General features: G+C 48.4%; 5 protein-coding genes across 10 annotated transcripts; 4 read left to right on the forward strand and 1 right to left on the reverse strand.

The window, feature by feature from the left end:
- Nucleotides 1-6254: 6254 nt before the first annotated feature.
- On the forward strand, nt 6255-7911 carry LOC100282976 (dnaJ-like protein). Its single transcript, NM_001158377.2, has 5 exons — nt 6255-6588; nt 6718-6820; nt 6912-6997; nt 7092-7139; nt 7249-7911. The coding sequence occupies exons 1-5, from the start codon at nt 6490-6492 to the stop codon at nt 7483-7485; spliced, it is 573 nt and encodes a 190-aa protein (NP_001151849.1). The 5' UTR covers nt 6255-6489; the 3' UTR covers nt 7486-7911.
- A 22264-nt stretch (nt 7912-30175) lies between these two features.
- On the forward strand, nt 30176-30867 carry LOC100278180 (uncharacterized). Its single transcript, NM_001151539.1, is given in 1 exon segment — nt 30176-30867. A coding segment is annotated over 1 exon segment (426 nt). The 5' UTR covers nt 30176-30230; the 3' UTR covers nt 30657-30867.
- Nucleotides 30868-33793: 2926 nt separating this feature from the next.
- On the forward strand, nt 33794-37696 carry LOC100280319 (uncharacterized). 4 transcript variants are annotated; one of them, XM_008674545.3, is made up of 7 exons: nt 33794-34423; nt 34755-34847; nt 35554-35673; nt 35779-35857; nt 36476-36562; nt 37212-37274; nt 37357-37696. In XM_008674545.3, exons 2-7 carry the CDS (start codon nt 34792-34794, stop codon nt 37432-37434), a joined length of 483 nt encoding a protein of 160 aa, XP_008672767.1. In that variant the 5' UTR covers nt 33794-34423; nt 34755-34791; the 3' UTR covers nt 37435-37696. The 4 variants fall into 4 exon arrangements, with proteins under 4 accessions (XP_008672767.1, XP_008672768.1, XP_008672766.1 ...); XM_008674546.4 differs by having other exon boundaries at nt 33794-34330; XM_008674544.4 differs by having other exon boundaries at nt 33794-34019.
- A 782-nt stretch (nt 37697-38478) lies between these two features.
- On the forward strand, nt 38479-47977 carry LOC100193963 (uncharacterized). Of its 3 annotated transcripts, none has more exons than XM_008673968.4 (7): nt 38479-38773; nt 39052-39315; nt 46216-46234; nt 46335-46554; nt 46663-46844; nt 46931-47350; nt 47454-47977. In XM_008673968.4, the coding sequence occupies exons 1-7, from the start codon at nt 38634-38636 to the stop codon at nt 47799-47801; spliced, it is 1593 nt and encodes a 530-aa protein (XP_008672190.1). In that variant the 5' UTR covers nt 38479-38633; the 3' UTR covers nt 47802-47977. The 3 variants fall into 3 exon arrangements, with proteins under 3 accessions (XP_008672190.1, XP_008672192.1, NP_001132503.1); NM_001139031.1 differs by lacking the exons at nt 38479-38773; nt 39052-39315 and adding exons at nt 45106-45406; nt 45559-45819 and having other exon boundaries at nt 47454-47927; XM_008673970.4 differs by lacking the exon at nt 39052-39315.
- Nucleotides 47978-52491: 4514 nt separating this feature from the next.
- On the reverse strand, nt 52492-66192 carry LOC100501624 (Transcriptional corepressor LEUNIG). Its single transcript, NM_001348423.1, has 18 exons — nt 65817-66192; nt 64359-64456; nt 64128-64237; nt 61981-62346; nt 61788-61873; nt 59587-59674; nt 59400-59475; nt 59196-59245; nt 58520-58816; nt 55821-56021; nt 55014-55244; nt 54795-54912; nt 54308-54417; nt 54082-54231; nt 53836-54000; nt 53633-53752; nt 52951-53157; nt 52492-52843 (listed from the first exon to the last, which is right to left on the reverse strand). Exons 1-18 carry the CDS (start codon nt 65846-65848, stop codon nt 52697-52699), a joined length of 2652 nt encoding a protein of 883 aa, NP_001335352.1. The 5' UTR covers nt 65849-66192; the 3' UTR covers nt 52492-52696.
- Between the last annotated feature and the right edge of the window lie 3128 nt (nt 66193-69320).

The raw sequence follows: 69320 nt of genomic DNA on the forward strand, positions 1-69320 counted from the left end.
AAAGAAGCCTTTGCCGAGTGCTAGCCGTGTGGCACTCGGCATAGCTTTTCTAAAAACCCTAAGTCCAGTCTTTGTCGAGTGCCTGTCAGTGGACACTCGGCAAAGACCGCTTTGCCGAGTGCCAGATCCGGGGCACTCAGCAAAGTAAATTTTTTAATTATTAAAAAATCTTTGCCGAGTGCTAGATCACGGGCACTCGGCAAAGAAGTGACATAACAGACTCTTCTCCTTCTCCACTCACTCTCTCTCACTCACTCTCTCACTCACTCTCTCACTCACTGCTCGCCGCCCCGCTCGCGGCGCCGCCGCCCGCGCGCCCCCGGCCCCGCTCCCCGCCACCCTGCAACCCCGGAGCGCCGCCGCCGCCTGCGCTCGACCCAGCAATTCACCGGCCATCCTCCCTGTCGCGCCATCTTCGTCAACCACCGTCGCTCCAGCCATCTCCGGACACCCCGCCATCTCCGCCATCCTCCCCGGCTAAGGTATACATTTGTAATATATGCATATGGTTGGTATATAAGAAATTACATGCGATTGATTATATGTGGTTAAACGTAGTTTGCATGTGATTGGTCTATAGGAAATTATATTTCTAATATATGTGTATGATTGGTCTATAGGAATTAAATGTAGTTTGCATGTGGCTATGGTTATATGTGATTGCCGGCTATCGTGTTGTTGAATTATGCGTGGATGTCAGCCATCGTGTTGATAGTTTTATTTGTAGGTTTTAGAAACCTCCCCGTGCAAGGGAGGTGCTGCCAAAATTTTCTATTACTAGGCTTCTGTTAGAGGATGGATGACCTTTAATGGATGTACACAGGCCATAGAGGAAGGAACGATGTCACCCTTGAATGGATTAGAAAGACCGATGATTTCGTGGAACGGGCATATGGCAAAGCTGCTAAAGGAGCGAGTCTAGTCCCATGCCCGTGCAGCAAATGTGCCAACCAGAAAAGAAAACCAAAGAAGGCCATGGTAGAACATATTTAGAAGAATGGATTTACGCCAGGCTATACTTGGTGGATCTTTCATGGTGAAGCGCATCGTACGAGAGAGGAGGTGCTGAGACAACGTGTCGAGGATTATGATGCCGATGCGGGGGTAGCGGATATGTTGAACGACTATCACGAGGCACAATACACGGGAGGATGTATGGATGACGAGCCAGAGCCGACTGCAAAGGCGTTCTACGACATGTTTGATGCGGCACAGAAGCCCCTTCACGGCCAGACAAAGGTTTCTCAACTGGATGTCATTGGGCGTGTAATGGCGTTCAAGTTGCAGTACAGCATGAGTAGAGACACATTCGATGGCTTGTTGACGGTTATTGGGAGCCTGCTTCCGGATGATCATGTTCTGCCAAAGAACATGTATGAGGCACAGAAACTCTTGCGTGCACTCAAGATGACGTATGAGCAGATTCATGCTTGTCCGAAGGGTTGCGTGCTATTTAGGAAAGAATACGCGGAGGCAAAGTATTGTCCCGAGTGTGAATCGTCTAAGTTCATGGAGGTAGACTCTGGTGATGGACAGAAGAGGCAACTCGACATCCCCTTGACAATTCTACGGCGCCTTCCGTTCATATCGAGGATCCAGCGTCTATACATGGCAGAGGAATCCACGAAACAAATGACATGTCACAAAAATGGAAAATGATACAATCCTGACAAGATGGTGCACGCATCCGATGGTGAAGCATGGAAACACTTTGATGCCATTCACCGTGAGAAAGCCGAAGAGGCTCGTAATGTACATGTTGCGCTGGCCACAGATGGGTTCAATCCCTATGGAATGAGCGCTGCCCCGTGCACATGTTGGCCCGTGTTTGTTATCCCAATCAATCTCCCCCTGGTGTGTGCTTTCAAAGGCAGAATATATTCGTGTCGTTGATAATTCCCGGACACCCGGGGAATAAAATGGGTGTGTACATGGAGCCTTTGATCAATGAATTGGTACGTGCCTGGGAGGAAGGGGTATGGACGTATGACCGAGCTACGAAGACAAACTTCAGAATGCATGTTTGGCACCAGTACTCCATGCATGACTTACCGGCGTATGGGCTATTCTGCGCCTAGTGTGTTCACGGTAAGTTCCCATGCCCAGTTTGCAAGGAAGCTCTTAGGTTCATTTGATTGAAAAAGGGTGGCAAATATTCGTCCTTCGATAAACATCGACAATTTCTCCCTCCTGACCATCCATTCCGCCTAGACATCAAGAACTTTACGAAAGGTGTCGTAGTGACGGACCGCCCACCTGCACCGATGACTGGTGCTGAAATTTGTCAACAGATAGATGGGCTCGTGGCCAATACAGAAGGTGGTTTTGTGGGATATGGTGAGCAGCATATGTGGACACATAAGTCTGTCTTGACTCGGCTCCCCTATTATGACGACCTACTCCTTCCACACAACATTGATGTGATGCACACTGAAAAGAATGTTGTCGAGGCACTGTGAGCAACAATTATGGACATTTCTGATAAGTCAAATGATAACGTAAAGACAAGAGTGGATCTGACAGAGTTATGTGATAGACCAAACCAAGAGATAAAGCCGCCAAGTGGTGGAAAGACATGGAGAAGGCCTAAGGCCGATTTCGTCCTAAGCAGGGCCAGAGGAAGGAAGTACTTCAGTGGATCAAGATGTTGATGTTCCCTGATGGGTATGCAGCTAACCTGAGTAGGGGGTGAACTTATCTACTATGCGAGTCTTAGGGATGAAGAGTCATGACTTCCACATATGGATTGAACGGATTCTTCCTGCGATGGTTCGAGGCTATGTCCCTGAGCATGTCTGGCTAGCGCTTTCAGAGTTGAGCTATTTCTTCCGTCAGTTTTGTGCAAAAGAGTTATCTCGGACCGTGGTTGCAGACTTAGAAAGATTGGCACATGTGTTACTGTGTAAGCTTGAGAAGATATTTTCACCCGGCTTCTTCAATCCAATGCAACATTTGATTATTCATCTCCCCTATGAGGCACGAATGGGGGCCCGTGCAGGGACGTTGGTGCTATCCAATCGAGAGATATCTCGAGTCCAGCCATACGACCTCGGCACGACAGCTCATAGCTTCGCATACAGCAACTCGAGGTTAGTGCTTCTGTAACTCGTCATTCCTTGAGTTATATACCTTCTCTTTGAGTTACTATAACGTTGGCTTGTAATATTACAAACACAACTAGAAGAAGAGAGGAGGGAAAACATAGCAGATCAGCAGAGGATGGCGGAGATGTTTCAATACATGCAGAGCCTTGGCGCCGCACAGGGTTTCGCTCCGCCACCTCCATTGTTCCCTACAATGGACCCTGCTCTATTCCATACTCCTATGAGTATCAAATTGTAGTTAGATGTTGGTAATGCATCTGGTATAACACATGCAATCTCTTCTCTGTGCAGGGCCAATCTGGGGCAGCATCCAACAACCCTCATGAAGCGCCCAGCCCAACACAGCACCAGTCCAACCGCCCACCTCGATGAGAATTATGTTTTTAGTGTTCAGACTACAAAACTTATGTTGAATACTTATGTCAGAGCTTGAGACTTATGTGTTGATACTTCTGAACTTGTGTTGATATTGTTTGTGTTGAGAACTTGTATATTAATGTTTGTGTTGGATATTTATGTCTGTGATGTATATATGTGATATCTATGATGTATCTTTTGTTTGTTTGGATGAATAGGAAAAACAAATAAAAAAGGTGTGTGCTGATCACTTTGCCGAGTGTAACACTCGGCAAAGAGGGGCTTTGCCGAGTGTCAGGACCATAGCACTCGGCAAAGAACCAAGACCTAGGCACCGGTATAGGTTCTTTGTTGAGTGTAGTGGCCCTGGCACTCGGCAAAGAGGCACGCTTTGTCGAGTGCCATATAAAGCACTCGTCAAAGAACCTGACATGGGGACCCGCTGACGGATTCTTTGCCGAGTGCTGGCCGGCAGACACTCGGCAGGGAGTAACTTCTATGCCGAGTGTATTAGGAGACACTCGGCAAAGATAACTTCTTTGCCGAGTGTCCCCTAGAACACTCGGCAAAGCGCCGTCTCCGTCACCCCGGCGCCGTGACGGCGGCTTTTCTTTGTCGAGTACTGTCTGGCACTCGGCAAAGTCTGTGTCGAGTGCCCGAGAAAAAGTACTCGGTAAAGAAGCCTTTGCCGATGTACTGTTCGCCGAGCCCTCTTTGTCGAGTGCGACACTCGGCAAAGCCTGTGTCGAGTGTTTTTCAGGCTTTGCCGAGTGCTTAGCCGATTCCGGTAGTGTACATGTGTTTGTATGTTTTTGGTTATATGGAAGTAAATAAATATTTAGGGCTAACAACTATGGTTTAAATCTTTATACTCCCTCTGTTTCTTTTTAGTTGTCGCTGGATAGTTCAATTTTACACTATTCAACGACAACTAAAACGAAACGGAGGAAGTATATATGTATATTTTAGCATATTTTTATCATTTAACATCGTATGTTTTTATGGGTCTATCAGGCCCGTCGAGCCATGGGCCGGTCTAGCATGCTTATTAATTTAGCGGGATGTATTTGAGCCTTGCTCAGAACCCATGGGCTAGCACGACATGGCCTGCTAACTAATCCGAGCCGGTTCGGTACGCTCATTTGAACATCTATAACTATAAAACCACCTTCAGCAGATTATTTATAATTTATCTAAAACGTTTATTTTGTATTGTACGTAGACGGTTCGTAGAGTAGAATTTAAATATGAGTACCCACATGTGTGCGAGTAGTATGGCCTGTGGAGCACTGATCCAACGGTGCAGCTGCCGCGGGAGATTCCAGTCCAGCCCCCATACTTTTGGGACTGCCTGCCCCACGTATCAACCGTGAAGATCATCATTCATCCGTGTCTAAGAAGCGCCCAGATGATTCGGCAAAAAACTGAAGTGGTTATTAGTTGGTCCGGCCTCCTCTCCATCTCTCCCGCCGTCGCGTCGCCGTTCGTTCCCTATTATTATTCTGAACCCGCCTAGCCGCGTGTCAGTCCGAAGGGGATGCCCGCACAGATGGAGGTGCCGTGCAGCAGACACGTACGCGGCGGCGGACTACGGTCACTCGCCGGCCGCCGTTCCGCACACGCGCTCAACCGCTCTTCGTCATCCCCGTTCTGTCCGCGCCAACCTCCCGGAGACGAGACCGGCCTGAAACGTGGACAGCGAGGATGGCACGAGAAGGAGACGTACGGCTGTTTGTCTCCACCGGCCGTCGTCGTGTTTGCCCATTCATTCAGCAGAAAGCTCCCGAATTTGATTTCCGCGACGTAACGGTGGAAGTATCCACATCCAAGGCTCTCTCCAACGGTGTCCTTTCACTCACTCTTGACGCAATCCGGTGAACAATGCTCCCTCCACGTTCCAATCGTGCACCCTCGGTGCCACCCTTGCGTTGCGAGCGAGACAAAAGATTCCCAATCTACGTATGGAAAGTTGGGCATGTTTACCTAACCTATCACACTTTGTCTAGCTTTTCTATTTAAAATTAATTTTTCAATTTAAACAACTAATCTTAGACAAAATAAAATATAGTTAGCCACAAACCAAACAGACCTTAAATCTCCCTCTATTTCTTAACCAGAGTTTAAACTGTGAAATTAATTTCTTTTTAGTATATTTACTAGATAACAATGTGTATTATGATACTATAAATATCGTAGTATTTTTAAAAAAAACTCTAAATACTAATATATATATATATATATATAATCAAATAGCCTACTTAAAAGGTAGAGGGTGACCTAAATAGGAAGACTGGAAAGTGGAGAAATAGGGGGGAAGTAATGGTTAAAATAGAGGTATTTAAATATGAACAGAGAGAATTTGAGAGGAAGAATGGTGGGAGATAATAAAAAAGCAAAATCACACGTAGGTGTTAGATCCATCGATCGCTGGGTCGACAGATTCACGTGGCGGATTGACTAGGTGTGCGTAGATTCCAAGGCCGAGCCCACGCGCCCACGACAGGGCCACCGGAGCCACACAAACCATAGACCGCTCAAAATATCTCGGCCAGCCCACGGAACAACGCGGCAGGATGGTGGGCTTTTTCCGGCCGCTCGAGAACGTTCCGGACGCAAGATATTTTTTGGGCTCCGTTGCCTGCCCCCTCCCCTCTCTGCGCTTCGCAAGGCTTCGTCTATCCTCTCCTCCTTTCTCCCCGTCTCTGTCCGCCGAGATATTTTCTCTCCTGTGCGGCCACTGCCACCCGCCCCGTTCGTTATTATATATACAACAACAGGCTGCCAGTCTCCCTCGTTGACATCGGTTCACCGTCCGCCCGGGTACATTCCGTACGTACAAGAGGCGGTCGCGACGCTCTAGCTTGCATTGCACCAGCGCGCAGAGCGGAAGGAGGTGGAAAGCGCCCAGAGAGATCTCGAGAGAGAGAGAGAGGCTGGTCGGCACATACTAGTTCATTCCGTTTGGATAGAGACGCACGCAACGCAGGCCACCACAACGTGAGGAGCGGGAGGAGGAGGGAGAGGGAGGATGCAGGCGCATCACCGTCAGTCGTACTACGCGGTGCTCGGCGTGCAGCCGGGCGCCACCGCCGCCGAGATCCGCGCCGCCTACCACCGCCTCGCCATGGTGAGTACTTGAGTACCGTACCGACCGACTCCCTGCAGTCGGTAACAAACAATCGCTTTGGTGTATATATGCCATTGGCCCGCGTGTGGAAACAGATCGTGACATATACTTCCTCTGACGGCGACGCAGAGGTGGCACCCGGACAAGATCGCCAGCGGCGGCGGCGGCGCCGATCCGGCGCGCGCGGAGGAGGCCAAGAGCAGGTTCCAGCAGATACACGAGGCGTACCAAGGTAAGCATCCAAATCAGCCTCCCGCATTCCCTGCTGGATGGCTGTGGATGCCGAGCTGATGGCCCATCGCGTTTGCTTGTGTCGCCTGCAGTGCTGTCGGATGACAAGAGGAGGGCGCTGTACGACGCCGGCATGTACGACCCGCTGGACGACGACGACGACCAGGAGGACGTCGAGGTAAAGCAGCTCGGCGATTTACTTGCCGGCCTGCCTGTCCTATTTCGAATGATATATATATGCTGATGTTATGTGTGCTATGTGATGGTTTCAGGGATTCCACGACTTCGTGCAGGAGATGGTCTCGCTCATGGCCAGAGAGGTAACTATCAGCAGCTATATAGCTAGCTACCTGATGTTCATGCCAATCAAGGTGCAAAATGCCGTGCGCTGCTCCAGCAATCGATGATTGATTAATATCTCGCGCGCAGGAGCCCGTGTACAGCTTGGCCGAGCTGCAATCCATGCTGGACGGGATGATCAAGGATTTCACCGCGCCACAGCCTTGGCCTAGCGGCTTCTACACTGGTGGCGGTGGCGGTGGGGCGTCGTCGCCGTCGCCGCTCGGCAAACCAAGCAGCCAAGAGCAGAGTACGGCTTCGTCACGCTTGCATCCCTACGGGTTCGGGGACGCGCCGTGCTTCAGCCGCACGGCGTTCTCACAATGATGGCGATGATGAATAAATAAATTTATACATGGATCGAGCTTTTATCCTTCTGGCAGCAATGGGGGTTTTCTCGCTCGTGGAGGTGGAGGGAGAGTAAGAACCCGTGAAAGCCATCGTCCGCCAGGGTCAGACTCTGATTGGCAGTTGCAATTGCTTTGGACTGCGGCTGCAGGGATGAAAGAAGGTGAGGTGGGAAGATAGACCACAAGGGGCACGTAGTCGCCTAGAATCTCCACCCACAAGGGGTGTTTGTTTGTTTGTACTGTTTGGTTTGGTTTGGTTTTCGTCTCTTGCCTGGCATGGTAGAGATGAGTTATGCCAGAGCATTTGTATACAAGGGTATGCCATTGCCATCAAGAATAAGTTACGTCAATACAATTTGTACATAAATAAGAGCCAACTTTCTTCTCTAAGATACTCCCTAAATCGATAATTTAGTTAATAGCTAAACTAAAAACTACACTCCAACGTCCTTCTAAATAAATTTTCTAAATTTGACTACTACTTATCTAATCTTATTTTCTTTATACATTTAGCAACCATCTACGAACTCCCTAAACAAAAAGTTGGTGGTAATTTTTTTATTAAATTTTGGTGCCTATTTTCACTCTGCAATAAAGATATATTAACAATTACGACAATGAGAATTTCTCTTGTAAAAAATGAATTATCTCAACGACATTCAGCTTAAGAAAAGGTGCCTATTTTCACTCTGCAATAAAGATATATTAACAATTACGACAATGAGGATTTCTCTTGTAAAAAATGAATTATCTCAACGACATTCAGCTTAAGAAAAGGTGCTACAGGTTAGTTGGAAAATAAGCATATGTAGGACGCTCGAGTACTGTAGCAACGCTCGTTGAAATTGTTGAATTGTTGTTGTACATATGGCTGTTTTCCAGCTTACCTGTAGCACCTTTTCTAGAACTGAATGTCGTGGAAATAATTCATATTTTTTACAAAAGGAATTATCATTGTTTTGATTGTTCTGCTATAGGCTCAAGCAAATAAGGGAAGGGCGCTGACAAGATTTCTAACAAGGCTGATTAGCCCATCCATCAGTCATTGCCTACTGCAGATGGATTCAGCAAGCAAGGAAGGGAATGACTCTGAGAAGATCGCTAGCAAATTTGATTGGCCCATCGATCCGCCATTGCCTACCGCAGCTGGATCACTCACTCTGCTGCCTGCTTGATTCATACATTTGCTTATTTTCTGTGGCTCTTTATATGCTCGAGCATTTTCAAAACATAGTCTGATAAGGCTTTTCTGATAACATATAAAGTTGCAACTTTATTTTCTCTCTCTTCTACATCCGGCCACTGAAGTATGTAAATGTCTCATCAGATTATAGGGAACGTCCAAAATAGGAATTGTGCTTGAAATCAATAGCTTTGATACACCAGCCTATTGTATAATTTGCGAAGCCATAGAAAGCTCTGAATTTTCAGCATCTATTGCTGTGAAATAAATGTGAATTTCTGACCACTTTGATTTGAAAAGCAGCGTTCTCGAATAGGAGAGATACGTATCATTAATTATATTAAAATAAGAGGAAAAAGGCCTGAGATCAGAAACAAAACAGGAACCACTCAAACACACTCCAGACTCACACCCCCACGCACACTAGACGCACCTAGCACTCCAACACCTCACAAAGAGGTACACCATCCTCTAACCAGAATAAAAACTAGAACACAAGTTCTTGCCACCTGCTAAAAACCAAAGCTGCAGTTCCTCTCTAAACCCAGACTATAAGGAAGTCAGGCAGAGCCGAGCTCCATCAAAAATACATATATTTCTATGCTTCCAAAAACTCCAAGTTCCAAGAGTGACAACACTATTAAATCCATTTTTTGTGCTTTTAGGAATCTTAGTGTCGGCGTTTCGAGACAGGGGGTCCCTAAGCCGACGAGTGAGTGTGCTGCGTGCCCAGCCCAGATGGGTCGAGCGCGTGGGCGAGCGCGAAGGGGGGAGAGGCGAGGTGGCCGGAGTCGAGCGTGAGAGAGGTGGAAGTCCCGCGGCCTTCGTGTTCGTCCCGCGCCCAGGTCAGGTGCGCTTGCAGTAGGGGGGTTACAAGCGTCCACGCGGGTGAGGGAAGCGAGCGGCCCCAAGAGAGCGCCTGTCCCGTCCTCGGTCCCGCGCGGCCAACCTCCTCTAAGAAGGCCCTGGTCCTCCCTTTTATAGTCGTAAGGAGAGGATCCAGGTGTACAATGGGGGGTGTAGCAGAGTGCTACGTGTCTAGCGGAGAGAGAGCTAGCGCCCTAGGTACATGCCAATGTGGCAGCCGGAGAGGTCTTGGCACCTTGCTGGCGTGATGTCGTGGCTGTCGGAGGTGCGACGGAGCTTGGCAGAGGGACAGCTGTTGGAGCGGTCGAGTCCCTGCTGACGTCGCCCTGCTTCCGTAAGAGAGCTGGGGGCCGCCGTCGTCACAGGGCTTGTGGAGCGCCATCATTGCCCATCCGGTGGAGCTGGCCGGATGGGACGCCGGTCTTGTTCTCCGTGACCCGAGTCGATTCGGGGTAGGATGATGATGGCGCTTCCTGTTGACGTGGCGGGTCTGTGCTCTAGGCAGGGTGACGTGGGGGCTCCTCCGAAGCAGAGGTTGAGTCTGTCCTCTGTTGCCGAGGCCGAGCCCGAGCCATGGGGTCGGGCGAGGCGGAAGTCGTTCGGCCGAGGCCAGGGCGGAGTCCGAGCCCTGGGGTCGGGCGAGGCGGAGTTTCGTCGTCTTCCGGGTCTTAGCCCGAGTCCGAGCCCTGGGGTCGGGCGAGGCGGAGTTTCGTCGTCTTCCGGGTCTTAGCCCGAGTCCGAGCCCTGGGGTCGGGCGAGGCGGAGTTTCGTCGTCTTCCGGGTCTTAGCCCGAGTCCGAGCCCTGGGGTCGGGCGGAGCGGAGTTCGCCGTCTTCCGGGTCTTAGCCCGAGTCCGAGCCCTGGGGTCGGGCGGAGCGGAGTTCGCCGTGGCGCTTTTGGCAAGGCCTGACTGCCTGTCAGACTCACTCTGTCGAGTGGCACCGCAGTCGGAGTGGCGCAGGCGGCGCTGTCCTTCTGTCAGACTGGTCAGTGGAGCGGTGGAGTGACGGCGGTCACTTCGGCTCTGCCGGGGGCGCGTGTCAGGATAAAGGTGTCAGGCCACCTTTGCGTTAAATGCTCCTGCAATTTGGTCAGTCGGTGTGGCGATTTAGTCAAGGTTGCTTCTGAGCGAAGCCAAGGCCTTGGGCGAGCCGGTGATGTGTCCGCCGTAAAAAGGGGGGCCTCGGGCGAGACGGAAGTCTCTCGAGGTCGGCTGCCCTTGGCCGAGGCTAGGCTCGGGTGAAGCGTGATCGAGTCACTCGTGTGGACTGATCCCTGACTTAATCGTACCCATCAGGCCTTTGCAGCTTTATGCTGATGGGGGTTACCAGCTGAGAATTAGGCGTCTTGAGGGTACCCCTAATTATGGTCCCCGACAGTAGCCCCCGAGCCTCGAAGGGAGTGTTAGCACTCGCTTGGAGGCTTTCGTCGCACTTTTTTGCAAGGGGACCAGCCTTTCTCGGTTGCATTTTGTTCCGGTGGGTGCGCGCGAGCGCACCCGCCGGGTGTAGCCCCCGAGGCCTCGGAGGAGTGGTTACACTCCTTCGAGGTCTTAATACCTCGCGTAACGCTTCGGCTGGTCTGGTCGTTCCCTCATGCGAACTGGCCGTAGCCCGGGTGCACGGTCGGGGCCCAAGCTCTCGGGCTGGTATGTTGACGCTGTCAACGGTTTGGCCGGAGCCGGTTTTTGCGAGAGCAGCCCCCGAACCTCTGCACAGGGCGAGAGGACGATCAGGGTCAGACTCGACTTTTTACATACGCCCCTACGTCGCCTTTCCGCAAGGAGGAGGGGGGGAGTGCGCCATGTTACCCTCGATGGGCACCGAACATGGTGTCTCCGGTGAGCTGCAAGCGGGTAATCCGAGTGGACGTCCGTGCCCCGTTCGTTGGGGTCGGCTAGGGGCCCGGAGGCACGCCCAAAAGTACCTGCGGGTGATTTGCCGGACCCGGTCCCCTGGCGACGGGGTCCGAGGGCTCGATGCCTCCCTCCGATGGGATTCCGTTACAAGATCGTTCCCGCTGGTCTCGGAAATGTCCTAGGGTACCTCGGGAGCGCAGCCCGAGCCTTGGTTATGTATCGAACGTACCCCTGGTCATCCCTCGCTCGGTGTCTGAGGCGACTGTGAACCCTTCGGGGGCCAGCCTTCGAACCCCTGATCAGTAATGGGCGCGGAGCCCGAGTAGCCTGAGGCGGCCATGGAACCCTTCGGGGGGCTGGCCTTCGAACCCCTGACCAGTAGTGGGTGTCGGGCCCACGCGATCTGAGGCGACTGTTGAACCCTTCGGAGGGCCAGTCTTCGAACCCCTGATCAGTAGGGGGGGCTCGGAGCCCGGTTCCTTCGCGGAGAAGGGTCCTTTTCGAGGTATCCCCCTTTCCCGGTCCCTGTTGCAAGAGATAGAGAAAGAGGAAAAAGGAAAAGGATACTAAATCGAATGACGTGGCGTACCTTTTCTGACGCGGTTATTACGGCGAAGGTGAAGCGTCGCGCGCTCCTCCCGTCAGAGACGCCGCCTGTCCCGCCGCGGAGTTAATGCGACGGGGCGAGTGGTTGGTGGGGCGGCCGTTGCGCGTGCGCGATCCGTTCGAGGAACGGGTCACGGGTGCGCCGTCTTCACGCCGTGAGAGGAGGCTCTCTTGCTGTCCCGGGACGGGACGTGAGCCTGGCTGACGACGTGACTGCTGCGTCCGCCCGCCTGCCACCGCCATTACTGTCGGCCCACTTTCGGTCGCTTTGACCGACGCGCCAGGCTGGCGCTGCTGGGTCGCCTCGAGTCGCGGCATAGGCTCCGCAACCGAAGAGGTGCGACGGTGGCACAAGTGGCGGTGCAGTTGCGTGCGTGCAGCAACTGGCGCGCCGATTGCTTGACGCGTGGGCCTGGGCTTCCAAGCTGGCGTGTCAGAAGTCGGAGAGGCGCGTCCACCTGGCGCGGTTGCATGTCGCCTGCCTGGCTGCCCGCCCCTTCCGCCCGTTGGTCTGGGCAAAAGTGGGGGGTCGCTTGTAACCGCTGGACGGTCGCGCGCACCACGCGCGGTGGTTTGGCTTCTTCTGCCCTGAGCCGGTTTGCATGACATGCGGGACCCAGCCCCCGAGTCGCAGGGGAGGGCCTTGGAGCGTGTTGGAGAAGACTTAGCCCGCGGCGTCTGGGGGCGCACGTAGGGAGAGTTGCCTTTAAAAGGAGGGAGACTCCTTTCAGAAGGCAACCATGTCTTCTTCCTCCCTTATGCGTCGTGTCCTTCCATCTTCCAAGCCCCCGGATGGGTGGTATCCGCCGCCTTTCCGCCTCCTTGTTGGAGGAATGCAACTCCATGGGAGTTGGTACCTCTCAGCCATCGTTCGGCTTCAAGGATTTTCATCAGGCAGCCCGGTCGCACCCCTCCACCGGCGGTCACCCGAGACGGCGACCTCCGGCTTGATGGTGGGGGAAAGCGAGCCGGGCTGCGGCCTCTGCCCCTCCCTCAGCCTCAAGGATTTTCATCACCAGGGCTGGGGAGGGGAGTGCGCCGAGTTGAGGTCGGCCCCTGCGTGGGCGGCGGCCCGCTCCTTCACTCAGTGATCGGAGGGAAGGGCGGCCGTCGTCCGCGGCGCTGGCAGCTGCAGCGTGCCTGGCTTTCGAGCGCGAGTGGCTTCGGGGCCGCTCGCGGTGCCGGCATCCGCCATGGCAGCTTGAAGAGGTTCTGCTGCCGGCGAGATAGCCGGGGCCGGCCACGGACTGACCTCCAACTCTACGGCCTTCTGCCCGTCCTTGCCTTACGAGTTTTGGCATGGGCGGGGGCCTCCTGGCAGCGGCATCTAGCCTGAGGTCAGCGTTGCCGCTGCTTGGCCCCTCGGAGCAGAAGTCGTCGTAGTCGCCGCTGCTGGAGCAGGTGACGGCGCGCCATCCGTCGGCCTCCCGTTGCTCCGCAGGCCTTCCCCCTCGGAGTGGGGTCGTTCGTATCTGCGGAGGGGGAACCGGAGTTCCGTTTGTAATGGCATCTCGAATGCCGGTGTTTTTTGTTCATTGCGGCTGTCGGGGCCTGAACATGTATGTAATTTCGGCACGGAGCCGTGTCTTTTCCTCATTTTCGAGCACTAAGTCTCGCCTGTTAATTATCTGAACCGCTTTACCAAGCATGAGTCGCCCCGTGTTAAGGTGACGAGTGAGGTATCCGTATCCCGGAGGCGTAGGAATCCCTCGGCCCGTTCGGCCTTGTTGTCTGGGGCTCCTCTAGCTTAGTTAAAGAGACCCCTCGGCCGCCCTTTGATGGACCGAGGCCAGGGGTAGCGATATCAGTATGAACAGAGGCGGAGTTGGCTCGAGAATGGGAACCTGGTTGGCCGGAGCCTAGCCGTGTTGTCCGTCAGTGGAGCCGACGCCAAAGTCGATCAGCCGAGGCCTCGGGTCGGGCTGGCGCCCTTGGAAGCCGGTCGGCCGAGGCCCCAGGGGTAACCGACCGAGCCGCCTGCTCGGGCCGGATTCCCGGAGGAGTCCCTGGACCGCGTCGCCGTCCGAGGCTGGGTCGGACTTTGCTGAAGACGTCGTCGATGCCGAGGGTGCTACGGCTCCCTTCAGCGTGAAGACCCGAGCCTGCAGGATCAGACCGTCTTGTAGTGTGTGCCTTCTGCGGCCGCCGAGGCCAGAAAACACACCCTCGCCGCGCTTGCGAAGCTACGTCTTTTTCCTCTTGTTTCGAGCATCTGGACTCTGTCGGTAACAGGGATGTTTGTGTGAGCGAGAGTTGCTTCTCGCGGAAGGGACGAGTGAGGTATCCGTATCCCAGAGGCGTGGGAATCCCTCGGCTCGGTCGGCCTTGCCGCTTACGCGTACTTTCACCCGTTCATGAGGCCCTGTCCCCGACTTAGTCGAGAAAGCTTGAAGGACTGCTTCGGCAGGAGAGCTTCCGAACGTGAAGACTTGTTCGGTCCACGGAGTCGCTTTATCCGAGCGCGAGTTACTTATCGCAGAAGGTGATGAGTGAGGTATCCATATCCCGGAGGCGTAGGAGTCCCTCGGCTCGGTCAGCCTTGGCTGCTTACGTGTACTCCGTCGTTTCCAGGATCCGCTTTTCGAAGTAGTCGAGAAGTACGAAAGAAATCCTGCTAAAAAGAGATCCTTTTTCGAGGAAAAATTCGACGCAGAGGGGGTCTCCCCCCTTTTAGCCCCCGAGGGAGGGTCGGGCTTTGCCGAGGCTAGGCCGACCCTTCCTTGACGACTAAACTTTGTGTGGGTGCGAGGTATATGAACAACTTGAAAACATCTTAAGGGTAGAAGCGACGTAGCTGTTTGATGTTCCAAGCGTTGCCGTAGATCTCGCCTTGATTGTTGGCCAGCTTGTATGTTCCGGGCTTCAGAACTTTGGCGATGACGAATGGCCCTTCCCAGGGGGGCGTGAGCTTGTGCCTCCCTCGGGCGTCTTGCCGCAGCCGAAGCACCAGATCGCCCACCTGGAGGTCTCGGGACCGAACCCCTCGGGCGTGGTAGCGTCGCAGGGACTGCTGGTACCGCGCCAAGTGTAGTAAGGCCCTGTCCCGAGCCTCCTCCAGCCGGTCCAGCGATTCCTCTCGGCTAGCTTGGTTGCTTTGATCGGTGTAGGCCCTCGTCCTCGGGGAGCCGTATTCCAGGTCAGTGGGCAAGATAGCTTCAGCCCCGTAGACCAGGAAAAACGGCGTGAAGCCCGTGGCACGACTCGGCGTCGTCCTTAGGCTCCAGACCACCGAGGGGAGTTCCTTCATCCATCGCTTGCTGAACTTGTTGAGGTCGTTGTAGATCCGAGGCTTGAGCCCTTGTAGAATCATGCCGTTGGCACGCTCTACTTGCCCATTCGACATGGGATGAGCCACGGAGGCCCAGTCCACCCGGATATGGTGATCCTCGCAAAAATTCAGGAATTTTTTGCCGGTGAACTGGGTGCCGTTGTCGGTGATGATGGAGTTCGGGACCCCGAAGCGATGGATGATGTTGGTGAAGAACGCCACCGCCTGCTCGGACCTGATGCTGTTCAGAGGTCGGACCTCGATCCACTTGGAGAATTTGTCGATGGCGACCAGCAGGTGCGTGTAGCCCCCGGGCGCCTTCTGCAAGGGACCGACGAGGTCCAGACCCCATACAGCAAAGGGCCAGGTGATGGGTATCGTCTGCAGAGCCTGAGCGGGCAGGTGAGTCTGCTTCGCATAGAATTGGCACCCTTCGCAGGTGCGGACAATTCTAGTGGCGTCAGCCACCGCCGTTGGCCAGTAGAAGCCTTGTCGGAAAGCATTCCCGACAAGGGCTCGGGGCGCTGCGTGGTGGCCGCAAGCCCCCGAGTGTATTTCTTGCAGCAGTTCTCGACCTTCGGCGATGGAGATGCATCGCTGGAGGATGCCCGAGGGGCTGCGATGGTAGAGCTCCTCTTCGTCGCCCAGCAAGACGAATGACTTGGCGCGTCGCGCTACCCGCCGAGCCTCGACTTGGTCGAGGGGTAGCTCTCCTCGACGGAGATATTGCAGGTACGGGGCCTGCCAATCTCGATCTGGCGTGGCCTCGCTCTGCTCTTCCTCGACGTCCAGTGTCTCGCCCTCGGGGGCCGAGGGTACCTCGGGCTGAGCCGAGGGTACCTCGGGCTCGGGCGCGTCGTCGAGCTCGACGGAGGGTTGATGCAGATCCCGGGAGAAGACGTCCGGGGGGACCGTCGTTCGCCCCGAGGCTATTTTAGCCAGCTCGTCTGCGGTTTCGTTGTAGCGCCGAGCGACGTGGTTGAGCTCGAGCCCAAAGAACTTGTCTTCCAGGCGCCGAACCTCGTCGCAGTAGGCCTCCATCTTCGGGTCGCGGCAGTGGGAGTTCTTCATGACTTGGTCGATGACGAGCTGCGAATCACCGCGGGCGTCGAGGCGTCTGACCCCTAGCTCGATGGCGATCCGCAACTCGTTGACCAGAGCTTCGTACTCGGCCACATTGTTGGACGCCGGGAAATGGAGGCGCAGCACGTAGCGCAAGTGCTTTCCGAGGGGCGAGATGAAGAGCAGGCCCGCGCCGACTCCCGTCTTCATCAGCGACCCGTCGAAAAACATGGTCCAGAGCTCCGGTCGGATCGGAGCCGTCGGCAGCTGGGTGTCGACCCATTCGGCCACGAAGTCTGCCAACACCTGAGACTTGATGGCCTTCCGAGGGGCGAACGAGATTGTTTCGCCCATGATTTCCACCGCCCACCTTGCGATCCTACCCGAGGCCTCTCGGCACTGGATGATCTCCCCCAGGGGGAAGGATGACACCACAGTTACCGGATGAGACTCGAAGTAGTGTCGCAGCTTCCGCCTTGTCAGGATCACAGCATACAGCAGCTTTTGAACTTGTGGGTAGCGGATCTTGGTCTCGGACAGCACTTCGCTGACGAAGTAGACCGGCCTCTGAACGGGCAATGCATGCCCTTCCTCTTGCCTCTCGACCACAATCGCGGCGCTAACCACCTGCGTGGTCGCGGCGACGTAGACCAAGAGGGCTTCTCCATCCGCCGGGGGCACCAAGACAGGCGCCTTCGTAAGGAGCGCCTTCAGGTTGCCGAGGGCTTCCTCGGCCTCAGGGGTCCAAGCGAAACACTCGGCCTTCCTTAAGAGGCGGTACAGAGGCAGACCTCTTTCGCCGAGGCGTGAGATGAAGCGGCTCAGGGCCGCGAGGCATCCCATGACCCTCTGTACACCTTTTAAGTCCTTGATGGGTCCCATGCTGGTGATGGCCGCGATCTTCTCCGGGTTGGCTTCGATGCCTCGCTCGGAGACGATGAACCCTAGGAGCATGCCTCGGGGCACCCCGAAGACACACTTCTCGGGATTGAGCTTGACTCCTTTCGCCTTGAGACATCGGAATGTCACTTCAAGGTCGGAGAGGAGGTCGGAAGCCTTCCTCGTCTTGACTACGATGTCATCGACGTAGGCCTCGACTGTGCGACCGATGTGTTCGCCGAACACATGGTTCATGCACCGCTGGTACGTCGCGCCCGCATTTCTCAAACCGAACGGCATGGTGACATAGCAGTACATGCCGAACGGCGTGATGAAGGAAGTCGCAAGCTGGTCGGACTCTTTCATCCGGATCTGGTGATACCCTGAGTAGGCATCGAGGAAGGACAGGGTTTCGCACCCAGCGGTGGAATCTATGATTTGATCGATGCGAGGCAGAGGGTAGGGAACCTTCGGACATGCTTTGTTGAGACCAGTGTAGTCTACACACATCCGCCATTTCCCCCCTTTCTTCCTCACAAGCACAGGGTTGGCAAGCCATTCGGGATGGAATACCTCTTTGATGAACCCTGCTGCCATTAGCTTGTGGATCTCTTCGCCAATCACTCTGCGCTTCTCCTCGTCGAATCGGCGCAGAGGCTGCCTGACGGGTCGGGCTCCGGCCCGAATATCCAGCGAGTGCTCGGCGACATCCCTCGGTATGCCGGGCATGTCCGAGGGACTCCATGCAAAGACGTCGGCGTTTGCGCGGAGAAAGTCGACGAGCACTGCTTCCTATTTGGGGTCGAGCCCGGAACCGATCCGGATCTGCTTGGCGGTGTCGCCACCGGGGTCAAGAGGGACGGCCTTGACCGTCTCCGCTGGCTCGAAGTTGCCGGCATGGCGCTTCACGTCTGGCACCTCCTTGGAGAGGTTCTCCAGGTCGGCGATGAGGGCCTCGGACTCGGCGAGGGCCTCGGCGTACTCCACGCACTCCACGTCGCATTCGAACGCGTGTTTGTACGTGGGGCCGACGGTGATGACCCCGTTGGGGCCCGGCATCTTGAGCTTCAGGTAGGTGTAGTTGGGGACGGCCATGAACTTCGCGTAGCATGGCCTCCCTAGTACGGCGTGGTAGGTTCCTCGGAACCCGACCACCTCGAACGTCAGGGTCTCCCTTCGGAAGTTGGAGGGCGTCCCGAAGCAGACGGGGAGGTCGAGTCGCCCGAGGGGCTGGACGCGCTTCCCAGGGATGATCCCGTGGAAGGGCGCAGCGCCTGCTCGGACGGAGGATAGATCGACGCGCAGGAGCCTGAGGGTCTCGGCGTAAATGATGTTGAGGCAGCTGCCCCCATCCATCAGGACCTTGGTGAGCCTGACATTGCCGACGACGGGGTCGACGACGAGCGGGTATCTCCCCGGACTCGGCACATGGTCGGGGTGGTCGGCTTGGTCGAAGGTGATGGGCTTGTCGGACCAGTCTAGGTAGACTGGCGCCGCCACCTTCACCGAGCAGACCTCCCGGCGCTCTTGCTTGCGATGCCGAGCCGAGGCTTTCGCCGTGTGCCCTCCATAGATCATGAAGCAGTCGCGGACCTCGGGGAACTCTCCTGCTTGGTGATCTTCGTTCTTGTCGTCGTCGCGGGCCCTGCCACCCTCGGCGGGTGGCCCAGCCCTGTGGAAGTGACGCCGAAGCATAACGCACTCCTCGAGGGTGTGCTTGACGGGCCCCTGATGGTAGGGGCACGGCTCCTTGAGCATCTTGTCAAAGAGGTTTGCACCTCCGGGGGGCTTCCGAGGGTTCTTGTACTCGGCGGCGGCGACAAGGTCCGCGTCAGCGGCGTCGCGTTTCGATTGCGACTTCTTCTTGCCTTTCTTCTTGGCGCCGCGCGGAGCAGACGCCTCAGGAGCCTCTTCCGATGGGCGGCCCTGGGGCTGCTTGTCCTTTCGGAAGATAGCTTCAACCGCCTCCTGGCCAGAGGCGAACTTGGTGGCGATGTCCATCAGCTCGCTCGCCCTGGTGGGGGTCTTGCGACCCAGCTTGCTCACCAGGTCGCGGCAAGTGGTGCCGGCGAGAAACGCGCCGATGACATCCGAGTCGGTGATGTTGGGCAGCTCGGTGCGCTGCTTCGAGAATCGCCGGATGTAGTCCCGGAGCGACTCCCCCGGCTGTTGCCGGCAGCTTCGAAGGTCCCAGGAATTCCCGGGGCGCACGTATGTGCCCTGGAAATTGCCAGCGAAGGCTTGGACCAAGTCGTCCCAGTTGGAGATCTGCCCCAGAGGCAGGTGCTCCAACCAGGCGCGAGCAGTGTCGGAGAGGAACAGGGGGAGGTTACGGATGATGAGGTTGTCGTCGTCCGTCCCACCTAGTTGGCAGGCAAGGCGGTAGTCCGCGAGCCACAGTTCCGGTCTCGTTTCCCCCGAGTACTTCGTGATAGTAGTCGGGGGTCGGAACCGGGTCGGGAATGGCGCCCGTCGGATGGCCCGACTGAAGGCCTGCGGACCGGGTGGTTCGGGCGAGGGACTCCGATCCTCCCCGCTGTCGTAGCGCCCCCCACGCCTGGGGTGGTAGCCTCGGCGCACCCTTTCGTCGAGGTGAGCCCGACGGTCGCGTCGATGGTGCTCGTTGCCGAGGTGGCCCGGGGCCGCAGGCGCGGTGTTGCGCGTGCGCCCGGTGTAGACCGAGGCTTCCCGCATGAATCGGGAAGTCGCGGCGTGAGGTTCCGAGGGATATCCTTGCCTTTGGGAGGCAGTGCTCTCGGCCCGTCGGGCCGCAGCGCCTTCCAGGAGATTCTTGAGCTCTCCCTGGATTCGCCGACCCTCGGTGGTTGATGGCTCCGGCAGCGCGCGGATGAGCATCGCTGCGGCTGCCAGGTTCTGACCAACCCCGCTGGATGCGGGCGGCGGCCTGACCCTGGCATCATTGGCGACGCGGTGCTGGAGACCTTGGGGTAGGTGACGTATTTCTCCGGCCAGGGGTTGGCCCACCCATGCCTGTCCGACGTCCCGACGGATCGGCTCAAGCGCTCCTGTTCCCTCGTTGAGCCTGGCCTGCGCCTCGCGGACTTGCTCGACTTGTGGGTCGTAACCCCCCGCCGGAGCGGGGACCACAGCTAGCTCCCATGGGATGTCGGCGCGAGGCACCGGCCTAGGGAGATCACCGTCCTCCGGCATGCCAAGATGGTTGCCTTTGGAGGGATCCCCTAGCTCGATGTGGAAACATCCGCGGCTTGGGCCGCAGCTCTCGTCGCCAAGGCTGCGGCTTCCGTCGGAACAGTCGGAGAGGCAGTAGTCACATGCGGTCATGAAGTCCCGCACGGCACTGGGGTTGCCAAGTCCGGAGAAATCCCAACAGATGCTGGGATCGTCATCTTCCTCGGACCCAGAGGGCCCGTAGGTCGAGACGTCCGTCAGCCGGTCCCAAGGCGACCGCATACGAAACCCCAGTGGGGTTGCACTCGCCTCAATGAGAGTGCCCACCAAAACGAGGTCGTTTGGCGGGTTGAGGCCGAGTCGAAATGACGCAAGATGGGAGTTAGTTGGTACCTTTTGGTCGACGAGGAGCGACGTAGTCACATCGGGGACTGGTTGCACCGTCATCTCAGGTACGAGGGCGACGTCCTGCAGGCTTTCCGCGAGCGCGCTGGCGTCGTCTTCTTGTTCGGGGTCAGCGCTCGCGGGGGGACGGCGCTTGCCTTCGTCTTGAACGCGAGGTCGACGTCCGGCGTGCCCTCCGTCGGGGCGTCGGGGGCGTCGATTCGCTCGACGGCCAACGAAGCGCGGCCTCCCGCCTGGCCTTGATGGCCCCGCCTCCTCCTCCGTTGGCGGGGGAGGGAACGGAGCGAGCCCGAATGTTGCTCTTCAACCACGCGGGGAAGATGTCGTCGATTCCACCGCCGGCGGGCGGGTTGTCGGCCGCCATTGTCGTCGTCGCGCGGCGGTGGAAGGAGTATCATGTCGTAGCTGCCGTCGAAGGACATGAACTCAAGAGTCCCGAAACGAAGCACCGTCCCGGGCCGGAGAGGTTGCTGGAGACTGCCCATCTGGAGCTTGACGGAGAGCTGTTCGTCAGCACGCAGCAGGCCCCTACCTGGCGCGCCAACTGTCGGCGTTTCGAGACAGGGGGGTCCCTAAGCCGACGAGTGAGTGTGCTGCGTGCCCCAGCCCAGATGGGTCGAGCGCGTGGGCGAGCGCGAAGGGGGGAGAGGCGAGGTGGCCGGAGTCGAGCGTGAGAGAGGTGGAAGTCCCGCGGCCTTCGTGTTCGTCCCGCGCCCAGGTCAGGTGCGCTTGCAGTAGGGGGGTTACAAGCGTCCACGGTCCCGCGCGGCCAACCTCCTCTAAGAAGGCCCTGGTCCTCCCTTTTATAGTCGTAAGGAGAGGATCCAGGTGTACAATGGGGGGTGTAGCAGAGTGCTACGTGTCTAGCGGAGAGAGAGCTAGCGCCCTAGGTACATGCCAATGTGGCAGCCGGAGAGGTCTTGGCACCTTGCTGGCGTGATGTCGTGGCTGTCGGAGGTGCGACGGAGCTTGGCAGAGGGACAACTGTTGGAGCGGTCGAGTCCCTGCTGACGTCGCCCTGCTTCCGTAAGAGAGCTGGGGGCCGCCGTCGTCACAGGGCTTGTGGAGCGCCATCATTGCCCATCCGGTGGAGCTGGCCGGATGGGACGCCGGTCTTGTTCTCCGTGACCCGAGTCGATTCGGGGTAGGATGATGATGGTGCTTCCTGTTGACGTGGCGGGTCTGTGCCCTAGGCAGGGTGACGTGGGGGCTCCTCCGAAGCCGAGGTTGAGTCTGTCCTCTGTTGCCGAGGCCGAGCCCGAGCCATGGGGTCGGGCGAGGCGGAAGTCGTTCGGCCGAGGCCAGGGCGGAGTCCGAGCCCTGGGGTCGGGCGAGGCGGAGTTTCGTCGTCTTCCGGGTCTTAGCCCGAGTCCGAGCCCTGGGGTCGGGCGAGGCGGAGTTTCGTCGTCTTCCGGGTCTTAGCCCGAGTCCGAGCCCTGGGGTCGGGCGAGGCGGAGTTTCGTCGTCTTCCGGGTCTTAGCCCGAGTCCGAGCCCTGGGGTCGGGCGGAGCGGAGTTCGCCGTCTTCCGGGTCTTAGCCCGAGTCCGAGCCCTGGGGTCGGGCGGAGCGGAGTTCGCCGTGGCGCTTTTGGCAAGGCCTGACTGCCTGTCAGACTCACTCTGTCGAGTGGCACCGCAGTCGGAGTGGCGCAGGCGGCGCTGTCCTTCTGTCAGACTGGTCAGTGGAGCGGTGGAGTGACGGCGGTCACTTCGGCTCTGCCGGGGGCGCGTGTCAGGATAAAGGTGTCAGGCCACCTTTGCGTTAAATGCTCCTGCAATTTGGTCAGTCGGTGTGGCGATTTAGTCAAGGTTGCTTCTGAGCGAAGCCAAGGCCTTGGGCGAGCCGGTGATGTGTCCGCCGTAAAAAGGGGGGCCTCGGGCGAGACGGAAGTCTCTCGAGGTCGGCTGCCCTTGGCCGAGGCTAGGCTCGGGTGAAGCGTGATCGAGTCACTCGTGTGGACTGATCCCTGACTTAATCGTACCCATCAGGCCTTTGCAGCTTTATGCTGATGGGGGTTACCAGCTGAGAATTAGGCGTCTTGAGGGTACCCCTAATTATGGTCCCCGACACTTAGCTTGTGCTTTTCTCCACCATTCAGCAAAACAGAGATCTCTTCTCTTAGAAACCACATCGAATAATCCAATTGGAGCTAAGATATTATGCCAAAACTGTCTTGCAAAGACGCAATTTGTTAAAATATGTTGCACAATTTCATCTTCTTGATCACACATAGCGTAATTTTCAGGATATTCTAGTCCTCTCTTTTGCAACATGTCTCATGTCCAACATTTATTGTTGATAGCAAGCCAAGTAAAGACCTTACACTTAGGTGTTGTTTGGTTGGGTGTTTTGCACCGTGATTTGGTCCCGTTGTTCTGCGTTTGGTTGGGCCAGCCCGTTTCCAATAGCGCTGTGACCGGATACGAACCCGTAGCGTCTAATTACCGCTCCCCGCACTGCGTGAATCGATCCCGCTCACCACGCCGCCTCGTGTGACTGTAGGACGAGCCCTAACTGCAAGACGACTGTCGCCCTGCAAGGACTGTCGTCGACGGTGCTCATCGTCGGTGAGGACTACCTCTTCCTCTCCCCTCTCCCACTCCCTCTCCTCCTCTGCACACTTCTGGACGGTCCGCGATAGCGCAGAAGGTCTACTTCTCGCGAAGAATTCTAGAACTCGCCCCAGGAGAGATCCCGTCGAAGGGGAGAGTTCCAAGGGGTTGCTCCGGGTCGGTAGACCGTCCGATGCTCCTCTAACTCTAATTGGTGTAGAGCCGAGTAGAGATTGTTGTGGAATACTAAACTAGATCTAATCCTAAGGCTAAGTTACTCCTACTCCTAGGAATTGGAAGAACGAAAAGGTAAAACTGATAAATAGATTTGATTTGATCGACTGTGGGGTTCAATCGGCCGTAGCCTTTCATCTATATAAAGTGGAGGTCTAGACCCGTTACAAACCAATCTCCCGAGTTAATTCCATGAATTTAACTAACAACTGTAGCGAGAAACTCAGAACCCTAACTGGCTCTGTGCGCGTGTGGACCGTCCGACCTCTTTTGGTGCTCAACAATTACGTGTTGAACGTTGATTCGTGTACGTGTAACTTTTATAAAATATTGTCTCTTTAGAGACGTTTGGTTTCTATAGACTAATTTTTAGTCCCTATATTTTATTCTATTTTAGTTCATAAATTATCAAATACGAAAATTAAAACACTATTTTAGTTCCAGTATTTGACAATTTAGAGACTAAAATAGAATAAAATTAGTCCCTAGAAACTAAATACCCCTTAGTAATATACTAGTACTACAATAGATTTATCCAAATGAAATTAGTGCTTCAAGATCAACATGTTGAAGTATTTTACGGGCGAGTGCAGTATGGAAGATGTTCCGGCCGGGGGACATTCAATCTTCATCAGTTGCAGGCTTGTGGCATCCTGTCATGCGTGCGCCTGTATCAGTCATTAACAACAAGCTACTGATAGATCTAGGGCACCGACGACATTTTAAAGTAGCTAGAACTAGAAGCTTAAGCCGGAATTAGTCATCGATATCGTTCCAATTACACGGCACTGCTGCCTGATACTCCATGCGGTTGCAGCTCTGCTGTCTCGGCTTTAATGGTCGGTCGATAATCCATCCAGAGAGAGAAAAAAATGTTAACAGTAACTATGGAACAAGACTATTGAACAGTAGGAAGAGTAGAAGAACAGAGCAGGGATAGGCAGAAGACAGGCAGAGGCGGCGAGATGTTTAACAGTAGAAGTGTTTACAAGTTTTTCTGATAGATACCCTACACCAAACTCTCCCTCTATTTATATATGTCAGCACTACACCCAGTTGGGTCCAACGACGTTCGGATTTGGCCTTCTCTTTCGCTTGGGCCTGGCCTCCTGGGCTGGTAGTGAGGTGTTGCTGTTGACATTCCCCCTTCCTTGAGCAGCTGGTTGTCCCCAAACCGCTGCTTGAGGGAATTGCTGTTGCAAAGTGTCTTCGTCCTCCCACGTAGTCCATGAAGCAGGCATGTGTGACCAGCGTACCAACACTTGCTGACGGCCGTGGGGGTCTGATGGCAAGGCACGCCGCTGCAGAATTTGGTTAGGCACAGACCATTCCACAAGAGAAGATGGCAGCTCATCAAAAACTTCTTCAGTTGGTAAAATAGCTTTCTTCAATTGGGAGACATGGAAAACCGGGTGCACAGTAGTAGAAGCAGGTAAAAGAAGTCGATAAGCCACATTACCGACTTTGCCAATAATCTTGAAGGGTCCAAAGAATTTGAACGCTAGTTTCTGATTGGCACGTGATGCAAGCGAGGATTGAACATAAGGTTGAAGCTTAAAAAATACGAAGTCACCAAGGTCAAACTGACGCTCTGAACGACCTTTATCTGCTTGCTTCTTCATGCGATTCTTAGCTCGAGCGAGGTGAAGCTTGATTACATCAGTCATTAGTTGCCTCTGTTGCAGCCAATCAGACAGGTTCTGGACTGGAACCGCTGTATTCACCGTGATACCGAAATGCCTGGGCACATAACCATACAAAGCTTCGAAGGGAGAGCGATTGATAGCAGAATGTGGACTATTGTTGTACCAATATTCTGCCAATGCTAACCATGAACTCCATTTGGAAGGGCAGGAATGGACGAAACATCGCAAAAAAGTCTCCATGCATTGATTGACCCTTTCAGTCTGTCCGTCGGATTGGGGATGATACGCCGAACTCATACATAGCTTAACATCTGCCAAAGTAAACAGGGCTCGCCACAGGTTACTTGTAAATACCCTGTCACGGTCAGAGATCAGGTGGGAAGGCATTCCATGCAACTTATACACATTGTTGTGAAAGAGCACTGCAACCGAATAAGCTGTGAATGGATGCTTAAGGCCCAGGAAATGAACATACTTGGTAAATAAATCCACTACCACCAAAATGCAATCAAAACCTCCTGATGTAGGTAAACCCATAACAAAGTCTAAAGACACGACTTGCCATGCTGCCTCTGGAATTGGCAGGGGCTGAAGAAGTCCAGGAAGTTTTGTTCTATCGGGCTTAGCCTGTTGACACACCACACAAGATGACACAAAAGCTTGCACGTCATGTTTCATTCCCTGCCAAGCAAAAAGTTGCTTCAGTCGTCGGTAAGTAACTGGACTGCCAGAATGACCCCCCAAAGCGCTCTGATGAAATGCTTGCATAACCTGGCGCTGCAGCAATGGATCCTTGCCCAACCAGACCCTACCATGATATCTTAATAGGCCATCAGATAGAGAAAAGGGGGGTACCGCTTCAGGATCGACGGCCAACTTTGCCAAGATAGACTGAACCTGAGAGTCGGCCTCATAGGTCTTTACTACTGCGTCCAGCCAACGAGGTGAAACTGATGAGATAGCAGCGCACACTGGCCTAGACATCTGCACCCTGGACAGTGCATCGGCTGCCTTGTTGTCGCAACCTTTCTTATAAATAATCTTATAGTTGAGACCCAACAGCCTGGTGAACACTTTTTGCTGCCACACTGTATGCAATCTCTGTTCATTTAACTGAGCGAGGCTCTGATGATCGGTGAGAATGTGGAATTCAGCATGTTGGAGGTAATGTTTCCAGTGGTCCACTGCAGCAAGAATTGCTAGATATTCTTTTTCATATGTTGAGAGACCTTGAGAGCGGGGACCCAATGCCTTACTAAGATAAGCGAGAGGATGGCCATTTTGTATGAGAACTACTCCAATGCCGGTTGCTGATGCATCGGTTTCCACCACAAATGGGCGACGGAAGTCGGGCAAGGCAAGAACTGGTGCTGCACACAGCGCCTGTTTGAGGGCTTGGAATGCCTGATCATGATGCTGAGTCCAAACAAACAATTTCCCTTTGCGAAGAAGGTCATTGAGTGGCTTGCAAATGACACCATAATGGGGTACAAATTTACGGTAATACCCCGACAGCCCCAAGAAACTACGCAGCTCCTTTACTGTTGCTGGAACTGGCCAAGCGCGAACTGCTGCAATCTTGTCTGGGTCTGTGGACACACCTTTACCACTGATGATGTGACCCAAGTAAGCTAACTGTCTTTGAGCAAAGGAACATTTGGATATTTTCACCTGCCATTTATCCTTTTGCAGCAGCTGCAACACAAGCCTGAGATGGTGGCAATGATCATCATATGTTTTGCTATACACCAATATATCGTCGAAAAATACTAGGACACATTTTCTGAGCACAGGTGATAGCGTAGTGTTCATTGCCAACTGAAAAGTAGCCGGTGCCCCTAAAAGACCAAATGCCATGACCTTGAATTCATAGTGGCCCGAATGTGTCTGAAATGCTGTCTTATGGGTAGCATCTTCCTTGAGACGGATCTGGTGATAGCCTGCCGTGAGATCAAGGCTAGAAAACCAGCTCGCTCCTGATAACTCATCAAGTAATTCATCTATCACGGGTACAGGAAACTTAGTTTTAGCTGTGATAGCATTGAGATGTCGAAAGTCCACACAAAACCTCCACGATTTGTCTTTTTTCTTTACTAACAGCACAGCTGAAGAAAAGGGACTAGCGCTCGGTTGGATAATGCCTGTGGTAAGCATTTCCTGAACCTGACGCTCAATTTCATCTTTGATCGCCGGAGGGTAGCGATATGGCCTCACAGATACTGGAGATGCACCAGAAATAAGTGGAATATCATGATCCAATGCCCTAGGAGGTGGCAAACCACTTGGTTTGTCAAAAACAGCAGCAAACTCCAAGAGCAACTGATGAATATTAGGAGGTAAACCAACAGGAGGGAACACAGGTGGAACCGGAGATGTAGTAAGCAATGAAATGATAGTCCCCATGGGCAACTCAGGAACCAACCCTTGCAAAAAAATCATGGAACCAGCATAAGGAATAGATAACCATTTTTGTTGCCAGTGCACTCTCATTGGACTGAACCTCTCGAGCCAATCCATACCGAGAATCATGTCAAAATGAGGAATATCCAAAATCTTGAGGTCAGATACAAACTGATAGCCTTGCACTGACCAAGCAGCCTGCAACAACTGAGTGGAACATGACAATGTTGCACCGTTAGCCACCCTGACCTGCACAGGAACAGCAAGTGGTGACAGTCCTTCGAGCCCTTGTATGACCTGTTGACTCAGAAACGATTGAGAACTGCCTGAATCCACCAAAATCAAAAGTGGCTTGTTCTGAATGGTTCCGACAAACCGAATTGTGCAGGGAGCTTCCACACCCAATGAAGCAGCCTCCGAAATAGCAACAAACAGCTGCTCACCTGGCTCCAGAGATTTGTTCTCGGACTCTTCTTGGTCCTCCTCCGGAATTAGATCCCAGACCTCCAAAATAGCAGTGAGGGGCACCGATGCTGGACATTTATGATCACGAGACCATTTCTCTGCACAGCGTTGGCAAAGACCCTTGGCACGACGATAGGCACGCAGAGCCAACAGCTTGTCATCACTTGGTCTTCCACGAGCAGTGTCTCCATACCGTCTGTCATCTGTCAACATGGGTGCTGAACCTTTATCCATCTTGGGTGGCACTGATATAGGACAAGGTGATTTGGCAGCATGCACCCATGAGGACCAGAATTCCGATTTTCCTTGATCACGCCGTCGGTGCACCTCATGGGCCGTTGCTTCATCCTGCAATTGAGCAAGCACGAAAGCAGTATCCAAATCCGACGGCCGTTGAATAAGAACAACAGCTTTTAAATCAGACCTTAATCCCTCAATGAATCGCATAATGAAATACAAAGGATCATTGCTATTTTCATATGCAATCAATTGATCTACCAGGCCAGCAAATTGTTCAATGTAATCAGCTACAGTACCCGATTGCCTAATGGTCAAAAATTGGCGAACTAAAATTTCATGCTGATCACGCCCAAAACGACCCAGTAACATAGAACAGAACTCAGGCCATGCTATGGTTCTAAGACGCTTTTCTACAGACTGTAACCATACAGATGAGGCTCCTGAAAATTGCATGGTAGAAATTCTAATCCACAAATTAGGTGGTACTTGGTATAAGTAAAAATAATCCTCACTGCGTTTGATCCACAGTTTTGGGTTAGACCCATCAAAACAAGGAAAATTTAGTTTGGGAATGTGGCAATTTGAGAGATCAGACGACTGAATATGAGTATGATCACCAACTGAATGATTATGTTGCGATCTCTCATGCGGACCAAACAAACTGGGCTGGAAATCAGAGGTATGCAGTGAAGGGGAAGGCTCAGGCTCCATACCCGTGACCGGGGTATGCGAATGGGTGTACACCGACCCAAACGCAGACTCCCGGTGATGTTTGTCATCGTGGTGCCCTCCTGGGCCGTCGACCGTGATGCCGGCAGATGGGGACGCCGAAGTCGACCCGGGCTTGGTGAAGATGCCCGCCGCGGATGGATGGGACGCAGTAAGGACGACCCGATTCACTGATTTGCGAAGAACGCTGACCTCCTGACGAAGTTCCTCCACTGACGCTTCGACGCGGGGCTGCCAATCCCCAAATGCCGCCGCCTTAGATTCCAGAGATTGGAATCGTTCCGCCAGGGATTTCTCGACCCCTTCCATGCGCTGGGTGAGCGAGCCTTGGAGGTTGTCAACAGACTCGCGCATCGCCTTCATCTCATCCAGCATAATCTTCATGTTCGGATCCATTGCTCCTAACCTCTAACGAAATCTGGTGAAGTGGGGGTGGTGAATCTCGTGAGGCTCCAGGCCGAATTCGCCACAAATCGACCGGGTATGGACAGGAATTAGAGGAGACCCTAAGGAATCAGCAGCTCACTGATTCACTCGAGATCGATCCTGACCTAATCCGTTGCCCAGTCGACCGATGGATTAGGGAATTGGCACTGGAAGAACAGAATCGGACCTCTGATACCACTTTGTTAACAGTAACTATGGAACAAGACTATTGAACAGTAGGAAGAGTAGAAGAACAGAGCAGGGATAGGCAGAAGACAGGCAGAGGCGGCGAGATGTTTAACAGTAGAAGTGTTTACAAGTTTTTCTGATAGATACCCTACACCAAACTCTCCCTCTATTTATATATGTCAGCACTACACCCAGTTGGGTCCAACGACGTTCGGATTTGGCCTTCTCTTTCGCTTGGGCCTGGCCTCCTGGGCTGGTAGTGAGGTGTTGCTGTTGGCAAAAAACGAGTCAACAGAGGTGATTAAATTAAGCACCATCTCAAAGCGACGACAAAAAAAATCACTCTGCGTTAATTTGGTTTGGTAATCTGAAGCAGAACACCGCGAACCCCAGAAACGAGCAGTCGTTCCACCTGTCCTGCAACACGAAAAACTACGCCATGCAGATGCACCAGCACACATGCTTTCGAAAGTCAGTTATATACCCATGGTTTGGATTCCCGGTTCAGTAGTGATCGCTCACTGAACCAGTTGGAAGAAGAAAGGGTAGCACGAGAAACCCGGAATGCTGCTGCCGCTGCAGGTAGCGGTCGTGGTCACCATGCTCGCGTCCCCGGCGGGGGTGCTGGGCATCGCCACCGACGAGGACTGCAGGTGCTTCATGTGCGTCTGCGACCTGGACCCGTATCCGCCCCCGCCGGAGGCGCCGACCCACCACTCACCGCCGGCGCAGCCGCAGCCGCAGCCGGTCCCCTCGCCGCCCCCGCCCCCGCCCCCGCCGCCGGCGCCGGCGCTCCCCGCGTACTACCCGCCGCAGCCGTACGGGTACCCGTGGCCGACCACGTACGGGCCACCGGCGGGGGAGATGTACCCGCGGGACGACAGGAGGAGGGAGTCCAAGTCCGGTGCGCCCCCGCGGCACGGCGGCTGCGGGCGCGCCAGCTTGGCCCTCGCCAGCACCAGCTTGGCTCTGCTGCTGTGGCTTGAGTGATTGTTTTAGTCGCGCCGTGTCGTTCGGTTCGATTAATGCCTACGTAAATCGAGTATATGTATGGCGACCAAACTTTCGTGTTGGGGTAATAATGGGGTTGCATTGCATGTTGTCGCTGGCTGTCAGTGTACTAAATTTATGAGATAGAGCTGCTGCTAAAAAAACCAGCAGACGAGCAGCTCCTTTTTTGTTTAAATTTTTCGGTTACTGATGTTTTTTTCCTCCTTGCGTTTCGTTCACGTAACGCTGCTAACGACGATGCAAATCGTACTGAAAAAAGAAAGAAAGAAAAACAACAAAGAACTAGAAGGTGTTTATGTAGGGTTCGGGGTGCTTGAACTGACCAAGTCTGCTGCAGCTCATCACGCGGCTCACACATGACACACCGCATCAGCCCAAGGCCTTCTCTGTGTGGTAGTGGAGCTTCAACATCTCGTGTGTCATGTGTCGCGGTCAGCCGCTTACCTTACCTTGGTGCACAGGCAGGGTCAGGGTCGAGCGATGCGTGGCCATCTGGAATTCTGGATTGTCATCAGCGTAATTGGCCGGCCCGGCACTCGGTCTTAGTCTTACCCACCGGCCCCGTCAGGCAACGGCAACGGCAACCGGGTCGGGTCAATCCCCGCTCAGCACTCAGCAGCTTGCACGAATGGACCCAGAAGCAGCTCGACCGCGCGCGCGCACTTGTGTCACACTAATTCCCATTCTACGAGTTCAACGTTTCATTCTAGAAGATAGTCAATTATTAAATGGAGTACGCACGTCACACTCCCACACTACAAAAATGCCCCCCCAAGAACACACACACACAACAACTAACGCACCGTACTTTTTTTTTTCGTGCCGCGGTGCCGTTGCTGCGGTCTGTTGCAAACAAGATGGAGGAGGGGTTCATCGGGGCGCGCAGGAGGAGCTGCACCGGCTACCAGCGGCTGCGGGCACCGCCGCCGACGACTCCGGGCAGAGGCACCTGCAGGCTCGGACGGCGAGCGGTCCTCGGCTCGGGAGGCTGGAGGTTCGTCCGGCTACGCCGCCGCCGCCGCCGCCGTGCCAGCGCGCCGCGGTGGTCGTCGCCGCTGCAGCTGCTCAGCCGGATCCTCGACACGTACATCACCTCCATGCTGTCGCAGCCACCACCGAACATCTTGAAGCCACTGAACATGCCGCCGCCGAAGCTGCGCCGTGATGCTTCACCGGGGACGGGGTCGTCGAGACGCCGCGATGCAGGCGGGAGCGGGAGAGGCGTCTTGCTCAACATCTGCGTGGCCGAGGTGCTCCTACGGCGGACCACGTCGGAGGTCAGGCGGTCGCCGTTGCAGCCAACGAAGGACGCGCGGCGCCGCAGCGTCCGTGCATAGAGACCTCCCTACCTCGCTCGTTCCAGCGAAGCGACGTTTCTGCTTACAGGGTCGAATGTTTTTCCTCTGCAATCAGATGCCAAGCCACGATGTTTCAGATAGTTGCAAGTGTTCGAGATAGCTATCTGATCTTACGAAACCACGACAGATATGTTTTCTGTCTCTTGTACCATTAGATTTAGTCCTACATCATCCAAAACTTGGAAAGAGAGCAAAGTAAAGCTGGGAGAACGCATAGCAACCTCTTACGATGTCGTCCTTCAAGAAATACAAGATAAACAAATTCTAACCCTCAAAACATTGTGATTTTGAGTTCTAAAGCTCCAGGCCGCCTCTAACCTCATCAAAATGAATAGGAAAGCTCATGGAGAAAAAAAAAAGAAAGGAGTGATTAGGGGTTTGATTTTACAGCTACAAATTAACGCAGTAGAACATCCTAAGACTGACCACCTCTATTAATGGAGCCATTAACGGAGAAAGTTTTCATAGTAGCATTATCTATATTAATAGGTTATTAACAGAGACAAAACAACTTACATTGCTATCTAGTTAAACAAATGATGGAGGTGGTAGTCATATGATGTCGACCTTTCTTGATGGGTTATTAAATTGCCTTATGTGGATCGTCTCTATTAACCTTTAACCGAGGCAACCACTCAGCTATGGGGACCTACTAGTGATTAATGGAGGTTTAAAGAATAAAACAAGTTTGTAGCATCAAAGCCACTGTCTGGCCAAATAATAATTGTATTCAAAGAACGGACCAAAAGCTTTGAATGTAATAAAACAAATGTTAAAGTGCAAGTCGTAGTGGTAAATCCATATGAAGTCTACATGAATCCAACAAAGATAACACAGTGATAAACGCCATATATTTATTAAGGTGCTGAAGTTCGTCAGGATCACACGACCCAAAAAATATAGACTCGATTCACCCCTTAAAAGACACTTATCTTAATTGTAGGCGATGCAACACTATTTCAACCAATTGGCCATCTGATAGATCCGAAATAGCATTTCACCATGAAATGTATCTTCCAAAATAGCATCTACAAACTATGGACAACTTCAGCAATGTTTTATACTTTCTAACTCATTGGTCGTCTACTTTCTAACTCATTGGTCGGTTCTCGATGGCCATCCAAAGTAGTGCTTGCCCGGGGTAGTCGAAGGTCGCGTAATGTGCCAAGCATGGTGGGTGCTAGTTTTCGTCTTGGATGGAACAAATAAGAGATAAGAGTAGAAAGCAATTGAAAGAGTACGAGTGAATCAAGTGCAGATCCCTCACACCTCTTCTCTGTCCCTTTTTAAGGCTTTGTTTGGTTAGAAGTGGATTGAAGGGGACTGAAGGAGATTAAACCATTTCTAATTAAAAATAAATAAAAAATTTAATCCTCACGAATCCTATCCAATTCTCATGCAACCGCCTGTTAGAGATTCAAATGACACCTAATCATTATTGTACAAACCAATTAACTATGTAATTATATTTTGAACTTATTAATAGAAGTTTATAACACGCAATACAATTCCACACATAAAACTCAAAGCATCTAGCATATACTACCTCGTTTTCGAATATTTGTCACTCACTAGTTTATTTTTTAACTAAAATACGAAACATAAAAAACGGAGGGAGTATCAAATTATACGATGATATGTTAAAAGATGTTTGAAAGAAGAAAGAAATGGAAAAAAAGAAAAATGATACTTTGGATTTTATTTGATGGCCCATCTAAGAGAACATTAATTCAGCCCAAACCCAAGTTTCAGCGGACCCACACGTTTCTTTATCGTAACTTTTTCACTGCTCCAGTGAAGGCACACATCCGCCGCCGTTTCTTCTCCCATCATCTTCCTCGCAGCGCCGGCGCTCCCTCTCCCGCTCCCTTCCTTACTCGCGCTCGGCACACAGGCGGCGGCGCTCGGGCTCTCAGCGACGGCGTCAGCGGCTTACCCTCGCGCCCTCGCCTCCGGTCCTCCGCACACCGGCCGGTGACCCTGCGTGCGTGCCTATCTCTCTCATCCCGCCCCCGGTGGATCGTCAACGCCACCGGCCCCGCCAGCTGCGCCGCGCGCGGCCTGATGGCTGCGGGAGCCAGCAGCCGCTGCTCCACCAAGGCGTTCGCGCCGCTTTGGTAGCGCTTATGCCCCAAAGCGAAGCGTTACCCGTCCTCCTAGCGCTTCAGCGCGCTGAAGCGTGCGCTTAGTGCCGCCTTTTGGAACCCTGGCCTCTTCGCATTTGCAGGGAGAAGACTCAGTTTATCCCTTGCACTCCCTTCCCAGACCCCACTCATGTAGAGCCTCCGGCACTGGGTCTGTCCTTTATTACTATAACTGTGATACTTTTAGTTCTGATTCTGATTGGGCAGTTGATCGTGTGGTGCAGTCCAGTGAGGGAAATTATTGGTTGGTTCTCACAGGCTCTCTAACTTATGCCAGTCCTGTTATAGGTTATCAGTTCCTCTGTATATTAGTCATATATACAGCACTTGCCCTTGGGAATGGGGGAGACAAATGTTCAGTTTTATGTACTTATGTCAGAAATCTCATATTACTATATGAGATAAGTCTCTTCCTAATTACTATATTAGATAAGCTTCCAACCAGTGTTTATTCATACCATTGTCTCTCTCTGTCTAATATGTTGTTTAATGAACTCTGTTTCCCCCTTATTAGTGCATGCATGATTGTCCATTCTTATTTTTGTCCATCATTAATTACCTGTTCATTACCATAGGACAACATTGCATCTGAACTGCATTGGATCCTAAGAGATGATGGATGAGTCTTTTCTTGATAGGATGGTTTCCCAACTTCGGTCAACATGCAAGTGAGGATACGTTTAATTCGTCATATTGCTGTTATGCTTATGCCAATTAATTCCAGTATAACAGACCATCATGGATTGTAGAAGAATATATAACTATTAGTTGATCTTCTAGTTAATTTTCTTAGCTATATTTTTTATTATTAGAGAGAAATTTGTGCATGCTCTATTTAATGATGGTTCTCATTTTTCAATTAGATTTACATAAGAAGATAATTTTAAAACCTTTTTTTGTTGGTTGCACATGTTGGGTTTCTATTCTAGCCTACCCAAGTTGCTTGACACTGAAAGGCTTGCTGTTGTTGTTATATAAGATAAATTCTGAACTCATTTTAGCCTACATATGCTCTTGGCTTATCATATCACATTTCAGTAGTGACAAGTATGATTGTCACCTGCCTTTTTACTAAGGTTTAGGAAGGATGTAATGTCTCCGTGTGCACAATTTGCCTGTCATATCGTCTTCAAATCATGCCTTGTGCTGACCTACACCATTGAGAAATTAAATTAGACCACGAGTATGCAAAACAATTTCACAGCACCTGAAGTTATGGTAGATGTAGACCTAAATCTTAAGTAAATTGTCAGCGCACACACAATGCATGAGTTGTCTTGTATATATACTTGTTCTTGGAACTAAACTCTATTGCCTTTTTATTCTATAATGTAACACTATGCCTTAATGTTATCTCAATCTTGAAAATTACAGGTACTACACTGGATATCCCAAGGACTTAGGGCGATCAAGAATTATACCATTCACATCTGAGCGTCAGTTTGTGCAGCTATTACATGAAGGCAGGCCTGTAGTCGTTGCCTTTACTATTAAGTATACTAACTCTCTTGTATTTTTTTTTCAGAAACGCTAACTAGAATAACAATTCCTCATGAATTGACTGTTCTCGCTTCAATTCTGAAAATTGCATTTTGTTAGGTGCACATATACACAGCATCTTGATAAAGTTCTGGAAGAGGCCGCAGCTAAATTTTATCCACATATCAAGTTTGTCCGAGTAAGCTACTATTAATTTTATAGTAACAAGAAAAATTCATTTTACAGTCTTGTGACTTGTGAGATCACTTCTAGTTGATGAACTATTTGGATAATACTTTGAATTTATGATGCTTCACTAACTACTCAGTGGGTAAATTTAAACTTTGTACATGTTGATCTAATGTTACCTCTATCTTTTATCTTAGAAAGTAAACTTTGTACCTATTATGCCTAAACTGCAATTTTTTCTTGGTGGGTTAAAACAATTATTTATCTGATGAGTGATGATACAGCTCTAAACTTTGTTCTTGATTGTCTCATTAAAATTTTACCAAGTAACTTGATCTAATGTTACCTCTATCTTTTTATCAATAATTTTTAGTGCTCTATTCAACTTCAGAGGAAATTGAGCTCTTCTTAATATGTTCCCTTTTCTAATTTCTGTCTCACTTAGACAAGTAATTTGATACAAAATTAGTTTCGATCTGTGTGTGTGAGGAGGGTCGGTTGTTTTTAGGACTTCAGTATTATCATTCACATAAATACACTTGATTAAGGTATATAAACCTTCGTCACATGGCAAATTGTGCTTGCATCCAACAAGTGGCCATTGAACATTCTTCGTGTCTGCCGTCAGGTTGAGTGCCCGAAGTACCCTGGGTTTTGCCTCACAAGGCAAAGGAACGAATATCCATTTGTTGAAGTATTCTACAACCCAGAACAGGTTATCATTATTTACTTGACATTTGCGGATTTAAATGTTTCAGGTTCTTTGTTTTGGATCTTTCATGCAATTTCCAGTCATTCTCTAGTTACCATTTCATAGATTTTATTTAATTTATGTCCATTGGGATAACCTATAATTGCATAGTGGTTCAAGGTGCAGTTTAGTTGTGAGTTTGTTGCCTGCTAAGTTACTATGATTGTACTGTGATCATTTGTCTTCTTGATTTTTTTTGTTCTTTATAATCTCCATAGTATCCATCGCTAGAAGCGAAACATGATTGATACATGAGATGTTCAACAAGCTGGAAATCTTTATGCTCTTGTTTGGTAACAAGTTAAATAATTTCTGATATTGTAGGTATAAACCAAGTTCCTGGAAATATTTGCCCTTTATATCAGTCCACTTCATGGATTTTGGGACATCAAAATCTATCTTGGGGACCTATAGTTTTTCACTTCGAGAAAGAGCTCCCTATGCTATCTGCATTTACTGTTCATTTTTTATCTTAAAAATGCTATCAGAAACCTTAATAATTACTTGCTCTGCTGTGTTACTTGCTCTGCTGTGTACAAGTCTAAAATGCTATCACAACTATGAACGTGTTTTCATTTATTGTCTTGGCTATGATTTCTCTATACTTCCTCAGGCTGCAAGCCCAGGAAAGAGCGTGGATCCTAACATCACCAAGTATTCTGTAAAAGTGCTACCGGTAAGCTGGTGCCCTGTCAGTTCAATAGTTGAATTCATGTTTTCTTGCTGATCTTACGATGCATGCATTGTGTATCCTGCAGTTCAACTATGACCAAAGCGTGTATGGATTTCGAGAATATTTCAAGAAGCATGGTTTCAAGTATTCTGAAACAAACTAGATCTGTTGTTAAAGATCTGCCTCGAGAGTAGTCCTAGGGACTTGAGTAGCATGTGGAGGCAGTTGTTGTATGGAGTTGAAATGGCGTGAGGCTCTAATGGGAGGCCTTGACTAGTTCATTCGAGAATGCCTGTCATGTATTCATTTGTATACGGGCTACTGCTCATGCCTAGAGATTTGCTTTTCCGTACCTATGAACCATTGGATTTGGTAATGTTTTACCTCTCAAAGCCCGGAGTGAGCAATTTGCATCATTTTTTCAAGCACTGTCGATTTGAGATTTATTGTTACTAGCAAATGTGCTCATGCGTTGCAGTGGAATGTATGAGTTATGGGTTTAGGTCCCATATATACAAATATATGAAGGAAAATAATGGTAGCATAAGGCCTTGTTCCGATAGTTAGAAGTAGGAGGGACGAAGAAATGGATTACATAGCGTTTGGGGTTAATTCATCAAATGTTTTGCACCAAGCATCAGCGAGTCTTTCGTCGGAGATCTGAGCTCATTGCGGAAGATGGAGGACAACTGTTTGATACACAAGCTGGAGTACGCAGATCCGCCAGGTATGATGATATCTGTATCAGGAGTTGGAGGACAAGCTAAGCCGACGCTTACCTTGTAGCCTGTGGTTTTTCACCAGTTATTTATTGGTGAAAACTTGTAAGGCTCCCAACTCGCCTTTTCGCCCATCGTTTTGATGTAGTGATGTCGTCCTTGCCTTCTCAAAAAAAAAGCTTCTCGCGTCTGTGCTGTCGCGCGCCGCACATCTTGGTATGTCATTATACTAATAATAATTCAGTTACCCGTCGACTATTATTTTAATAAGCAGCCAAACTACATTGTGATTTGGCACACATGCTACCGAGTACCCAGGATCGGAGTAGTAGGGTGAGAGTGAGACGAGATACGACCTGAGATTCGTATCGGGTCCCACGTGCAGTCACAGAGCCGGCGGGAATCTCGGGTTGGAGAATTGGCCGCGGCCCCACCAGTCACCCCGTCCGAAATCATCATCGAAAAGACGAGGCGTGGAAACTCGTACAAATAACAACACATGGGGGTGGGGGGCTCGGGCCTTGCAGCCGCGGTCCACAAAGACAATTATCTCGCTGTCTGCCGACTGCCGGTGTCAGCTTCCTCCGGATCAAGAAGCGGCAGGTAGAGCAGAGAAGCCAGCTAGCTAGCGAGCTGAGGAGAGATGGAAGCGCAGAACGGCTACAGCCCGCTTCTTGCCGGGGACGACCACGAGGCGATCCACGCCACCGGCGCCGGTGATGAAGGCGACGACGTCAAGCTCAGGCTGCTCGGATACAAGCAGCAGCTCAAGCGCGACCTCTCGTAAGTTCTTTTACCCTTACCCTCCCTGCTCGATCAGCTCTCGCGCCTCTGTTCGTCGGAATCGGAACTAACGATCCCGCCCTGCTAGTAGCTCAAGTTTCCCCTTCTCTCTCGTTTAATTTCTGCTCTCCCTTGTTAGCTCGTGGGCGAGGCCGCAGATCGACCGATCGCTTTCGCGTGGCCGGCCAGCCGATCGATAAGCTAGTCTCTGTTAGACGACGGCACTAACAAACACAACATGGTCCGCGCTGTCTCTGCATGTTACTCGCATCGCGCAGGGTGGTAGCCAACTTCTCCGTGAGCTTCTCCATCGTGTCGGTGGTAACGGGCGTGACGACGCTGTTCGGGACGGGCCTCCAGTTCGGCGGGCCGGCGACGATGGTGTACGGCTGGCCCATCGCCGGCGCCTTCACCGCGGCCGTGGGCCTCGCCATGGCCGAGATCTGCTCCGCCTACCCCACCTCCGGCGGCCTCTACTTCTGGAGCGCCAGGCTCTGCACCCACCGCCGCTGGGGACCCTTCGCCGCCTGGCTCACCGGCTGGTAAGTCTACCTGTGCTCGTCTGTGTCCTTGCTTCCCGTCCCGCTACGCTACTAGTGTTTTCGGAACAGAACAGACCGCGGATGCGCTGGGTAGACCGTAGATGCGCATAAGTCGAGCGACCGGCCTGGCCCATACGTCGGCAGGCCCAAACAAACCGGCCTTTTTTTCTTTCTTTCTTTCCCAGCCCGCCCATACTGAGGTGCACCCGTTAGAGTTTTTGCGCGTCCCAAAAAAAAGAAAAGAAAAGAAAAACTAGTAATTGAGGAGAAGGAAATCCACACGTACTACAAGATTCGGAGCATACTGCTAATTAATAAAGGCGAGACGAGACGCAAGTGGCGAGCGTGCGGCACGCGCGCGACTGCATTTTTTGGTACGCGCTATCAGTCGGTCCTGACCGTTGACATAAAAGCGCCTCCAGCCCCAGGAGAAATATAAAATATTCCGCTGCAGAATGTGCTGCCGTATCGTCCTAGCAAGATCGCGTCGCGATTTGGTCGATTCATCTTCTTCGTCTTCTTTCCCGAACACGAACACAGCCGTTCACATTAGGCTGTCTTTGCTTGCATTGTGCAGCAATTACTGTAGCTGCTGCGAGGAAAGTCTGTAGAGAATAATCGTTTGGGGAAAAAAAATTCGTCGAGACACGCCGCTTACAGTTCAGACATGCATCTGGATACGCTCTAGCTCAATCTGGTGGATAACATCTTTATTAATTATAGACCGTATTATTTTATAGTGAATAGCACGTTCTGAAGCTGCCGCCTGCTGGTCTGCTGGACACACCCACACGCACGCCGTGGGCATTATATTATTTGCTTGCTCTTGCTCTTCTCAACTTTGCATTATATACAATCAAAAGTCTCAAGCATCGACGTCTATCTGTCAGGATCAGGATAATTTTTTTTTCTTCTAAATCTAGCTCACCTGAGCATTTTCCACTACAATCGATGAACTGCACACCACACATAAAAACAATCGATGCCAACGTGTTTAGTGAGTTGATGCTTCATCGGGTCTTGAGCAATACTAATGACACATGTATTATCAAAGTGCACATGCGTAGAAGTAGTAAGAGAAATCCTAAAGTCAGGTAACGGCTACCGAAGCCATGTCATCTCAGCCATCATATAAGCCAAGGCACACAACTCAGCCTTAGCACTGGAACGAGAGTCTGCTTCTTGGTCTTCCTCCATAAGCAAGGAGGACCCAATGAAAAAAAAGATACAATAGGCAGAGATGGACTTAAAATCCCGTGCAGCCACTAGCATCTCCATCGCCGAGGGAGATTGTGGCGGGGAGGGGGGCACCGATGTTCGTCTAGACGTTGCATGCACGAGGCTAGGGCGGTGGCAGCGTGGATCTTCTAGACAAGGCCTGTGAGGGTGATCGTGAGGCTAGGGCATTGGCGGGGGCTAGGGAGGCTAGAGGTGGGTGAGAGATGATCCAAAAACACTAACCATTGGAGCGATTGATTGATTGACGGAGAGAGGTAAATGAAGTAATCTGGAGTATTGGTTTTAATAGCGGGATTAGGGATGACAATTTAATCCGTAAACTTAAAGCCCAACCGGTACCTGAACCGATGGGTACAGCCGTACAGGTACGAGTGCAGATTTTGACACGCGGGTGCAACCTGCACCCGACCTGAAGTTTCGCGGGTGTTTGTGTGGGTTTCAATTTCATCCCGCGAGTAACCCATACCCAATCCGAAATTTAGTTCATTCTTTATTTCGTGCAAAAAATGATTAAAATACAATAGTAATTGTTTTGAATAAGTAACTAAGCTAATAATTCATGGAATGCTTTGTTGTTGCTCAACGTGAAAAGACTTAGAATCCGTAGATATAATTCCTAGGCGGGTTTTCGCTCCACCCGACCTAAAACTGACCCATTGTCATCTCTAGGTGGGATTTGACCGAGGTAATCTATTGTGTGCAGTTAGTGATGTTTGAACTGATGAGTTATATAGGGGTATAGAAACGATAGAAAAAAAGTAAATAAAAGAACTGTTATCTCCTTTCCTAATTTACAGCAAAGTAGGTAACTGAACTGACTCAGTGATCGTCGTCAACCAAAACAAGCAACCCCATTCCTTAGTTTCGTGGAAAAAAAGAAATCAAACCGTTGGTGTCATCGGAAAGCCGAAAGCAGTTTCATCTGCCGCCGGAAGGGATCGACAAGTAGGCAGTTTCTGTCCGTTGCACCCTGTTGCTCGGCGATCTATCCATTTGAAAAAAAAGAGCCTCTTCCTTTCACAAGTGTCATGAATCAAATAACAATCTATTTGTCACCGCAGGACATACGGCTGCATTTGTACGTCAAGTAGGCAAACAAACATATATGACACCAAATAAACAGTGCTATTACGCTAATGGCATCATATTTTATGACGCATCTGATAATATTAATTTATTATCATAAACATTCATATCGTTTTATTTAAATTCGATCGAACCTAAAGCAATTCAAGACAGTCAACTCTAAAAAATGATTTATATACGAACGAACGGATGGACAATTATACCAGTTATATATAAATTCATTGGTGAAGGTGTTCATGGAGCCGAAGCAAAAAAAAAAAAAAAAAAAAGAAGAAGAAGAAGACGACTTTACTGGTGAAGTGGAGACGTGTCAAAACAGTCTAATAACGTGTCAAAGCGATTCTGTGGGGCTGGGATTGGCGAAATGGTGGTGTAGAAAAAACAACCTCATCATATATATACTAATAACATGTCAAAGGCAATTCGTACTAGCGATTTGATGCTTTGAAACCGACGTGGAGGGTGGAGAACAGATAACTGCACGCAAGGTAGTGGTACGGGTGCTAACGTGTTTTACATTTTATACTATAAAATTTAATAATCAAATTAGATTAAAATCGGACTCTATTCTTAATTTTTTTTATTTATTTTTAAAATTAAAGTTATTTAAGGAACTTAACTTATGTGAAGAAAAACATTTAAAATCGTTATCCATTACTATCTCTAGGTTGGCCTCTTCCACCTTTTGGCTCTCTCTAGTAAAACAAGAAGGATGTATAGGAAGAAGTAAATATGTTATTAAAATAGAGAACATATATTGCACAATTATATTATATATATTGGCAAAAATTAATGGGCTTGCTAAACTAGCTAGCTCTAAAAATACATGTTATGCCTGGACTGGACTGGACTGGACTGCAGACTGCTCCGATCCACGCCCAGAGGCGGGCCCAGGGGGTATTCATGGGTATTCATTGAATACCCAAAATTTTTGTGATCTATAGTAATTTACCAATAATGTATTACACAAAATAGTGTTAGAGCACTAATTTCTTTAATCTTTTGAATTTTTGAATACCCAATATCAAATGTCTGGGCCCGTTTCTGTCCACGCCATTATCGCAGTCGATAGCTTTCACTATGGAGTCCGGATGCCCTAAGCTAACGGTGCTCCACAAGTCACTTGTGCATATATACTTTCCGTACAAGATCTAGACGCGGCCACGCGCGCGGCGCACGCACCCGGCCGCCGACCTCCAATCTCCATCTCGGCATCCCGGTTCGGCTGGTACGTCGCCGTCGTCTGCCTGCCGATGCCGAGATCTCCTCCCTAGCCTTCTTGCACTCCTATTCGCCAGTTTGTCCGGTCGGTCGGTGGAGACGATCCTGCTTGCGGGCCGTCCGTGCCGCCGATCAGGCCAGGCCACAGATGTGTACCGTCTGCGGTTGTGGTGCGCCGACCCGGTTTGCCTCTACGTGATACGCAGGCAACAAGATGGCCACACAGCGGCGGCCATTCGCATCTGCAGCTCAATAATATAATACAGATAATACGACATTTTTTATTGGCTATAATTATGTAGCCGGGTATATAAATCTTCTATCTCTTATTAGTCCTTCTCGACCATATGCCTGCCTGCCACTGCCAGTGAGATTAGGGGTGGATAACGAGCCAGCTCGGTTCGGCTTGTCCGAGTTCGAGCTGGCTCGTTAAGCTAACGAGCCACGGAGTCAGCTCGGCTCGGCTCATATAGCTCGCGAACCAGATCAAAAAAAATGTACATAATAATTATTTTTTAGCTAATTTCAAACTAATTTAACAATAGAAAATAGTAATTATACTCATAGTTTAACAAACCACGTCAATATAACACCAAATTAGTACAATTCATCACTCATTAATTCACAACTCATCTATATGTTCATTAGTTTAACCCATAATTATATTTGCATAGACCAAATTAACACATGGACATAGTTCATTAATCATTAGTTTAATTCATAGGTTATAGACACCTCACATATATATATAACATGTTCATTAATTATTCTATAAATGATATGCATATAATTTCGTTTTACTAGAATATGGTAGCTCGTTTAGCTCGCGAGCTAGGATGTCAGCTCAGCTAATGAAAAAAATCAAACGAGCCGATTCGACCCGAGCCGAGCTGACCATGAACCAAGCGAACCACGAACATTTTGTCCAGCCCTAAGTGATATCGTCCTATCGTACTATCCATTTTTAATCGAGAGAATTGCCTAATGTTTCCATCAACCGATGCAACGAAAATGCACGAGTTTTGCATTAGCTCAGAAGCAGAAACAAAGGAAACTACCTGGAAGAACCAGGTGCGCCCTAGCCTTTACTACTCCGGGCCTGCACGGGAATTAATTAAGAAACACGACCAAAAAGTATGGCTGCCAGCCCGATTATTCTTCATTTGTTTGCGTAGACAAGTGATTCCATCGGGGCCACGCGCCCTTGTGATATGGAGTGTCCAGTAATGTTTTCTTCTTTCTCACGTTATTATGTAGCCAGCTATATAAATCTTCAATCGGTAGTGTTTTGTTGGCGAGGTGTTTCCGACTCAGGAAAATTACATAAAAAAATTAAAAACAAAGTGTAAACAGTTTTCTACATTAAAGTCGGGGAAGACGGGGCCGGAGAAGGCGCCGCCGCCAGTAGCCGTCACATGGAATCCTTGTTCTTTTTAAAAAGCGCCGGACATAACGACGCAACCTTAAAAAAAAACGCATCGTGTGACACACACCACGCCGTGTGCCTTTTTTGCATGCCGTACGGCCGTGACACTCTATCTTTTGGATGTGTCCCTTGTGCGCCACCTGGTGTGTGTATATATAATATTATGACGTGCGTATGCCGGCCCCCATATCGTACTCGATCAATTGGTTGATCTTCTCTACTGTGTAGATTATAGATACAAGTTTTGGTCTTTGGAAAAAGGTTGTAGCAGTTGGGCTGTACAGGTGTACGTACTCTTATTTTAGGGATGTTGCTAAAACAACTGAATTAGATGATGACAAATCTAATATTTGTATCATAGATGTATATAGAATTTAGTCTTAATCATTATAGTCATATTATTAAGCATATTATTTGAACACAAGAGTAATTTTTTGTACAATTTTTTTAGCATTATTTTCTCGCTACAATGGAAAAAGCAAAAAAGCATTTGAATTCTCTGACTCCGGATTTTATATTAATTATTTAAATATAAGAATATAAATTTATATAACAAATTCTATATCCTATTTATTTATTTAGGATCGAAAAAAGAAACAAAAAAAAATTGAACATCCCTACTCATACGCGTGCCGCCCGTCTGCCAGACGATGAGGTCATGTCCATCCTCCATTCGGGCAGGGAATCTCGTTGCTGTCGCAGATCCATCGTCCAGTCGGACAGAATCGGAGTTCAACGGACCCATCCCATCCCAGCAACCACATCTGGTGCCCGTTTTCTCGGGCCCCGACGCACTTTCGTGTTGACTGCAGCTGCAGCAGCCGCGGAACGCCCAGAGCGGCCACACTTGCATGATTCCATCCCTCCTCCAATTAGCAGCAGCACCGATATAATTTATCCTCCTCCTCCCCTGGCCTCAAGCTCACCGCCGTCTCCTACCGCAGCAACACAGCCTCCGCCAGTCACCGAGCTAGCTAGACCCACGCGCCGCGCCATGACGTGGAACAGGTCCGCGGCCGACGGCGGCGGCAGCAGCGCCGGGACGACCGCCGGCGACGACACCGGCCTGGCGCGACTGCGGGAGCTCGGGTACAAGCAGGAGCTGAAGCGCGACCTCTCGTACGTCGTCCTTTCTCCAGTCCCGTCGCCGACCGCCTCCTTTCTTCATCCGTTCGTTCGCTCGGCCGGCGGCGCCCACACTCACACCTACTTGTTTCGTTCCTTGGATCGACCGCGGCGACACGCGCGCTTGTCTGTCTGTGACCTGCCAGGGTGCTGTCCAACTTCGCCTTCTCCTTCTCCATCATCTCGGTGCTGACGGGGATCACGACGCTCTACAACACGGGGCTCAACTTCGGCGGGCCCGCCACCATGACGTTCGGCTGGTTCGTCGCCGGCGCCTTCACCATGGCCGTCGGCGCCTCCATGGCCGAGATCTGCTCCTCCTTCCCCACCTCCGGCGGCCTCTACTACTGGAGCGCGCGCCTCTCCGGCAAGCGCTGGGCGCCCTTCGCCTCCTGGATCACCGGATGGTACGCTGCTGACTGCCCGTCCGCAGCCACACACGCCATGCATCTCGATCGCGAGCGCTACGTTCTTTTAGGAATTGGGGATTCAAGGGCCCGGGTCCCGGGGTGGAATGGATCATGTGAAAACATAGCTTCACTTACATCTACAGCATAATAAGACTACACGAGTAGGTAGTAGGTTTGCTCTGATTGAGACAAGGACTTTTAGCGATGAACACAGCGACAACTCCCCTGCATTTAGAACCTTGTTGGTGACATCCATTCTCTCTTTAAGTTTCCATCACGTTGCTGATGTACTACTATACATTTGATTATTCCCAGCACATTTCTTTTTAGACTCTTAACTTAATATTAATAATAATGCACATGTTGTTGTTGTTGTTTTTCTGTGACTTTCAGGTTCAATGTTGTCGGACAGGTGAGCCATCGTTTGCCTGCCCTGAACCAAGCGAGTGAGTGACTTTTACTGCTCCCTGGGCTGGCTATATAACTTAGGTAGTGTGTGCCGCTCTATGCAGTGGGCGGTGACCACCAGCGTGGACTACTCCCTGGCGCAGCTGATCCAGGTGATCATCCTGCTCGCCACCGGCGGCAAGAACGGCGGCGGCTACCTGGCGTCCAAGTACATGGTGATCGGCTTCCACGCCGCCATCCTGCTCAGCCACGCCGTCATCAACAGCCTCCCCATCACCTTCCTCTCCTTTTTCGGCCAGTTCGCCGCGGCCTGGAACATGCTAGGTAACCATTCGACTTGTGTTTACGGGTTACGGCGGCGGCGGCGGCGGCTAAGAAGATGCCAGTGATGCACGCGCATCGCATGGATGCCTAAATATTCCTGCGCTGCAGGTGTGTTTGTCCTGATGGTTGCCGTGCCGACCGTTGCCACCGAGAGGGCCAGCGCCGAGTTCGTGTTCACCCACTTCAACACCGACAACGGCGCCGGCATCCGCAGCAACTTGTACATCTTTGTCCTGGGCCTGCTCATGAGCCAGTACACGCTCACAGGATACGACGCCTCGGCGCATATGGTACGCACGCACCAAACAACAGAGTAGCCTATCTCCAATGCCGCGGCGTCCTCTGTCCTGATGAGCCCTGACGCGGTCGAGTGCAGACCGAAGAGACGAAGAACGCGGACAAGAACGGCCCCATCGGCATCATCAGCGCCATCGGCATCTCCATCCTCGTGGGCTGGGGCTACATCCTCGGCGTCACCTTCGCGGTCAAGGACATACCCTACCTGCTGAGCCCCGACAACGACGCCGGCGGCTACGCCATCGCCGAGGTGTTCTACCTCGCCTTCAAGAGCCGCTACGGCAGCGGCGCCGGCGGGATCGTCTGCCTGGGGGTCGTCGCCGTCGCCGTCTACTTCTGCGGCATGAGCTCCGTCACCAGCAACTCCAGGATGGCCTACGCCTTCTCCAGGGACGGCGCCATGCCCTTCTCCTCCGTCTGGCACAAGGTCAACAAGCAGGAGGTGCCCATCAACGCCGTCTGGCTCTCGGCTCTCGTCGCGCTCTGCATGGCGCTGCCGGTATATGTAAATTTCGGTTTTTTTTTTCTTCCACACACGCATGAAGGATTCGGCAGTCTCGTCTCATCAGTCATCCATGTGAACCCGCGAACCATATATGCAGTCTCTGGGAAGCCTGGTGGCGTTCCAGGCCATGGTTTCCATCGCGACGATCGGGCTGTACATCTCGTACGCGCTGCCGATCCTGTTCCGGGTGACGCTGGCGCGCAAGTACTTCGTGCCGGGGCCATTCAACCTGGGCCGCTACGGCGTCCTGGTCGGCTGGGTCGCCGTGCTCTGGGTGGCCACCATCACCGTGCTCTTCTCGCTGCCGGTCACGTACCCGGTCACCAAGGACACGCTCAACTACACCCCCGTCGCCGTCGGCGGCCTCCTCTTCCTCGTCCTCGCGTCCTGGCTGCTCAGCGCCAGGCACTGGTTCAAGGGCCCCGTCACCAATCTGGACGGATGAATATGTATAATTGGACATGTATAGTAGAGAGGCTGGCAGAGACGGAAGAGTTGTTGCCAACGACATGTTGTAACTACTTTGTTCCAAAAATTAACTAGCAAGGAAACCGACAGGATGAATTTTCTCGATCGTGAAATGCATCAGCATGTCGATTGCGAGCACCATGTTTTGGGTGACTCAAATCTTCATCGTGAGGGCTCAAGGGTATTATGCCCAGTCCGTAGGAGAAGATCATCAAAGCTAGTTGAAGTGTTCTTTGTTGATTGGATTGTTGTGGCACCCAAGTTGAACGTTAAGCTTAATTAGGAGGCTTCTTCAATACAGAACTACATAATCCATCATCACCGCTGGTACGTTACTAACTGTTCGTGAAATGATTTTCACTGCGCGTTCAAGTTACGAATTAACGGTGAAACTAGAGGTGATTATCGCTACTGTCGGTTCGTGTCGCCAACTGGCAATGATGGCAGACTATTTCCATTACCGGTGTTAGTGTTACCAAACCGATGGTGAAAGTCATTTTTTATCAACAGTTTAACTTATGTGCTGCAACTTCGTAGATTTTTAAGAAGTGTTACAACTTTGTAGTTGGCAAAATTTTCATAACCGTGTTGGCTGACACATGGGACACACACTCACGCGAGAACATGGCGGAATGGGTCAAGTTGCCAACGTGATCGAGGACTGGTGGGACACGTGTCTAGGACGTGGGGGACGTGCACGCGGTGCGATACTCACGACGGTTTGATGGTTTGAGCTTTAAAACCACCCATCGCTACAGATGGCGGGTTTTGCTAAGTTTAGGCCTCAAAACTCGATAGCGGCGGTTCCCATGGGAATCGGTGGCGGCACGTGGCATCACAACGAAGGGTGCATCAAGGCGAAGCAACTTCGTGTGGAGCACGTGACCATTGGATCGAAAACCTAGAGTTGGTCCATTTCGCCACCGATGGAGTGGATATGCTCTATGTAAATAGGGGTATCTTAGGAAATGGAAATAACCCTCTGTAAATAGAGAGGAGGGCTATTGTTACAGCCATCTCTTGGCTGCCATTTTGTTGAGACTTCCCATTGTAGAGCTCCTAGTTTTTTCTCTAGGTAGGCACCTGTTGAGTCGAGGGATCTACAACGATTTTGTAATCGACGACTCTGTTTTTTATCTGACAAGTTTAATCATAGAAAGGGTTGCCAGCATGACCCATAGCGTTCGGTCACTTCTCCATCTCAGTTTTGCATCCTTGCTGAAATTTAGAATTGTTTTGGTCTCTTATTCTTCATTTGCCCTCTCTTGTGTTTCTGTGGAAAACCCTTTAATCTCTTGAAAGGATTTGGTTCGGGGGTTTGTTGGTGGGTGAGATATACTTCTAGGATCACTACTTATGCTCTGTTGGTGCAGTTTGTGGTTTGATCTTAGTTGATGTCGTTTTGAGTTTGTTATAGAAAACCACAACAAAACCCCAATCTTATTCGTATTTTTAGATTTGCGGTTGATTCACATGTCCGATTGGGCTCAAATTTTGTGGAGACCATGGAAACATATTTTTACAGGTGTGTATAAAATTTCATATCAATCGGAGTTCGCTTTCTTTAGTTTCGCATCCGAGAACAGAATTTCGTGCTACTGAAATTAGCACTTGTTCGTGACACGATTTTGGACCGATTTGGACTTTTTGGTGTCCGATTCACGATCCGTTTATTTTGCTGGTATGTTTGAATATTAGAAACATTTTGAAATCATGAGACCATCAGTTTGCTGATGTGAGTTTGGATTGAGTGCTTACTTCATTTCAATTGAAGTGAAGTGCTCATTTTCACTATTTGGTAGCAAAATTGGACTGGCTCCCATTCACCCTATCTGGTCGCCTCACCGGTCCTTCAGCAACCTCCGCACAATGTGCATATTTTCATGTGCCTCGCTGATGGGGCTTCTTAGGATTAAAACAATTTATTTACTAAATTTTGATTGTATTTTAGAAATTCTAAAATTCCTACTCATCAACAGTTCCCCATCAATTGTAATGGCCATTCTTATTATCAACAACTTTCTTCATCGAGGGGTTAAAACCACAGGTGATGAGAGTGGAACTGGTTGTGATGAACATTCTATGGTAGTGCTTGTTAGCACGTGAACCTATAGGCAAACACATCTCTCGACAATCTAGGGTTAACTAACATGCATTTGTTTGCAGTATCAACTTCACGTTAGTTAAAGCAATTAGAAGTCAGAAATATGAACGAACTCTCACACACGAAGGCTCCGCCCCGAAGCTCCACAGAGAAGGCCTAAACACTAAATCTATGAAGGCTACACATGTGAAGCCTCATCTACGAAGACTACACATGAAGTCAAACATCCTACGAAGCCTCAATAAAAGAACCACACCAAGTCCTCAAGCGAAGAAGTCGCAGAATCTTCGCTAGATGCATGGCGGTTTTTATATCTAATACTACGTATGGGGTGTTTGAATGCACTAGAGCTAATAGTTAGCTGCTAAAATTTTTTGAAGACATCCAAACAGTCTAGCTATTAGCTATTTTTAAGCAAATTAGCTAATAGTTAGCTAGCTAATTTCACTAGTAATTTTTTTAGCCAGCTTGAAAATCTCCTAGAGTGGGTGAAACCTGGAAATTATAAACTTTTAACACAAATTTCACCCGGAGTTAGGATTAGAAATAAGTAATAACAAAATTAGAGTGCGGAAGAGAGTTCTTCTTGCTATGAGTTGCTCAATCAATGTGGATGACTTTGGGAGCTAACTCAAAAAATTTGTAAGCAAGAGAACTTAGAGAGAGGGGAGAGGAAGAATCAAATCGTAAGGTAATGATCAACACAAAATGAATACAATGATTTGTTTCCCGAGGTTCGGTTCCGAAGAACTTACTCCCCATTGAGGAGGCCACGTAGGTCGGGTCTCTTTCAACCATTTTTCTCTCTCAAACAATCATTTAGACCGGTTGAGTGCTTCTCCTTAATCTCGAGGGTCACTTAGACCCCGCAAAGATCACCACATACTTAGGTGTCTCTTGCTAGCTTTACAAGTCAATTAAGAATTTAGAAGGTGATGAAGAAAGCATGATTTAAAAGCCAAGCAACAAGAGCAATAAGAAAAACATAAGAGCACACTCTCTCAAGTCACTAATCTCTAATGATTACTAGTCACAATTATGGCACTTGGAGAGGTTTGGAAGCTTTGAATGTGTCTTGGGATAAAGTGCTTGCTCTTGTATTGAATGTAAGTGAATGGAACGCTTGGATAGATTGAATGGAGTTGGTTGGGGTTGTATTTATAGACACCAACCACTTTCTAACTGTTATCTCCTTTCTGGCAACCACGGACGGTTCGTGTCCCTAGTCCGGACATTTCTCCCCTGCACATCAACGACTAAAATCACAACAGTTAGTAGTAGCGGATATATCAACGGCTACAAGTAGGGGTGGAAACGAGCCGAGCCGAGCTCGGCTCGGCTCGCCCATCTGGCGAGCTCGGAAAACCGGCTCGGCTCGGCTCGCTCCGGGCTCGCGAGCCGGCTCGCCGAGCCAACGAGCCTAGTCATAAATATAAATCTGCTCTCTAAATTATAATATAAAATCTTAAAAATATTTTAAATAACATATTTTAAGTTAGTAAAATAGATATATCACTAATATAATATAGAAAATAGATTATTTTTGTATAGTAATCTCAAATAACATAAATTATTGTCTACTCGATACTAATATTATATGCTAACTAAGATTTTATGTAACAAATTGTTGTTGGGTCGAGCCACGAGCCAGCTCGCGAGCTGCACCGAGCCGAGTCGAGCCGGCTCGCTCTTTTCACGAGCCACAAAAACAGGCTCGGCTCGGGCTCGTTCTGAGCGTCGAGCCGGTCCGAGCCGAGTTGCTGCGAGCCCGAGCCAGCTCGTCGAGCTCGAGCTTTTTTCCAGCCCTAGCTACAAGTGCATTAAATGTGTCGTCAGATATCAGATAAATCAGTCACAGACGGTTCGGCCGTGCATCCCGGACGGTCCGCGAGGACGCTAAAAATGTATTTTACTGAACCCGTCACATTCGGTTTTTTCTTGTTTTTCAACGAGCGTACGGTCTGCGCCTAAGGCCGAACAGTCTGTGCTTAGTTCCGGACGGTGCTCTCTTCTCCTTCGGACAGTCCATAGTGTGAATGTGAGTGTTACATAGTTTATGTCCGAGACACACCTGGCCTAAGGCCGAACAGTCCAGACGGCCTGTCGAAAAGGCCCGCCTAAGGCCGAACAGTCTATGCTTGGTTCCGGACGGCGCTCTCTTCTCCTTCGGACAGTCCATAGTGTGAATACGAGTGTTGCATAGTTTCTGTACGAGACACACCTTGATGTCGCAGACGGTCTGTCGAAAAGGCCCGGATGGTTCAAGCACAGGTGAATTTTTCAGAAAGCTTCTCCTGTCGTTGCAGGTTCTGGTCTACTGTCTGCAAGGTTGGGATATGGTGCAACCGGCAGTGCTGAATCAAGACATGTCGGATCGCTTAATCTGTGCTGATCATCTTCCCAATCCAGACCTTTTGAGTCCATGTAGTTTTACCGGCAATAAAACTATGCTTCAGGCTCAATTACGTTAAAATACAAGGTCAAAAAACAAAATGCAGAATATTTTAGAGAATAAATATTTGCCACTTGTCCGAGGTACAATCTTTCTTCAACCAAAGTTTCTATTACGAGTTACAAGTTACAAGCTTCAGTGGCATACTGAACAGCATACAACGACCACAAAACAAAACACTGTTAGTTCTTGAGCCCACGCGGCTCCAGAGTATCTTGTCAGCAACCTTTTCGTCATGTGGTCATTTTTGGCAAAGTCTTGTTTGTCTATCATCTAACAGCCAGAATACAGAAGTCCAACATGGGTTTCATACAAGTCATTTCCAGAGCTTGAGAGTCCTATCATGGCTTACTGAGGCAACCTTCCCTGTTGCACTGGATGCTGCCAGGGCTGCAACCAAACCGTCATGCGCATTGTTGAAGGTCATGGTGTTCTTCTCCCTTATGTCCCAAAGTTCCAAGGACTGCATAACAAAACATAAAATAGAAGTTAAATCCACCTCCCTGAAAAAGGACTATGATTATGCTCCGGAATTATTAACTAGGTTACAAAAAAACTAGGAAAACTTACCTCGTAACAACCAATCACTAACAAGGATTGATAAGTTGGGTGGAAAACACATGAGTGGAACTGATTTCCACTGCGATTCAATTCGTGCACAAATTCACCATCACGTCCAGAACTGAATGACCATATTCTGACTGAGTCTTCACTGACAGAAGCCAGATATTCACCAGCAGAGTCCCAACAAAGCGATTGAATATTCTTATTGTGCCCCTACACATTTAAGAACAAACCTTTACGGTTAGATACCCAGTTTTGTTGCCAAATGCAAAACTTATCTCATTTTAAATCAGATGAAATTCAGCATCATAAAACTAGCATGGCTAAAAGCTTAGTGCACCAAGCTAGTGGAACTCGAGAACTTTTAATGAACCTATTCTTGTTTCAACACCATGTACCAGAATCTAGAATGGGCAACACAGTTGGTAAATATGTACTATTCCCTCCGTTCCAAATTGTAAGCCGTTTTCTAGGTATATAATTTTTGCTATGTATCTAGATATCTGCTATGTCTGGATATATAGTGAAAAGTTATGTATCTAGAAAGCCAAAACAACTTAAAATTTAGAACTTTAGAACAGAGTACAAAAGAAGTTAATTATGCACGTCATAAATTGCATGTATCTATAGTAAGTTGCATGTAACTATAGTAAGTGGCAGACTTTAGCAGTGATCATTAGTAACCAACCTGCAAGGGGCTTCTACAAGCATGTTGTGTCTCCCCATCAAGTATGTAGATTGCTTTCTCTGAGGCAGCTGCTAGATACTTTCCCTTACGAGGTTGAAATCTCATCTGAGTAGCACCTGCCTGGGACGACAAAATACGATTGATCAGAGAAAATCTTAATGATTAAGCTTATGACCCCATGAAATATAAAGATAACATCATACCTTAAACACCTTAACACATGTCAAACAGCTACCATTATTTATGCTCCAGCTGCGCACTTCCCCATCACCATCACAGGAGCATATCATATCCTCTTTGTTTGGATGAAAATCAAGTGACATGACAGATGCTGAATGGCCCGTGAAAGTTCGGAGTGAATAGTCAGTCTGCATAAAGAAACAATTAGGCATTAGTGTTCTCAGCTGCGGGACACCTAATGCAATATTGCCAGGTAAAAAGGGGCATACGTTATCTGCATCCCAAACCCGCACAGTTTTGTCGAAGGAGGATGTTGCAAGGCGCGACATGCTTGGGCTAAATCTAACATCAGTGATAAGAAACGAGTGCTCTTCCAGGAAGGATTTAGGCTTCAGAGAATCTGTACACCACAAAGTAACCTGTACAAAGAACAGGTGGGTAATTTAAGCTTTCTCTAAAACTTCTGAAATGATAGTTATGTGGTAGTGATCATACCTTTTTATCATGACCACCAGTAGCAAGCAGCTTACCATCAGCTGAGAAGTGGCAACAGACAACTTTGGCTGCACTTGCACGTGCTTTGGCAACCTCAGAAAAACCAAAACCTAGAACAAACAACTCTTCAGCTATGCATTGAACACAAACAAAAATAGTATAACGACTATGTTTTCTTACATTTTGCCTTTATTTAGCATCCTTTGAAATAATTATGTAAATTTACAAGCAGCAAAGATAATAATACAGTAAATTATTAGGAATAGTAATCTGATAAGGAAATATTTCTCATCTAACCAGTGAACAGATGAATGTCAAACATTTCTCAAAGCAAAAAAAGCAAGATTTTTTCTTAAAAAGAAAGTTAAATATTGATTTATTTACAGCAGGCATAAAACAAAATAGCTATTAGCTATGTCATGGATAAAAACGTGCACTCACAAGGACAAGTCAAAATCAAAACAGGTACAAGGAAACAAAACCACACCTTTGCTAGCATCCATGCATCGCCCCAAGTTGTCCCTAGGATCCATGTCATCCTGTGATAGAAAAGATTCAACATTATCATCCAATGAGCCATCTTCCAGCAAACGGTCCACATCATCCTGAAAAGAAAAAGGGTTCTGTTCTGTTATGATATCATCATAAGCAAATTTGACTAAACAAAAAGATATGTATCTCAAAATACACAAATGTGTGTGCTTACCAATGGGTTTGCTGGAGATGTCAAGCTCCCAGTTCCATCAGAGCCAAACATTACCATGGGTTTAGCTGAACCGCCATTCTGCTGCAGCTGTGGCACAGACATTGCATCTCCTGGTGTATGAGTGGAAGGTGTCGAGGGTGCAGAACTTGGAGAGGGACCAGCAGTATTGGCTGTGCCTGAACTATTGGCTCTACCAGAGGATGAGCCTGGCTTCTTTCTCTTTTTCGCTGTCTGAATCAGAAACGGTACAAGTTCACTTTGCCAATCTAAACCAGTGGGAAGTAGTTCTAAGTTCTAAGATGAATGTTGTAACAGTGAGGGTCTGAGGGATACAGTCCCTCGTCAACAAACAATATAATTCCAATGAATATGACAAACCAATTGCAGTGCAAACAACAGAATACAACAATGTGTTGTTGGAACACCACAAATAAATATAAAAACAAGATAGATAATCAGGTCAAGAGCTCTACAAAGTGGATGCATCACAGAGTTTATCATGAAGGTGCACACATACGATCATTTAACACAGAAGGAACTTAAGCTCATGTGCAATTTCAAACCAAAAGCAATATGAGATGAGCTTCGATGTATTTGACTATTTCCTTTTCCAAGGAAAGTATATTTGATAATCCATTATTCCAGGATAGATGCATAGCAGGTACATTTAAAAAAACAAAAACAATCAACTAGTCCAGATAATATGCATGTTGTAAATAGTATAGTAGAATGTTAGGTTTGAACAACCATGCAAAATGGAATATAGAATAGAAGGCGTCGCAAGTATACAACTCAACTGATACAAACCTGTTCAGCTCCCCCAAATGAGTTTGGTATGCCCCCATCAACAGGCATACTTCCAATTCCTAGTTTTTCTTGTTGAAGATGTTGATTTGAACTTTGAGATTGCTGGCTAGAGACAGCAGGTTGCTGAAGCTGATGTTGCTGTGGGAGCTGTTGGCTATTGCTTTGCTGTTGTAATAGTTGCTGCTGCTGAGCAAGTTTCTTCTACTACACAGAAAATCTGTATAAGAACATGGCAGCAGAAAAGAGCTAGAAAACTAATGTGAAGGAGTCAGGAGTGTATTCATGAAAGGAGGATACTTATGGATGTTGCAGCTTCAGAGGTACATATAATAATAGCAATTCAATCAAGCATTGGTCACTCACATATATGCATAATCACAAGGGAAGTAAGCACATACAATGAGAAACAAACTAAATTTAAAAGGAGATAAACTGTAGACTCGACATTTCAATAACAAAAGCACAGGACCGTTTCACTGGAACTTTAAATAACGACCATTGCTTTGTTATGTCAAAGGAAACTTTGATATTTTAACATTTGCAAAGTGGAAAATATATTCATAAAAAATAAATATGTTCAAATAATAAATACACTTACGGGGCGTTTGGATCCCTTCATTTCAGAGGAATTGGAATTCACCTAATAAAGTAACTTATTTAATTTGGAATTTGACATTCCACCACTTTCCAAAATTCAGATATAAGCCTATCTCAAATTCATGGGGTGCAGGATGAGAAATGATTTTATGCATTAGTAGAATTTGTTTCTACTCTGTAACTTTTTTTTTCGAACACGCAGGAGAGCTGCGTATCATTGTATTAAGAAGAAGGGTCTAAAAATTAGACCAATCACAAACACAACAGAAAAAAGAAATAAAAAGAAAAAGAAAAAGAAAAAGGAGAAGAAAGAAAACAAACAAGGCCATCCTGCCCCCACAATCTAAACTTAACCAACAACCTTCCCTTATGAGGTTAACTACTGAACTCACTCCTACATGACACTCTTCGTCTCACTCTTTTATAGTAAAAATATAGCACATAAATATCTCCGACATCTTGCTAATAATAATATACAAATATATTTTGCAAAAAACTGAATTAGCTTAATTGATATATATCTAAATTACTATTATTGGAATGAAATTCAATTCCAATGATCCAAACGGGGCGTTAGACAAAGACAACAAAATAACTAACGCTCCATTCTGTACATTGAAGAAGCTAAGACACAGATTTAGTAAAAAAAAATACATCAAAGTCAACTATATTCAACTCGGTTCTAGAAAGTAGGATTTGGAAATGAAATTTAGAAAACAAGAAAATAATTGCTGCAACTAGCAACATAACCATTGCAGCACTAAGAAATTTAAACTATATACTTCATCCCAAAATAAGGCATGCACATATTTCAATAGTCACACTGTTATTTTTTACCAACAATTTGTTTAATCATATGAAAAGCTTGCTATAAAAGTGGTTACATTAAATTTACATTTAGAAGTACTCTCTAATGATCAAAGTTGTGTTGCCACAAATGATATATTATAAGAATTAGCAGTCAAAGCATGATCTTGAAGGCCACATCAAGTCAAATCATGGCTTATATTTCAGGATGGGAGTAAAAGAAGTATGCAATATGTTAATTTTGTTCACACTGAAAGAAATTCCACAATGTTCATTTTGATCAGATTGGTACAAAGTGCCATCTTAAGCAAGGGGCCCATGATCCATCCCTACAAGTTTGCTTGTACCAGAAGGTAAGAAGCTAAGAAGGAATGATAAGTATTTACTGCCATATAAATCTAAGTCTAATAGAAGGACAGGCCTGGCGCAGTGGTGAGAACTGAGAAGCCTTCCCACTGAGCCAAGGCCCAAGAGTAGAGATGGAAATGGATGAAGACCCGCCAAGTTTTGCTACCCCAAACCTGTCCCCGTTAGACTAAAAAATCACCGCTCCAATGCCCATACTCATGTGCGGGTACAATTCCACACCCATACCCGGACCCGTCTAGAGTGGCCTGTGCCTGCCCGCCTAACTTGGTTTAGGGCGACTGACGAGCGCCAAGCGACAGCGTTTGACCTTCTGACTTCCAGGTGCGAGCATGTCACGTACCCGCGTGCAACTTGGTCGCTTGGATCGCGCAGTAATGAAAAGTCACATCGCAGACACTTGGAGCCTTGGACGTACTTTACTGTTTTGGCTGGCTGCCTACCGCTGCCGTATGACCCAAAGCCCATGTAGCATGTACTTGTGCTGAGGAGCCAGGAGCCTAGGACCAATCATTGAGCTGGGCTAAAATTCTAGAGAATTGTTGACTATATACCGGGTATTTTATACCCGTGGGTACACAGGTATGGGAACCCGCTCTACCCGTTGGGTCCTCTTTTTCTCCCATTAATAGACTCGTGGGCATAAAATTGTGACCAAACCCGTCCCCTAATGGAGTAATTACCCGCCGGGTAACGGGTAACAGGGCCCGTTGCCATCTTTACCCAAGAGTCCAAGGTTCGATGCAGCCTCTTTGAAAAAATGCAGGGGTAAGGCTTGCCTCGGTTATTCCTTCACCAGACCCCACTCATGTGGGAGCTGCCAGCACTGGGTTTGTCCTTTTTTTATAACTCAAAGTCTAATAGTACAAAAGGCTTGCCACCAGTTGGAGAAAATGAAGAGCCAAAAGGCAGAAGTAAAAAAGATATACCTTTATAAGCATATCTATATCTCCGCCACTTTGACTAGGAGAGCCAATATTTGGAATAATATCACTACCACTATTTGTCTGTCCATCCCGGCCAAGAACAGCATTTCTATTTAGCATCATCCTCAATCTTCTGTTGTCGACGTCACTAGATGTTGGTGAAGACATATTTTGCTGAGCCTGCAGCATAAGCTGCTGCTGCTGCTGTGGAGTCAGCATCTGGATTTGCTGGTGCAATTGCTGTTGATTCTGTATAAATGACTTCTGCTGAAGAATTCCTGACCTAAGTTGCTCAAGTCCCTGTAAAAGCAATGCACAAAGTGGTCAAAAGATAGTGTGCGGTAGCAAAATCACAATCAAAAGTGACATTAGCTACTATTTTTTCTCGAACACAAAGATCAGTGTATATCTTCATATTAACAAGAGAAAGAAAGTCACATACAACACAATCCCCTTATCTCAGAAGAGAATAGGAAAAGGTTGCCTAAAAGACTAGGAAAAACACCTGAAACAAACTAATATATTTCAAAAGTTCAGGTCTAATGAAAATTCAAGTCAGACAGTTTAAAAAGAAAGCACTTAGGTCTGAGATTTGAACAGGAACATATTTTGTACCCTGCACAAAAGGTGATGAAGAAATACAAGGGCAGTATACATTTCACTGTAAAGTAAACAGTACCGTGAGTGGCCATCCTTTCAGAGTCAAATTGTTCCCAGCTTGATTAGATCCTGTTAAGGTCACACCCAGTTTAGCCACAGAAAGACATGTGACAAGGTTGAATATGACCAGCACATTTTTTTACTGCAAGGCTGAGAGCACTAATAAAGTTGAAACCAGAAATAGTTGACAGTTCAGACATTAATTCCAGGGAACAGATCTAACCTTGGACACCTATAAATGACCCTTCTGGGCCTGCACCTCTGGGAGTCAGAACGTGATTAATCTCTGTCTTGATACCCTGATAATAATATGAATACAATAAGAAACAATAGTTCACTTCAATCCCAAGTGTGGAGGACACTATGATGTATGATAAAACAAGATAAACCAGGGTACCAAGAAGACTAACCTGAGCAGGCCCAGGAAGTTGGGGGCTCCTGGCCTGAACTTGTTGCAGAGTGCCTGATAAGCCACCAACAGTTCCATGCAAAATTTGCCTATAAAAAAGGACATTTTAACTCTGTAAGAGAATACTTCAATAAAAAGGTGCCATATACAGAAAAAGGTACAATCAATTAAAGCAAAGTTATGAGAAAAAAGGGGGCCTTGGCACAGTGGTGAAGCTGCTGCCTTGTGACCAGGAGGTCGGGGGTTCTGTAGGAAGAATGGAAACCCCTAACACTAATTAGAGATACCATGTTGGATAGAATGGAAATCCCTAACCCTGATTAGGGTGGGGCTGCTATATTAATAGATGGAATAGTATATGGGCTGGGCCTAAGCCCATTACAGCTGTAACACACATTATTCTAACAGGTTTGAGTCTGTCAGGGCCTAAGGAGGCCCACGGAGGGGCTGTGGCAGCAGCAGCCATGGGCCCTCCAAGGGGGATTAGATAAGGATGGTTAGAGATAAGATTAAAAGATTAGTTGAGATTATCTAGGAGATTAGTTGAGATTATCTAGGAAGGTTATCAGTTAGTAGTTGTTGAGAGTTTTTAGAAGATAAGGATCTCTAGCTAGATAGGGGCGGCCAGCTGGCCTATTTATGTAATCAATGGATGAGAAATAAAGTAGGCAAGAATTAGAAGGGAGAAACCCTCCTCTTGCTTGGCCGTGGGCAGAGGCCCCCGGCCGACGTTCCTGTCCATCGATACCCCTCCAATTCAAGGTTTTAAAGTCGTCCGACTAATCGCGATTAGTCGGCCTTATCGCTAGAGGGAGCTCGATTAGGATCTCCGACTAATCGCGATTAGTCGTCCGACTAGGTATAGTCGTCGACTAGTTTTCCTTGTTTTGGGCCACTAATCCGGTCTCTGTTTTATGGGCCGGCCCACCATCTGTACATCACAAACACTGTTTTGCCCTACTTGTACCAATACGGTACACGCGTTACGCAGCGCACAGTCGCGCTCGCGTGTGCACCCTTCTCCATCGCTGTTGTCCTCCTCTCCTGCCGCCCTGTTGTGCTCCGGCGGCCCTCTGCTCGAGCGTCAGCTATGCCCCCTCCATCACGCAGCGCTGTTTTGCAAAATATAAATAGCATATAGTATATGTATGTATGCAACACTATCTCTACTCTTCAAAACTTCCTCCACGATCTTATCAGACCCATTAGTTTCTGCCTTCCGCGGCTATCCTCCCGACCCACTAGGCCACTACGGCAATGTCCGTACTCCCTAGGACATCTCTTGATCTCGCATACCCAGTCAAGAAATCTTCGGTCCGCAATTGAATCAGTGTGCTGCTGAAATCAGTGTACTGTTGTCCTACTACAACTAGTGTACTGTTGTATTGCAGTCCTGCTACAACTTTATATATTGATATATACATATGGTCTTGTTATAGGTGGACGACTAGGAGTCGACTAGACTCGACTAATCGAGCAAATCAACGACTAATTGCGATTAGTCACCTTATCGGTGCTCAGGCGACTAGAGTCGACTAGCCGACTTTAAAACCTTGCTCCAATTCCTCACCGATCTAGCGATCATAACAGAGTCATGGAAACAGCCTCTTGCAAATGCAAGGAAAGGATGTGTACTATAGACACAAATGGGTCCGACCCTTCCCTGGACCCGCCCAAGCAGGAGCACATGCACCAGGCTATCTTTTTTTAAGGTATGAGAAAATGTTCAAAGCAAAGTACATAATTTATAAAAATAAAGTGCTTAGGAGGTGCAAACTGCAAAGTACCAAATTGCACAAGCACCAAATCCAATAAAAGTGAAGCCTTAGTCCAGTTTATCTCCGGAGCAATTTAAGAAAAAAAATCCAAACTTTCAACAAGAAACAACTAAATAAGTTGCATGAAATGGACCATGTGGTGAAAAAGGAGGTATTTTATCGGCATTGATTCATTGAAGATTACATCACCCCATATATACATAACTCGTCAACTGAATAATCCATGGAAGCTTCAGTGCAATTCACTCTGTTTACTGTGGATTAAGATGGTAATTTTAATAACACAGAGGGAGACCCAGTTGCTTCAGTTTATTAACACACTATTTTCTCCTTAATAAATCTCATCAGGTACTGCCAAGTGCTATATCACATGCAGTACAAATACAGTTACAGTATTTTCATTATTCAAAGGATCAGCAAGTACCCTGAGGATTGTGCACTTGAAGCTGCTTTCAACAATGATGCTTCATTTGAATCAAGTAGTTGCCCAGCGTTCTCTCCGTATCTTTGCTGCAACCATACTTTACATGTTACAACAGAATTACCCACCAAAAAGAAAGCTACATAAGGAGTAATCTGAAGGGTACAATGAACCTAGGTATTATCTAATAGTGTACCTTCAATGATGCCTCTTCGAAAGAGTCTCTCTGGGAAGGTACCTTTAACCTTTCCTCATACATTTTTGTTGCCATAACATTTGCAGTACTTTGGTTTTGTCGCATTAAAGGATTGTTTCCAGAAATTCCATTCGCAGAACCATTGAGAAGATGAGAACCATCTCTGCGCTGCTGTTGCAGCTGCTGCTGCTGCTGAGGTTGTTGTTGTTGTTGTTGTTGTTGTTGCTGCTGCTGCTGTTGCTGCTGTTGCTGCTGATGCACAGCTCTTTGTAACAGCATTTGTTGCATTTGTATATGCTGTGGTTGCTGCTGCCTCTGTTGAGGTGTTTGTGGCTGCTGTTGCTCCCTGGCCTTCATGAGCTGAGTCTGGAATAATGCAGTTTTTTGTACCTGGGTTAGTATTGCTAGGACAGCAAACCCTGCCAACACTTATGTCTATTGATGCAGCAACGACAGATCAAGATTTATAAATTTCAATCTTTCAGTAACAATATGCCCCTAGGAGAGAGAAAGGTGCAAAACAAAACACGTATAACATAAGAAAATAGATATAAACATATGCCATGAACAATAGAATAGCCAGGATGGACAACAAAGAAACTGAGACACAGACCAAACAGTTGACTAGCAAAAGCCACACCCTCCTTTCATAAAAACATACCATTTAGGACAAGTTTTATAATCAAACTTTAAAACTACAAACATGAAACATCAATAACTTTTAAAAGTTATTTAGTTTGAAAACATGGAAGTCATGTGTAGAGTTGTATTGAAAATATTCACAAAACTCACGAGCTTGAAGGATTTTTTTCTAGAATACGTGTGTATCATTGAATTAAGAGAGAAATAAGGGGGATCCGATACAGCCTAGACCCCTGCCTCGGACCAAGCAAGGGGCTGCAAAAACACACACAGAAGCTTAGTTACAGGAATAGATACTGGGTAGGACCTTACTACACACCTAAAACAACATAAACTACTGGCCCAAACCCTGAAGGCCTGAACCTGACTTAAGGCTCTCATACACTTCGCTCCAGTAAAACACCACAGATGACACTCATTTTCGAAGGAGTGGAGAGCCGTCTGCAGATTGGGTTGGGTCTTGTCAAAGACTATTGCATTCTTGTGCTTCCAAAGCGCCCAGAATAATCACAGGTTTGAAGGATTTTATGAATGTGTTCTAGAAGAAATTAGTGATAACAAATATGCATCGAAGACTGTGCAAGTCAAATGTGACAAGTATTTTTGGCTGGAGGGAGTACTAAATCTAGAGGAGAGTGTATTAAAGGAATGTCATATATTGAACAAGGGTTCTCTTACAAACAATACCCTTGCGATAATTAATACTAGCTCATTAGGAACAAAGGAAATTCAAACAGAAGAAATAGTTTTTTTTTTCTCGGAAAATGCAGGAGGACTGCGCATCATTATATCAAGTAGAGGGGAAAAAGAAGTCCAGGCGGACAGATACAAGCATCCTAGGCCACTTAAGGCGGCCAAAAACACAAAAACAGAAACTGATCCATCAGGAGGCACAATAGAAACACGACCACACACTACCCACTAGAACATTCCTGCAGAGCTAAGGGCTGTTGCTAGGCCTAAACTTTCCAGATTCTTGACCCCAGCCATCACCCAACATGCTAGCTCATCAAGCAGGGATCTCTGCACTTTTCCAATGGTAGGAGATTCACCATCAAAGACAGCCCGGTTTCTTTGCATCCATAAGCACCAAGCTCCTAAAATGATGACGCTATTGAAGCCCTTTCTCCATTTCTTATGTACTTTGCTGCTCACATCTTTCCACCAATCAGCAAAAGACGACACATGTGCCCCAGGAGAGGTGCCCCAAACCAAAAGGTAAAAGAATATTGTGCCAGAAATGTCGGGCGAAGACGCAAGAAGCTAGAAGATGTTGAGCGGTTTCTGTTCCTGGTCGCAGAGAGGGCAAGCATCCGGGTGCTCCAGCCCTCTTCTCTCCAGTCTATCAACTGTCCAACCGAAAGATCCATATCTAGATGTACTTTTACAATCACAAAGTAATTTGCTCTTTGTTGAAGGACTTACAAAAAGAAGAAAATGTATCAAACGTGCATGCGTCAAAAAAATTGATCACAAAAAGGACAACGAAATGCACACATACTTACCTCAATATATGAGGCTGCAACATCTGAATGCTTCTCGTTAGTTCTTGCTATGAATATATCCCAGAAAACCGACCACCACTCGAAAAGAAAGCCACCGGGTGCATCAATGGCTGAAAAAAAAGAACAGTTTTTGGGAAGTAAATAATAGTCTTGACAAGCAACAGACAAAACGGACAGGAAGAACTCAAGAAAAGAAAAGTAACTCCACACAACTTGCAGACAAATGCATACCAACTGGATCTGAAGAGACCTTTCCTTCTGCTTGGAAGGCCTTTGCAGTTGCCTGCAAATTTCTCTTCATAAAATAGTCATATATGTAAACATCCAGCCTGTTTCATGAAGTAGCCAAATAGTCAAAAGACAGGATTGAAGGAAATAACCAATCATCCAATCATAAGATGATGTTTCAAGAAGAACATGAGTAGGTAGCTAGTAAGCATATAGAATTATGATAAAAGGAATGCATATTTAATTATTTATATAGTATTACTATATTGGACAGAGAATCAGGAAATTGCCATGTCTTCAAAAATACAGTTATGCTAGATTGGCATAACTAGTTTTATTTATTTGATTTTGCATCTCCTTCGAAGTAGACCCACAGCTAAACTGATCATGAGCATCAGTGTTCCGCCAATCATATTTCCATTCACTGACAATAACCTTTTAATTCAATTAAGAATGCATCATTAGTTCAAATATATGCTTTCCAAAAAAATGTTCAGTATTAGAGACATAGGTGTAGTATAGCACTGGACTAAAACAGGACCATTGTCTATCTGGCTATCTGCGCTATCTGTACTGTCTCCATCTTGCAGTGGCAATAGTAGCTCTAGCATGACGTGGTCGAACACTGAGCCGTGTGTTTGGTTGGACGTACAAGGAGGAATGGAAAGGGGAGGCCACATTTACTATAGTGTTGATGAGAGTCACGGGGGCAAGGTGAACACTGGAGCAATTTTTGGTGACGGCGTGATCAAAAAATCGAGGGGACGCCCCCGCCTCATCCTACTTTGACATCAAACCAAACACATGGTAAGACTCTGTCAAACCAGGCTATCGAATCTGCACCACCACCATCCGCTCTTACTGAGCCTAAGACTTTCTGTCAAAAATGGCTAAAAGATTCCTCCGCAAGCGGAGGAACCCACATCCCAGCAAACGAATAGAGATCCTCCCTTCCAGAATGCTTAATTGCTCAACTAGAACTACTACTGAATGTCCATAAATATCCATAATCTTCGGTTAAAATGTCGATACTGCTAAAAATGGGCAAATCTGTCAAAACCTGGGGCAACCCTCAAATCAGCTCTCCTCGACCTCGAGAACAAACAAAGGGTTTAGGCCTTGTTCGGCTCATATGAATTGGATAGGATTGGAAAAAATTATGAAAGAATTTGACTTGTTTGACCAATCCACATGGATTGAGAGCAAAACGAACAAGCGTAAGAAAAAAAACAAGGCTGAAATGAAAATAAAAGGAGCTATCGCGGCGAAACCCTAGCTGCCAAACACGACCTCGCACACAATACTGGAGACAGCTGCAACGCGTCCCCACGAACGCGATAACAGCACAGAAAATTCATCAAAAAAGACGCAAAATCACGCCAGCCCAAGCGAACCAAACGATAAACACGTGCACAGAAAGATACTCATGTAGTCATGTGAAATGGTAAACCAAATCCTTACATCTTGTCCGCCTCCCAGTTAGTCTGCGACATGGCCGGTGCTCTTCTCACGGCGCGCCGAACAGGAAGCCTCTCCCTCCGAAGCAAAAAAGCCCCGACGAGGAGAGCCTGTTCAGATGGGCCACCGACACCTCCGCAGCGGACGCCTGGACGGTGGGAGCGTGGCTCGAGCAAGGCGGGGTGGAGATATCGAGGCGAAACGCTTGCGGCGGGGCCGCGGCGGTGAGCGGCGGAAGGGAGGGCGGATTGGAATCGCTGGTAGCGGCGGGAGCGGGACGGGAGAGTCGGGGGGGAGGGGATGTCGAAATGTACGAGGGGGACGGGGAAGGTAATGGAGGCGAGGGCCAATTGGGGAATAGAGACGGGAGGAGTGGGACAAGACACAGGAGTACAGGACACAGGAGACAAGACCGGGCGTATTAAAATAGTTAGAGAAAATCATTAATAATTATGACTTCTTATGTAATAAAAGATAGTTATGAGTTATGACTCGCAGGTTCTATATAGTACAACCTCTATTTCTAGATAAAGAGATTTTATTAAGAGTTATCTTAAGTCATTTTCTAAAGTTTTGATCAAAATACTTGAAAAAAACATCAAAATTTACGATTTAGTATCTTTAGGTATATCATATAATATATGTATTTATAATATACTCATTTTATATCATAGATATTATTAATTTTTATATGAAGTTAGTTAAATTTAAGATAGATGGCTTACACGGATTCTAAAAAATAATTTATTTGATGATATAGAGAGGACTACGGTCAAAGTTACAGACAAAGTTATTAATATTTATATAATACACTAATCCAAATGTCCCAAGGTGTTACTGAACTCTTAAACCAACAAACATTAACAAACTAGTAGAAGGGAAATATATAAATTTTTGATAGTATCGTTTTTTAACTAAAGCAAATCAAGAGCATCACAATATATAAATCAGTTAGAGAACATAACAAAAGCATAATCAATTATAAATTAACTTTATCAAATGTAAGTAAACCATAAACATCATGTCAAAACATTCGTCATAATATTTATGGTTGCCATACAAATAACAGAGTTATTAGCATAAATTCTTTAGTGATGAAGTGTGAATGTGCTGCTGTTTTCCTTCCAAAAAGTCAAGCATCATAACTTGTGTTGGGGACTTGTTCTCAAATGCTATGAGTTAAGAACAAGGCAACATAGAAAATGTTAATCGTTAAAGCCCTTCGTCCTTCGAAGCATTATTTCCTTTAGGATATAATGGTTTCTGGACGAAGGTTATGAAGGACGTATTTCCATAAATTCATCATACAGTGACGAAGGATGAAATGTAAGGAATATAAAAGACAACATAAACAATTATCTATTATTATTAGGCATAAACAGGAATATCATTGAATTACAAGTGTACCTTCAACTGGAAGGAGATGATAGTACAAGCGTGACGCAAAAAGCGAATGCCAAGTCAGCGTGAACAGTACGGGAGTACTGTTTACCTATTTATAGGCGCGGGACACAACCCATATAAAATTACATTCATGCCCTTTACAGTTGATAATAACTCTATAGTAATCTGTCGAGGTCTAAATAGTCTTTTCATCTTTAAGTCGGTTTCACTTTCTGCTGTCACGCCGAAGCTTTCCTGTTCACACCTTCGGCGTTGTACCAACCTTCGTATTATTCTGGTCTACTGTGATGCCGACTTGAGTCCGAATATACCTGTTCACACATTATACTCCAGAAATACTGTTAAATCCTGTTTTTGAGGACCTTCGGATGCCGAAGGTCCCCAACAGTAGCCCCTCGCGATATTAATTTGTTTAAAATAATAAATTTAGATTGCGACATGGACGAAGGCTTTACGCCGAAGGTCCGAAAAAACATCTTCCCTTTGCTAGAATAGAAACATTCACTGACAAGCGGGGTCTTTCAATTTTCAACGCACTTGGCGTATAAATACGGTCATACCGCAAACTCATTTGACACGCTCTCTGGCCAACTGCTCCCGCTCACTCAATTTTTAGCTCTTGTGCACTAAGATTTGTTAAGCCTTTAGTTTTGAAGCTTCGGCTTTGAAAATAGTTTTTAGTGTCTCCGAAGATGTCTGAGGATAAGAAGACTGCTGCTGAGATGAAGCTGAGCCTGGACGAAGAGAAAAACTTGGGGTTTCTTATAGCGATGTCAAAGACCAATACAGAAAAATCACCAAGGAGATTCTAGAAGGTTTGTCTGAAGATACTGGTGACAGTGACAGCTATGATGTGGACAGTGGTGGTGAAGACTCCGAAGATCGTCCCTGGCGACCAAGCCATTCAGTTTATGGTAAATCAACTATCAAAGAGAATCATCTTGTCAACATGAGAGGAAGGTATTTCCGGGATTTATCCATTGTGAGGGCCGACGAAGGGGAAAAAACGTGCCCACACCCTGAAGAGAATGAAGTCGTAGTGTACCGAAGCTTTTTGAAAGCTGGACTGCGATTTCCCTTGAGCAGCTTCGTCGTGGAGGTGTTGAAAATCTTCGAAGTCTATCTTCACCAACTTACCCCCGAAGCAATCATAAGGCTGAATATCTTCGTGTGGGCCGTGAGAAGCCAAGGTCTGAAGCCTGATGCAAAAAGCTTCTGCAATATACACGAATTATCATACGAAACAAAACCTTGGGGTAAGGAACAGTATCACAATAATTTTGGCTGCTACAGTTTCGTTTCTCGGTCCGGGTCAAGCTGCCCCGTGCCAACCTTTCGGAAGAGATGGCCCGACGACTGGATGACAGAATGGTTTTATGTAAAGAATGATCTGACAGTACGAGAAGATATCAAAGGTATAATTATGCGCCCTATTTGGCAAAGCTTCGGCCTTCGGAGGCCGAAGGTTGAAATGAATGAAGCTGCCGAAGAATGCCAGAGGGCCTTCGGCGTTATCTGTTCTTTTATTGGAACGAGGGACTTAGTACAAGAGCATATCGCCTTCAGGGTATGGCCGCTCGCGGAGAAATGGGAAATGCCACAAGAAACCATAAAAGAGGCCGACGAATGTGGACTTATCAGGTTGAAATACACTTTTAAATTTGGAGATAAATTCGTTGAGCCAGATGATGACTGGTTAAAAAGCATTGAAAATTTAAGTGATGAACTGCTTGGGGCTTATTCGAAGGCCGAAGACACTGCAATGTCAGCAGCCTTCGGAGGCCGAAAAAAGAAGAGGCTAAATCGGGTATTTGATGGAATCGGGTTTGTCTACCCTGACTATTGCTATCCTATTCGAAGGCAGAAGAGAAAAAACACAACCTCTGCAAAAGAAGAAGCTGCAAATGCTCCTAGCGAGCCAGAACCGAAAAGAAAGAAGATAAAGGTCCTCACACATCGGCCACGCTATATTGAACCGGCTTCGGTGCCTGAGTTTACCGGAGAAACCTCTTCGGCCACCGAAGCTGAAAAACCAACCGAGCCAACCTTGCTGCCAGAAGTCACAGAAACGGCCGAAATGCCAACAAAAATAGAATTGGAACA

Source organism: Zea mays, chromosome 3 (assembly GCF_902167145.1).
Source record: "Zea mays cultivar B73 chromosome 3, Zm-B73-REFERENCE-NAM-5.0, whole genome shotgun sequence".
Classification (NCBI taxonomy): Eukaryota; Viridiplantae; Streptophyta; class Magnoliopsida; order Poales; family Poaceae; genus Zea; species Zea mays.

What these genes read in the sequence shown, in the direction of transcription:
- LOC100193963 (XM_008673968.4), top strand. Translation starts at nt 38,634, where the DNA reads ATGGAAGCGCAGAACGGCTACAGCCCGCTTCTTGCCGGGGACGACCAC. An exon ending in CAGCTCAAGCGCGACCTCTC is followed by an intron (nt 38,774 to 39,051) that starts GTAAGTTCTTTT and finishes CGCATCGCGCAG; the next exon opens with GGTGGTAGCCAACTTCTCCG. An exon ending in ACGACGCCTCGGCGCATATG is followed by an intron (nt 46,845 to 46,930) that starts GTACGCACGCAC and finishes GGTCGAGTGCAG; the next exon opens with ACCGAAGAGACGAAGAACGC.
- LOC100282976 (NM_001158377.2), top strand. Translation starts at nt 6,490, where the DNA reads ATGCAGGCGCATCACCGTCAGTCGTACTACGCGGTGCTCGGCGTGCAG. An exon ending in CCTACCACCGCCTCGCCATG is followed by an intron (nt 6,589 to 6,717) that starts GTGAGTACTTGA and finishes ACGGCGACGCAG; the next exon opens with AGGTGGCACCCGGACAAGAT. An exon ending in GATACACGAGGCGTACCAAG is followed by an intron (nt 6,821 to 6,911) that starts GTAAGCATCCAA and finishes TGTCGCCTGCAG; the next exon opens with TGCTGTCGGATGACAAGAGG.
- LOC100280319 (XM_008674545.3), top strand. Translation starts at nt 34,792, where the DNA reads ATGATGGATGAGTCTTTTCTTGATAGGATGGTTTCCCAACTTCGGTCA. An exon ending in GTCGTTGCCTTTACTATTAA is followed by an intron (nt 35,674 to 35,778) that starts GTATACTAACTC and finishes GCATTTTGTTAG; the next exon opens with GTGCACATATACACAGCATC. An exon ending in ATTCTGTAAAAGTGCTACCG is followed by an intron (nt 37,275 to 37,356) that starts GTAAGCTGGTGC and finishes TGTATCCTGCAG; the next exon opens with TTCAACTATGACCAAAGCGT.
- LOC100501624 (NM_001348423.1), bottom strand. Translation starts at nt 65,848, where the DNA reads ATGTCGCAGACTAACTGGGAGGCGGACAAGAT. An exon ending in TTGCAGCCTCATATATTGAG is followed by an intron (nt 62,347 to 64,127) that starts GTAAGTATGTGT and finishes GCATTATTCCAG; the next exon opens with ACTCAGCTCATGAAGGCCAG. An exon ending in CTTGTAGAAGCCCCTTGCAG is followed by an intron (nt 53,158 to 53,632) that starts GTTGGTTACTAA and finishes TTAAATGTGTAG; the next exon opens with GGGCACAATAAGAATATTCA.